The sequence below is a fragment of the Arachis hypogaea genome, chromosome 12 (assembly GCF_003086295.3).
Source record: "Arachis hypogaea cultivar Tifrunner chromosome 12, arahy.Tifrunner.gnm2.J5K5, whole genome shotgun sequence".
In the NCBI taxonomy this organism is placed as follows: Eukaryota; Viridiplantae; Streptophyta; class Magnoliopsida; order Fabales; family Fabaceae; genus Arachis; species Arachis hypogaea.
Window position 1 is genome coordinate 94,590,605 of NC_092047.1, and position 72,089 is coordinate 94,662,693.

General features: G+C 37.6%; 1 protein-coding gene and 3 non-coding genes across 4 annotated transcripts; 2 read left to right on the forward strand and 2 right to left on the reverse strand.

The window, feature by feature from the left end:
• The first annotated feature begins 10,543 nt into the window (after window positions 1-10,543).
• Window positions 10,544-10,651, forward strand: LOC112731520 (small nucleolar RNA R71). The gene has a single exon (XR_003167294.1). It is a non-coding gene; the product is annotated as a small nucleolar RNA R71 (small nucleolar RNA).
• Window positions 10,652-26,876: 16,225 nt separating this feature from the next.
• On the reverse strand, window positions 26,877-26,984 carry LOC112731670 (small nucleolar RNA R71). The gene has a single exon (XR_003167438.1). It is a non-coding gene; the product is annotated as a small nucleolar RNA R71 (small nucleolar RNA).
• A 21,289-nt stretch (window positions 26,985-48,273) lies between these two features.
• LOC112730845 (small nucleolar RNA R71) lies at window positions 48,274-48,381 on the reverse strand. Its single transcript, XR_003166651.1, has one exon. It is a non-coding gene; the product is annotated as a small nucleolar RNA R71 (small nucleolar RNA).
• A 16,678-nt stretch (window positions 48,382-65,059) lies between these two features.
• On the forward strand, window positions 65,060-67,272 carry LOC112727747 (dof zinc finger protein DOF2.4). The gene is made up of 2 exons (XM_025777638.3): window positions 65,060-65,421; window positions 65,761-67,272. The coding sequence occupies exons 1-2, from the start codon at window positions 65,356-65,358 to the stop codon at window positions 66,871-66,873; spliced, it is 1,179 nt and encodes a 392-aa protein (XP_025633423.1). The 5' UTR covers window positions 65,060-65,355; the 3' UTR covers window positions 66,874-67,272.
• Window positions 67,273-72,089: the final 4,817 nt, after the last annotated feature.

Here is a 72,089-nt window from a genome sequence, read left to right on the forward strand (position 1 = left end):
TTAGCTGTGTCATCCTTTTTGGAGGGAAATATTGATTCAGGAATTTTTCTGTCAGCTGTTTCCATGTTCTTATGCTGGCCTTAGGTTGGTTATTTAACCACCTCTTAGCTTGATCTTTTACAGCAAATGAAAACAGTAATAGTCTGTAGACATCCTGATCTATTTCCTTATCATGTACTGTGTCAGCAATTTGTAAGAATTGTGCCAGAAACTCTGTAGGTTCTTCCTGTGGAAGACCGGAATACTGGCAACTTTGCTGCACCATGATAATGAGCTGAGGATTCAACTCAAAGCTACTGACTCCAATGGAGGGTATGCAGATGCTACTCCCATATGAAGCAGTAAAGGGGTTAGAATATGACCCCAGAGTCCTCCTGGACTGTTCATTTCCACTTATGTCCATGATGGATCTATGGATATAACTTGGACTGATTTACCTTTTTATTTATTTTATTTTATAAAAAGTAAATACTTAAATAAAATAAAATAACTAAAAAGAATTTAAATTTTGAAGTTAAAAAAAAATCTTTTTTCGTTTATAAAAAAAGGAAATTAATTAGTTAATAAAAAAAAAGAAATTTTTGAAAAAGAGGGAAGATATTTTCGAAAATTAGAGAGAGGGATAGTTAGTTAGGTAGTTTTGAAAAAGTTAAGAAACAAACAAAAAGTTAGTTAGTTAGTTGAAACAAATTTTGAAAAGATAAGAAGTTAGGAAGTTAGAAGAGATATTTTGAAAATATATTTTTGAATTTAGTGAGGAGAGAGAAAAACAATAAGATAGTACAAGATTTAAAATTTTTAGATCTAATGCTCCTTGTTTTCGAAAAATTTGGAGGGAAAACACCAAGGAACACCAAACTTAAAAATTTTAAGATCAAGACACAAGGAAAACTCAAGAACACTTTGAAGACTCACAAGAACACAAGAACATGAAGAAAGAACACCAAACTTAAAATTTTTAGAAAACCAAACCAAAATTTTCGAAAACCAAAGGGAAATCAACAAGAAAACACCAAACTTTAAGTTTGGCACAAAATTTAATAGAGAAAATATTATTTATGAAAAGGAAGGTTTTGAAAAGAATATAAAAGATTCTAACCCAATTACCAAGAACACAGATTAACGCTCTAGCCAAATGAGTTATGGGAACTTCAAAAATTTTAAGAAAGATTATTTTTGAAAACACCAAACTTAAAGTTTGGCACAGGATTTAATAGAAAAATTATTTTTGAAAAAGGTTTTTTTTTTAAAAAAAATATGATAGCCAATTATCATGAACATAAACACCACGTTCTAAATAACTGAGCTATAAGTTTAAAGTATTTTAACAAGGGATAAATAATGAAAGACTCTAAACCAAAAAAAGAAAGATTTTTCCTAATCTAAGCAACAGAATAATCCGTCAGTTGTTCAAACACGAACAATCCCCGGCAACGGCGCCAAAAACTTGGTGCACGAATTGTGAAGCACACTTTCCACAACGCGTACCACTAACCAGCAAGTGCACTGGGTCGTCCAAGTAATACCTTACGTGAGTAAGGGTCGAATCCCACGGAGATTGTTGGTTTGAAGCAATCTATGGTTATCTTGTAAATCTTAGTCAGGAAGTCAATTATGTTTATCAATTGAATTGTGAGTAACCAGTAGAGCATAAATTAAAAGTTACTTGTTGTGCAGTAATGGAGAATATGTTGGAGTTTTGGAGATGCTTTGTCTTCTGAATCTCTGCTTTCCTCTGTCTTCTTGTTCACGCACGCACGTCCCCCTATGGCAAGCTGTGTGTTGGTGGATCACCGTTGTCAATGGCTACCTTCCATCCTTCCAGTGAAAACTACGCTCACGAGCTCTGTCACAGCACGGCTAATCACCGGTTGGTTCTCGATCCGGTTGGAATAGGATTTACTATCCTTTTGCGTCTGTCACTAACGCCCAGCCTTCAAGAGTTTGAAGCTCGTCACAGTCATTCAATCCTTGAATCCTACTCGGAATATCACAGACAAGGTTTAGACTTTCCGGATTCTCATGAATGCTGCCATCAGTTCTAGCTTATACCACGGAGATTCTGATTAAGGAATCTAAGAGATACTCATTCAATCGTATATAGAACGGAGGTGGTTGTCAGGCACACGTTCATGATTTGAGGAAGGTGATGAGTGTCACAGCTCATCACCTCCATCACAGTTAGGCGCGAATGAACATCTTAGATAGGAACAAGCGTGTTTGAATGGAAAACAGAAATACTTGCATTAATTCATCGAGACACAGCAGAGCTCCTCACCCCCAACAATGGGGTTTAGAGACTCATGCCGTCAGAGAATACAAAGTTTAGATCTGAAATGTCATGAGATACAAAATAAGTCTCTAAAAGTTGTTTAAATACTAAACTAGTAGCCTAGGGTTACAAAATATGAGTGGACTATGATGGATGATGCAGAGGTCCACTTCTGGGGCCCACTTGGTGTGTGCTGGGGCTGAGATTTGAGTGAGTCACGTGCAGAGGCCATTTGTGGAGTTGAACGCCAGTTTTTATGCCAGTTTGGGCGTTCAACTCCAGTTTTTTATCCTTTTCTGGCGCTGGACGCCAGAATTGGGCAGAGAACTGGCGTTGAACGCCAGTTTACGTCGTCTATCCTTGTGCAAAGTATGGACTATTATATATTGCTGGAAAGCCCTGGATGTCTACTTTCCAATGCAATTAGAAGCATGCCATTTCGAGTTCTGTAGCTTCAGAAAATCCAATTTGAGTGCAGGGAGGTCAGAATCCAACAGCATTAGCAGTCCTTTTTCAGCCTGAATCAGATTTTTGCTCAGCTCCTTCAATTTCAGCCAGAAAAATACCTGAAATTACAGAAAAACACACAACTCATAGTAAAGTCCAGAAATATGAATTTTTCCTAAAAAATACTAGAAATAGACTAAAAACTAACTAAAACATACTCTAAACTATATGAAATTATCCCCAAAAAGCGTATAAAATATCCGCTCATCAGCTAAGAAAGCCGTGACCAGCTTATCCCAAGAGTTCAGGCTATCTTTAGGTTGAGAGTCCAACCATACTCTAGCTCTGTCTCTTACAGCAAATGGGAAAAGCATAAGCCTGTAGACCTCGGGATCAACCCCATTGGTCTTAACAGTATCACAGATCTGCAAGAATTCAGTTAAGAACTGAAAAGGATCTTCGGATGGAAGTCCATGAAACTTGCAGTTATGTTGCATCAGAGAAACTAATTGAGGTTCAAGCTCAAAATTGTTTGCTCCAATGGCAAGGATTGAGATGCTTCTTCCATGTAAATTGGAATTTGGTGCAGTAAAGTCACCAAGCATCTTCCTTGCATTGTTATTATTTTCGGCCATATCTCCTTCCTTTTCGAAAATTTCTGTCAAATTTTCTCCAAAGAGTTGAGCTTTAGCTTCCCTTAGCTTCCTCTTCAGAGTCCTTTCAGGTTCAGGATCGGCTTCAACAAGAATGTTCTTATCCTTGTTCCTACTCATATGAAAAAGAAGAGAACACAAAAGAAAATATGGAATCCTCTATGTCACAGTATAGAGATTCCTTATGTAAGTATAAGAAGAGAAGAATGTAAGAAGGAGAAGAGAAAAAATTCGAACACAGGGAGGGGGATGGGGTTCGAATTTTTGGGTGGAGAAGAAGTGTTAGTAGATGAATAAATAAATAGAAGGAGGTGAGGAAGAGAAGAATTCGAAAATTTAAATAAAATAAAATAAAAACATTTTAAATTAAAGCTAAAATTTGAAAATTAAAATTGAAATCAAATTAAATTGAAATTAAAACAATTAGTTAATTAAAAAGGAAATTTGAAAAAGAGGGAAGTTAGTTAGGTAGTTTTGAAAAAGATAAGAATCAAATAAAAAGTAAAGTGGTTAATTGAAAAAGATTTGAAAATCAAATTTGAAAAGATACAAAGTTAGAAAAGATTTTGAAATTAAATTTTGAAAAAGATGTGATTGAAATTTTAATTTGAAAAAAATTTGAAAAAGAATTTTTAAAAAGATTTGATTTTGAAAATTAAAGTTGATTACTTGACTAACAAGAAACAAAAAGATTTGATTTTAAAATTTAAAGATTGAACCTTTCTTATTAGGCAAGTAACAAACTTAATATTTTTGAATCAATCACATTAATTGTTAGCATTGAATTCGAAAATATGGAATAAAAATAAGAAAAGGATTTTGAAAATTAATTTGAAATTTTCAAAAATATGAAAGAAAAATTGAAAAAGATTTGATTTTTGAAAAAGATTTGAAAAAGATAGAATTTTTAAATTGAAAATTTGATTTGACTCATAAGAAAGGGTCGATCCCACGGAGATTGTCGACTTGAAGCAAGCTATGGTCACCTTGTAAATCTCAGTCAGGCGGATTCAGATAGTTATGGAGATTTGATAATTAAAACATAATTGAAATATAAACTAAGATAGAGATACTTATGTAATTCATTGGTGAGAATTTCAGATAAGCGTATCGAGATGCCTTTCGTTCTTCTGAACCTCTGCTTTCCTGCTGTCTTCATCCAATCATTTCTACTCCTTTCCATGGCAAGCTTTATGTAGGGCATCACCGTTGTCAATGGCTACATCCCATCCTCTCTGTAAAAATGGTCCAATGCGCTGTCACTGCATGGCTAATCATCTGTCGGTTCTCGATCATACTGGAATAGGATTTACTATCCTTTTGCGTCTGTCACTACGCCCAGCACTCGCGAGTTTGAAGCTCGTCACAGCCATCCCTTCCCAGATCCTACTCGGAATACCACAGACAAGGTTTAGACTTTCCAGATCTCAAGAATGGCCGTCCATGGATTCTAACTTATACCACGAAGATTCTAATATCTCAGACTCGGTCCCCTGTATTAGATATCCAAGAGATACTCATTCTAGCTTGTTTGCATGTAGAACGGAAGTGTTTATCAGGCACGCGTTCATAGGTGAGAATGATGATGAGCGTAACATAATCATCACATTCATCATGTTCTTGGGTGCGAATGGATATCTTAGAGAAGGAATAAGCTTGAATTGAATAGAAAAACAATAGTACTTTGTATTAATTCATGAGGAACAGCAGAGCTCCACACCTTAATCTTTGAAGTGTAGAAACTCTACCGTGGAAAATACATAAGTGATAAGGTCCAGGCATGGCCGAATGGCCAGCCCCCTAAACGTAATCAAAGGATCAAAAGATAATCCAAAGATGTAAATACAATAGTAAAAAGTCCTATTTATGCTAAACTAGTTACTAGGGTTTACAGAAATGAGTAAATGGTGCAGAAATCCACTTCTGGGGCCCACTTGGTGTGTGCTTGGGCTGAGCATTGAGCTTTACACGTGTAGAGGCTTCTTTTGGAGTTGAACGCCAGTTTGTAACCTGTTTTTGGCGTTTAACTCCAGTTTGCAACCTGTTTCTGGCGTTTAACTCCAGAATGCAGCATGGAACTGGCGTTGAATGCCAGTTTGCATCATCTAAACTCGGGAAAAGTATGGACTATTACATATTGCTGGAAAGCCCTGGATGTCTACTTTCCAGCAGCATCTGCTGTCCTTCTTCAACCTATGAATCTGATTTTTGCTCAAGTCCCTCAATTTCAGCCAGAAAATACCTGAAATCATAGAAAAACACACAAACTCATAGTAAAGTCCAGAAATGTGATTTTTATTTAAAAACTAATAAAAATATACTAAAACCTAACTAAATTATACTAAAAACTATGTAAAAACAATGCCAAAAAGCGTATAAATTATCCGCTCATCACTCATCACAACACCAAACTTAAATTGTTGCTTGTCCCCAAGCAACTGAAAATCAAATAGGATAAAAAGAATAGAATATACAATGAATTCCAAAAACATCTATAAAGATCAGTCTTAATTAGATGAGTGGGGCTTTTAGCTTTTTGCTTCTGAACAGTTTTGGCATCTCACTTTATCCTTTGAAGTTCAGAATGATTGGCATCTATAGGAACTCAGAATTCAGATAGTGTTATTGATTCTCCTAGTTAAGTATGTTGATTCTTGAACACAGTTACTTTATGAGTCTTGGCCGTGACCCAAAGCATTTTGTTTTCCAGTATTACCACCGGATACATAAATGCCACAGACACATAACTGGGTGAACCTTTTCAGATTGTGACTTAGCCTTGCTAGAGTCCCCAATTAGAGGTGTCCAGAGCTCTTAAGCACACTCTTTTTGCTTTGGACCACGACTTTAACCACTCAGTCTCAAGTTTTCACTTGACACCTTCACGCCACAAGCACATGGTTAGGGACAGCTTGGTTTAGCTGCTTAGGCCAGGATTTTATTCCTGTGGGCCCTCCTATCCACTGATGCTCAAAGCCTTGGATCCTTTTTATTTTACCCTTGCCTTTTTGTTTAAAGGGCTATTGGCTTTTTCTGCTTGCTTTTTCTTTTTTTTTTCGCATATATATTTTTTTTCTACAAGCTTTTCACTGCTTTTTCTTGCTTCAAGAATCAATTTTATGATTTTTCAAATCATCAAATAACATTTCTCCTTTTTCAATCATTCTTTCAAGAGCCAACAATTTTAACATTCATAAACAGCAAATTCAAAAAATATGCACTGTTCAAGCATTCATTCAGAAAGACAAAAGTATTGCCACCACATCAAAATAACTAAACTGTTTTAAAATTCAAAATTCATGCACTTCTTTTTCTTTTTCAATTAAAAACATTTTGCATTTAAGAAAGGTGATGGATCCATTTTTATAGCTTTAAGGCATAGACACTTAGACACTAGTGATCATGTAATAAAGACACAAACATAAAAAAAAATAAAGCATAAAAATTCGAAAAACAGAAAATAAAGAACAAGAAAATTAAAGAACGGGTCCACCTTAGTGATGGCGGCTTGTTCTTCCTCTTGAAGATTTTATGGAGTGCTTGAGCTCCTCAATGTCTCTTCCTTGCCTTTGTTGCTCCTCACTCATGGTTCTTTGGTCTTCTCTAATTTCATGAAGGATGATGGAATGCTCTTGGTGCTCCATCCTTAGTTGTCCCATATTGGAACTTAATTCTCCTAGGGAGGTGTTAATTTGCTCCCAATAATTTTGTGGAGAAAAATGCATCCCTTGAGGCATCTCAGGGATTTCATGATGAGGAATTTCCTCATGCTCTTGTCCATGAGTGGGATCTCTTGTTTGCTCCATCCTTTTCTTAGTGATGGGCTTGTCCTCATCAATGAGGATGTCTTCTTCTATGTCAATTCTAGCTGAATTGCAAAGGTGACAAATAAGATGAGGGAAGGCCAACCTTGCCAAAGTAGAGGACTTGTCTGCCACCTTGTAGAGTTCTTGGGATATAACCTCATGAACTTCTACTTCCTCTCTAATCATGATGTTATGAATCATGATAGCTCGGTCTATAGTAACTTCAGACCGGTTGCTAGTGGGAATGATTGAGCGTTGGATAAACTCCAACCATCACCTAGCCACGGGCTTGAGGTCATGCCTTCTTAGTTGAACCGGCTTCCCTCTTGAATCTCTCTTCCATTGAGCGCCCTCTTCACAAATGTCTATGAGGACTTGGTCCAACCTTTGATCAAAGTTGACCCTTCTAGTGTAAGGGTGTGCATCTCCTTGCATCATGGGCAAGTTGAATGCCAACCTTACATTTTCCGGACTGAAATCTAAGTATTTTCCTCGGACCATTGTAAGCCAATTCTTAGGGTCCGAGTTCACACTTTGATCATTGTTCTTGGTGATCCATGTATTGGCATAGAACTCTTGAACCATTAAGATTTTGACTTGTTGAATGGGGTGGGTGAGAACTTCCCAACCTCTTCTTCGAATCTCATGTCGGATCTCCGGATATTCACCCTTTTTGAGCTTGAAAGGGACCTCAGGGATCACTTTCTTCTTAGCCACGACTTCATAGAAGTGGTCTTGATGCACCTTTGAGATGAATCTCTCCATCTTCCATGACTCGGAGGTGGAAGTTTTTGCCTTCCCTTTCCTCTTTCTAGAGGTTTCTTCGGCCTTTGGTGCCATAAATGGTTATGGAAAAATAAAAAGCAATACTTTTACCACACCAAACTTAGAAGGTTTGCTCGTCCTCGAGCAAAAGAAGAAAGAAAAGAGTAGAAGAAGAAGAAATGGAGGAGATGGAGGTGGGTTGGTGTTTCGGCCAAGGGGGAGAAGTAGCGTTTATGTTGTGTGAAAATGAAGGAGTGAAGATGGGTTTATATAGGGGTGGAGAGAGAGTTAGGGTTCGGCCATATAGGGTGGGTTTGGGAGGAAAAGTAGTTTGAATTTGAAAGGTGAGGTAGGTAGGGTTTTATGATGGATGGATGTAGATTGGTAAACGGTTTATGGAGAAGAGGGTAAGATTTGATAGGTGAGGGGTTTTTGGGGAAGAGGTATTGAGTTAATTGGTGAAGAGTATTTGGGGAAGAGTATTAAGAAAAGGTGTTAAGAAGAGAGAGAGTGAGTTGAGGTTGGTGGGGATCCTGTGGGGTCCACAGATCCTGAGGTGTCAAGGATTTTTCATCCCTGCACCAAGTGGCGTACAAAACGCCCTTCTCTGCCAATCCTGGCGTTAAACGCCAGGTTGCTGCCCATTTCTGGCATTTAACGCCAGCTTCTTGCCCTTTTCTGGCGTTAAACGCCCAGAATGGTGCCAGACTGGGCGTTTAACGCCCATTCTGCTACCCTTACTGGCGTTTAAATGCCAGTAAGTTTCTCCTCCAGGGTGTTCTATTTTTAATACTATTTTTCATTCTATTTTTGCTTTTTCAGTTGTTTTTATGACTTCACATGATCATCAACCGACAGAAAACATAAAATAACAATAGAAAATAGAAATTTAACATAGATAAGTAAAAATTAGGTTGCCTCCCAACAAGCGCTTCTTTAATGTCAATAGTTTGACAGTGGGCTCTTATGGAGCCTCACAGATACTCAGAGCATGGCCTCCCAACACCAAACTTAGAGTTTGAATGTGGGGGCTCTGTTTGACTCTGCATTGAGAGAAGCTTTTCATGCTTCTTCTCCATGATTACAGAGGGAGATCCTTGAGCTTTAAACACAAGGGAGTCCTCATTCACTTGAAGGACCAATTCTCCTCTGTCAACATCAATCACGGCTTTTACTGTGGGTAGGAAGGGTCTGCCAAGGATGATGGATTCATCCATACACTTCCCAGTCTTTAGGATTATGAAATCAGCAGGGATGTAATGGTCTTCAACCTTTACCAAGACATCCTCTACAAGTCCATAAGCTTGTTTCCTTGAATTGTCTGCCATCTCTAATGAGATTCTTGCAGCTTGAACCTCAAAAATTCCTAGCTTCTCCATTACAGAGAGAGGCATGAGGTTTATGCTTGACCCGAGGTCACACAGAGCCTTCTCAAAGGTCATGGTGCCTATGGTACAAGGTATTGAGAACTTTCCAGGATCTTGTCTCTTCAGAGGTAATCTCTGCCTAGTCAAGTCATCCAGTTCTTTGGTGAGCAAGGGGGGTTCATCCTCCCAAGTCTCATTACCAAATAAATTGGCATTTAGCTTCATGATTGCTCCAAGGTACTTAGCAACTTGTTCTTCAGTAACATCTTCATCCTCTTCAGAGGAGGAATACTCATCAGATCTCATGAATGGCAAAAGTAAATTCAATAGAATCTCTATGGTTTCAGTGTGAGCCTCAGATTCCCATGGTTCCTCATTGGGAAACTCCTTGGAGGCCAGTGGACGTCCATTGAGGTCTTTCTCAGTGGAGATCACTGCCTTTTCCTCCTCTCCAGGTTCGGCCGTGTGGGGTATGTTGATGGCCTTGCACTCTCCTTTTGGATTCTCTTCTGTATTGCTTGGAAGAGTACTAGGAGGGAGTTCAGTAACTTTCTTGCTCAGCTGACCCACTTGTGCCTCCAAATTTTAAATGGAGGACCTTGTTTCAGTCATGAAACTTTGAGTGGTTTTAATTAGATTAGAGACTACAGTTGCTAAGTCAGAGTGGCTCTGCTTAGAATTCTCTGTCTGTTGCTGATAAGATGATGGAAAAGGCTTGCTATTGCTAAACCTATTTCTTCCACCATTATTGTTGTTGAAGCCTTATTGAGGCCTCTGTTGGTCCTTCCATGAGAGATTTGGGTGATTTCTCCATGAAGGATTATAGGTGTTTCCATAGGGTTCTCCCATGTAATTCACCTCTTCCATTGTTGGGTTCTCAGGATCATAAGCATCTTCTTCAGATGAAGCTTCTTTGGTACTGCCTGTTGCTGCTTGCATTCTAGACAGACTCTGAGAAATCATTTTGACTTGCTGAGTCAATATTTTGTTTTGAGCCAATATGGCGTTCAGAGTGTCAATCTCAAGAACTCATTTCTTCTGATTCGTCCCATTATTCACAGGATTCCTTTCAGAAGTGTACATGAATTGGTTATTTGCAACTATTTCAATGAGTTCCTGAGCTTCTGCAGGCGTCTTCTTCAGATGAAGAGATCCTCCAGCAGAGCTGTCCAATGACATCTTGGACAGTTCAGATAGACCATCATAGAAAATACCTATGATGCTCCATTCTGAAAGCATGTCAGAAGGACACCTTCTGATCAATTGCTTGTATCTTTCCCAGGCTTCATAGAGGGATTCACCTTCTTTCTGTCTGAAGGTTTGGACTTCCACTCTAAGCTTGCTCAATTTTTGAGGTGGAAAGAATTTTGCCAAGAAGGCATTGACTAGCTTTTCCCAAGAGTTCAGGCTTTCTTTAGGTTGTGAATCCAACCATGTTCTAGCTCTGTCTCTTACAGCAAAGGGAAAAAGCATAGGCTTGTAGACCTCGGGATCAACCCCATTGGTCTTGACAGTGTCACAGATTTGCAAGAATTCAGCTAAGAACTGATGAGGATCTTCCAATGGAAGTCCATGAAACTTACAATTCTGTTGCATCAGAGAAACTAATTGAGGCTTAAGCTCAAAGTTGTTTGCTCCAATGGCAGGGATTGAGATGCTTCTCCCATAGAAGTCGGGAGTAGGTGCAGTAAAGTCACCAAGCACCTTCCTTGCATTGTTGGCATTGTTGTTGTTTTCGGCTGCCATGACTTCTTCTTATTTGAAAAGTTCTGTTAGGTCCTCTATAGAGAGTTGTACTTTAGCTTCTCTTAGCTTTCTCTTCAAGATCCTTTCAGGTTCAGGATCAGCTTCAACAAGAATGCCCTTGTCCTTACTCCTGCTCATATGAAAAGAGAGAAGAAGAAAATATAGAATCCTCTATGTCACAGTATAGAGATTCCTTGAGGTGTCAGAGGAAAAGAAGAATAGAAGGAGGAGGTAGAGAAGAGAGAATTCGAACTTATCAAGGGAGATAGAGTTCGAATTGTTGATAATGGAGAGGTGTTAGTCCTTTAAATAGAAGGATTTGGGAAGAGGGGAAGAATTTTTGAAATTAAAGTAAAAGATTTTGAAATAATTAAAAGAAATTTGGGTTTGGTAAATGATTTTCGAAAACTAAGATTGGGAAAGAAATTAAGTAATTTTTGAAAAAGATTTTGAAATCAGAAATAAAAAAGATATGATTGAAACTTAATTTTGAAAAAGATGTGATTGAAAAGATATGATTGAGAAGATATGATTGAAAATCAAATTAAAAAGAGAAAGTTTTAAACTTAAAGTTGATTGCTTGACTAACAAGAAATTAGAAGATATGATTCTAGAATTTAAAATTTGATCCTTTCTTAATAGGCAAGTAATAACTTGAAAATTTTGAATTAAATCCCTAATTGTGGCAAGGATTTTCGAAAATAGTAATAAATAAAAAAATTGAAAAGAAATTGATTTTGAAAAGATATGATTGAAAAGATATGATTTGAAAAAAAATTTGATTTTGAAAAATTATGAAAATTTGAAAAAGATTTGAATTAAAAACAAAATCTTCCCTCTAGTTTCCTCCTGGCATTAAACGCCCAGCCAGGTACCCTGGCTGGCGTTTAAACGCCAGTTTTCCTTCTTCACTGGGTGTTTTGAACGCCCAGCTTTTGCTGTGTAATTCCTCTGCTGAATGTTCTGAATCTTCAATTCTCTGTGTTATTGACTTGAAAAGACACAATTTAAAAAAAAATTGAAATTTTAATGATGAGAAACAATAAAAAAATGCAACTAAGATCAAATAAACAATGCATGCAAGACACCAAACTTAGAATTTTGTATAGTAAGGACTATAACAATTTGAAAGTGCATATGAAAAACAACAAAAGACATAAAACAAGAGAAATTAAAGATCAGAGCAATGAAATCATCAAGAACAACTTGAAGATCAATGAAGAACATAATGTATATATTCGAAAAATGCAAGAAGAATAAAGACATGCAGTTAACACCAAACTTAAAAATTGACACTTGACTCAAACAAGAAACACAAAATATTTTTTGTTTTTATGATTTTATAAATTTTTTTGTGATTTTTTTCGAAAATTATTCAGAAAAAGAAAAATAAGGATTTCAAAATTTTTAATAAGAATTCCAGGAATCATGCAATGTTAGTCTAAAGCTTCAGTCTAAAAGATTAGACATGGCTAGCCAAGCTTCAGCAGACATACAACAACCAAATTGATAGGAATCAACTAGCTCTTGTGATGATAAAATTATCATCTAAAACTCTAGAATTCATTCTTAAAAATCATGAAGAACAAAATAAAATAAAATTACGTAATCTAAGCAACAAGATGAACCGTCAGTTGTCCAAACTCGAACAATCCCCGGCAACGGCGCCAAAAACTTGGTGCACGAAATTATGATCATCAACAATGGCACCAAAGACTTGGGGCTCTCAAACGTGAATCACACTTTGTCACAATTCCGCACAACTAACCATCAAGTGCACTGGGTCGTCCAAGTAATACCTTACGTGAGTAAGGATCGATCCCACGGAGATTGTCAGCTTGAAGCAAGATATGGTCATCTTGTAAATCTCAGTCAGGCAGATTCAAATGGTTATGGAGAATTGATAATTATAAAATAGAATAAAGATAGAGATACTTATGTAATTCATTGGTAGGAATTTCAGATAAGCGTATGAAGATGCTTTGTTCCTTCTGAACCTCTGCTTTCCTATTGCCTTCTTCCAACCATTCATACTCCTTTCCATGGCAAGCTTTATGTTGGGCATCACCGTTATCAATGGCTACTTTCCGTCTTCTCAGTGAAAATGTTCCAAATGCGTTGTCACCGCACGGCCAATCATCTGTCGGTTCTTGATCATGTTAGAATAGGATCTATTGATCCTTTTGCGTCTGTCACACGCCCAACAATCGCGAGTTTGAAGCTCGTCACAGTCATTCCTTCCCAGATCCTACTCGGAATACCACAGACAAGGTTTAGACTTTCCGGATCTCAAGAATGGCCGCCAATAATTCTAGCCTATACCACGAAGGTTCCAATCTTAGATTAGAAACCCAAGAGATATATATTCAAGCCATTGCTAGTAGAACAGAGGTAGTTGTCAGGCACATGTTCATAGGTGAGAATGATGATGAGTGTCACGGATCATCACATTCATCAAGTTGAAGAACGAATGAATATCTTAGAGAAGAAGCAGGCGTGAATTGAATAGAAGAACAATAGTAATTGTATTAATTCATGAAGAACAGCAGAGCTCCACACCTTAATCTATGGTGTGTAAAAATTCCACCGTTGAGAATACATAAGAACAAAAGGTCTAGACATGGCCATGAGGCCAGCCCCCAAACGTGAAAAGGTCTATGAAAGTATGAGCAAAAGATGAAAATACAATAGCAAAAGGCCCTATTTATAGAGAACTAGTAGCTTAGGGTTTACAGAAATGAGTAATTGATGCAGAAATCCACTTCCGGGCCCACTTGGTGTGTGCTTGGACTGAGCATTGAAGCTTTCATGTGTAGAGACTTTTCTTGGAGTTAAACGCCAGCTTTTGTGCCAGTTTGGGCATTTAACTCTAGTTTTGATGCCAGTTCTGGCGTTTTGATGCCAGAATTTTTATGCTGACTTGGAACGCCAATTTGGGCCATCAAATCTAGGGCAAAGTATGGACTATTATATATTGCTGGAAATCCCAGAATGTCTACTTTCCAACGCAATTGAGAGCGCGCCAATTGGGCTTCTGTAGCTCCAGATAATCTACTTTGAGTGCAGGGAGGTCAGAATCCAACAGCATCTGCAGTCCTTTTTCTGCCTCTGAATCAGATTTTTGCTCAGGTCCATCAATTTTAGCCAGAAAATACCTGAAATCACAGAAAAATACACAAACTCATAGTAAAGTCTAGAAATGTGATTTTTAAATAAAAACTAAAAAAAATATAATAAAAACTAACTAAAATATACTAAAAACAATGCCAAAAAGCGTATAAATTATCTGCTCATCAAGTCACAAAAACAATTGAAAAAGAAAAAACAGAATGAAAAATAGCATTAAAAACAGCACACCCTGGAGAAGGATCTTACTGGCGTTTAAACGCCAGTAAGGGTAGCAGAATGGGCGTTAAACGCCCAGTCTAGCACCATTCTGGGCATTTAATGCCGAAAAAGGGCACCATACTGGCGTTTAACGCCAGAAAAGGGCAACAAGCTAGCGTTTAACGCCAGAAAGGGAAGAAAAGCTGGCGTTAAACACCAGAAATGGGCAGCAACCTGGCGTTTAACGCCAGGATTGACACTCCAAGGGGCGTTTACATGCCAAATTGGTGCAGGGATGAGAAAGCCTTGACACCTCAGGATCTGTGGACCCCACAGGATCCCCACCTACCTCAACTCTCTCTCTCTCTTCTTCACACCAATCACCTCCTCATATTTCATATTCAATTCCTTTCCCTCCCAAACCCAACCCCTAAAACACGAACCCTAACCCTCTCTCCACTCCTATATAAACCCCTCATCCCTCCTTCCTTTTCACACATCACAAACACTACTTCTCCCCCTTGGCGGAACCACTAAACCCCCTCCATCTCCTCTATTTCTTCTTCTTCTACTCTCTTCTTTCTTCTTTTGCTCGAGAATGAGCAAACCTTTTAAGTTTGGTGTGGTAAAAGCGTCACTTTTTGTTTTTCCATAACCATTTATGGCACCTAAGGCCAGAGAAACCTCTAGAAAGAGAAAAGGGAAGGCAAAAGCTTCCACCTCTGAGTCATGGGAGATGGAGAGATTCATCTCAAAGGTGCATCAAGACCACTTCTATGAAGTTGTGGCAAAGAAAAAGGTGATCCCCGAGGTTCCCTTTAAGCTCAAAAAGAGTGAATGTCTGGAGATCCGACATGAGATTCGAAGAAGAGGTTGGGAAATTCTCACCAACCCCATTCAACAAGTTGGGATCTTAATGGTTCAAGGGTTCTATGCTAATGCATGGATCACCAAAAACCATGATCAAAGTGTGAACCCGGACCCAAAGAACTGGCTTACAATGGTCCGGGGAAAATACTTAGATTTCAGTCCGAAAAATGTAAGATTGGCATTCAACTTGCCAATGATGCAAGGAGATGCACGCCCCTACACTAGAAGGGTCAACTTTGATCAAAGGTTGGACCAAGTCCTTATGGACATTTGTGTGGAGGGCGCTCAATGGAAGAGAGATTCAAGAGGGAAGCCGGTTCAACTAAGAAGGCTTGACCTCAAGCTAGTGGCTAAGGGATGGTTGGAGTTCATCCAACGCTCAATCATTCCCACTAGCAACCGGTCTGAAGTTACTATAGACCGGGCTATCATGATCCATAGCATCATGAATGGAGAGGAAGTAGAAGTTCATAAGGTTATATCCCTAGAACTCTATAAGGTGGCGGACAAGTCCTCTACTTTGGCAAGGTTAGCCTTCCCTCATCTAATTTGTCACCTCTGCAATTCAGCTGGAATTGACATAGAGGAAGACATCCTCATTGATGAGGACAAGCCCATCATTAAGAAAAGGATGGAGCAAGCAAGAGAGCCCACTCATGGACTTCAACAAGAGCATGAGGAAATTCCTCATCATGAAATCCCTGAGATGCCTCAAGGGATGCACTTCCCTTCACAAAATTATTGGGAGCAAATTAACACCTCCCTAGGAGAATTAAGTTCCAACATGGGACAACTAAGGGTGGACCACCAAGAGCATTCATCCTCCTTCATGAAATTAGAGAAGACCAAAGATCCATGAGGGAGGAGCAACAAAGGCAAGGAAGAGACATAGAGGAGCTCAAGCGTTCCATTGGATCTTCAAGAGGAAGAACTAGCCGCCATCACTAAGGTGGATCCGTTCTTTAATCTCCCTGCTCTTATTTTTCTGTTTTTCGAAAATTATGCTTTATGCTCTATCTATGTTTGTGTCTTTATTACATGATCATTAGTGTCTATGCCTTAAAGCTATGAATTTCCTATGAATCCATCACCTTTCTTGAATGAAAAATGTTCTTAATTGCAAAAGAACAAGAAGTACATGAATTTCGAATTTTAAAATAGTTTAATTATTTTGATGTGGTGGTAATACTTTTTGTTTTTTGAATGAATGCTTGAACAGTGCATATTTTTGAATTTGTTGTTTATGAATGTTAAAATTGTTGGCTCTTGAAAGAATGATGAAAAAGGAGAAATGTTAGTTGATAATCTGAAAAATCATAAAATTGATTCTTGAAGCAAGAAAAAGCAGTGAATAGAAAAGCCTGCAGAAAAAAAAAAAGAGGCGAAAAAAAATAATAAAAGAAAAAGAAAGAAAAACAAAAAGCAAGCAGAAAAAGCCAATAGCCCGTTAAACCAAAAGGCAAGAAATAAAAAGGATCCAAGGCTTTGAGCATCAGTGGATAGGAGGGCCCAAAGGAACAAAAATCCTGGCCTAAGTGGCTAAACCAAGCTGTCCCTAACCATGTGCTTGTGGCGTGAAGGTGTCAAGTGAAAAGCTTGAGACTGAGCGGTTAAGGTCGCGATCCAAAGCAAAAAGAGTGTGCTTAAGAGCTCTGGACACCTCTAATTGAGGACTCTAGCAAAGCTGAGTCACAATATGAAAAGGTTCACCCAGTTATGTGTCTGTGGCATTTATGTATCCGGTAGTAATACTGGAAAACAAAATGCTTAGGGCCATGACCTTTTCATAAAGTAGTTGTGTTCAAGAATCAACATACTGAACTAGGACAATCAATAACACTATCTGAATTCTGAGTTCCTATAGATGCCAATCATTCTGAACTTCAAAGGATAAAGTGAGATGCCAAAACTGTTCAGAAGCAAAAAGCTAATAGCCCCGCTCATCTAATTAAGACTGATCTTTATAGATGTTTTCGGAATTCATTGTATATTCTCTTCTTTTTATCATACTTTGTTTTTAGTTGCTTGGGGACAAGCAACAATTTAAGTTTGGTGTTGTGATGAGCGGATAATTTATACGCTTTTTGGCATTGTTTTTAGGTAGTTTTTAGTATGATTTAGCTACTTTTTAATATATTTTTATTAGTTTTTATGCAAAATTCACATTTTTGGACTTTACTATGAGTTTTTGTATTTTTCTGTGATTTCAGGTATTTTCTGGCTGAAATTGAGGGACCTGAGCAAAAATCTGATTCAGAGGCTGAAAAAGGACTGCAGATGCTGTTGGATTCTAACCTTCCTGCACTCGAAATATATTTTCTGGAGCTACAGAAGCTCAATTGGTGCGCTCTCAATTGAGTTGGAAAGTAGACATCCTGAGCTTTCCAGAAATATATAATAGTCCATACTTTGCCCGAGTTTTGATAACGCAAACTGGCGTTTAAACGCCAACTTTCTACCATATTCTGGCGTTAAACGCCAGAACTGGCATAAAAGCTGGAGTTAAATGCCTAAACTGGCACCAGAGCTGGCGTTTAAGTCCAAAAAAAGTCTCTACATGTGAAAGCTTCAATACTCAGCCCAAACACACACCAAGTAGGCCCGGAAGTGGATTTTTGCATTAATTACTTATTTCTGTAAACCCTAGGCTACTAGTTCATTATAAATAGGACCTTTCACTATTGTATTTTTCATCTTTTGATCATCTTTGATCTTCGGATCATCTCTGGAATACATTATGTAGTTTTTATGTTCTGAGACCTCCTTGGGAGGCTGGCCACTCGGCCATGTCTACCCTAGTTTCACTTATGTATTTTTAACAGTGGAGTTTCTACACCTCATAGATTAAGGTGTGGAGCTCTGCTGTTCCTCATGAAGTAATGCAAAGTGCTACTGTTTTCTATTCAATTCAAGCTTATTCTTATTCTAAGATATTCACTCGCACTTCAACATGATGAATGTGATGATCCGTGACACTCGTCATCATTCTCACCTATGAACGCGTGCCTGACAACCACCTCCGTTCTATCTACAATAGCTTGAGTGCATATCTCTTGGGTTTCTAATCTAAGATTAGAACCTTCTTGGTATAGGCTAGAATTATTGGCAGCCATTCTTGAGATCCGGAAAGTCTAAACTTTGTCTGTGGTATTCCGAGTAGGATCTGGGATGGGATGACTGTGACGAGCTTCAAACTCGCGAGTGTTGAGCATAGTGACAGATGCAAAAGGATCAATAGATCCTATTCCAACATGAGTGAGAACCGACAAATGATTATCCGTGCGGTGACAGCGCATTAAGACCATTTTCACTAAGAGGACGGACGATAGCCATTGACAACGGTGATCTCCCAACATACAGCTTGCCATGGAAGGGAGTATGAATGATTGGATGAAGGCAATAGGAAATCAGAGGTTCAGAAGGAACAAAGCATCTTCATACGCTTATCTGAAATCCCACCAATGAATTACATAAGTTCTTCTATCTTATTTTCTGTTTTAATTATATTTCAATTATCAAAATCCCATAACCATTTGAATCTGCCTGACTGAAATTTACAAGGATGACCATAGCTTGCTTCAAGCCGACAATCTCCGTGGGATCGACCCTTACTCACGTAAGGTATTACTTGGACGACCCAGTGCACTTGCTGGTCAGCTGCACGAAGTTATGTGAAAAGTGTGCGATCACGATTCCGTGTACCAATATAGATCAGGGTCAACTGCTCCAGTTACCACTATTATTCCTAGGCGTTCCACACAGAAATTCATCGAACTATTGGCATAGAAATTCGTCGATGAAGACACTATTCCCGTACTGTTGACACAAAAATTTGTCGATCAAAACACAGAATCACCTTTTAATGTTCCTTCTCCAGAAGCTGGAGATTTAAATTTCGATGACATCGACTTTGACCTGGAAAATATCTTGTCTGAAGTTCGATAGGTTTATTCCTCTGAAGGAACTATGGCGTTGTCTTCTGGTCCGGAATAGAGAATTGTTATCTTTCAAGCTGAGAATACGACTCAGGCAATGTTGACCAAAGAATAAGAGGTTATAGAAGAAGTTACTTCCCCTGTGCCCATGGGTCCATATCCTCAATTTGTTGACAGAATCAACATTGTTCTTGATTGCTTGAACCGTTCCATTAATGATATCAATGACAATATTCTCCTAAAGGCTCGACTTACTGATGCACTTGCTTTTCTCAATCAACGTTTTTTTTTTTACATGCATTCATCTCTTAGCTCATTTATTGAGGATGTCTCCTCCCACCTTTCTAAAATTCACGATGCTGACCAAGAACTGAACAAGTCACTTAAGACTTTAGCCGACTGTGATACTAAGCTGAAAAAATATGATATGACTAAGTCTTAGGTCACTGAGGTTTTGTCGAAGTGTTGAGCAAAGGAATAACAAATGGTGTCGAAGATTGCATCCTTAGATAGAGAATTGTCTGATCTAAAATTAGGAAAAATCAAAGTTGTATCCACCAATGCTATTCTCTCTATTTGATTGCAAAGGATTGAAAAGGCTCATGCTTCCAAACTTTCAAGTCAAGATGCTTTAGTCGAAGCAGTCACTCGAGCCACTAATGCCCAAGAAGCAGCACAAGAGTCTTCATGCATGGACCAATGACAAGAGGATCTAAAACTCATGCTTAGGAGCTTACTCTAGCTCTCTTTTGCACTTATTTTGTTTAGTAATCTCGACTTACTTTGTTTTAATGACAATGGTATTTTTTGACATACTTACCATTTACATGTATGATTCAACTGCTATTTGTATCTCTTATTTCCTATGCATTGCCATTGAAAACTTTTTCTATTTCAAAGGATCTTTCTCATAAAGGAGACCATTTGCCTTTAACTTGCTCAATCAGAAGTACTAATTTCAATACTAAATCACCAATTGCAAATTTTTTACCTTTCACTTTTGATCGTATGACTTAGATATCAGCTCTTTTTGCTTTATCATTTTGTCTAACGCCATGAGTCTAACTTGGTCTAACTCATCTAATTCATCAACCATACTCGACAAATATTGTTCGACTAGAAAATCATTCTATCTTGCCACCCTTATGTTTTGCAAATTTATTTCAAGTGGCAATACAGCTTTATGGTCATACACTAACTCATAAGGTGTTGATTTAATTGATTCTCTTGGAGAAAACCTGTAAGCCCATAACACCTGACTTAGTGTAGTGTGCCAGTTTCGAGGTTGCCTCTCTATATGCTTCTTTATCAAACTTATCAGAATATTTTTAATGGCTTCGACTTGGTCATTAGCTTGTGCATATTAGGGAGTCGAATGTACTTTTTTAATGCCTCGTGACTCAGAAAACCCCTTTACTTATTGACCAGTAAACATGGTCCCTTGATATGTAGTCAACATTTTGGGAATGCCAAATCTATGAATGATCGACTCCTCAATAAAGTCGATTATCTTGGCTTGGGTAACTTCTTTCATGGGAACAGCTTCTACCCACATTGTAAAGTAGTCGACTATCACCAAGACAAACTTATGCCCCTTAGTCGAAGGAGGATGAATCATTCCTATTAGGTCGAGAGCCCAACCTCTAAATGGCCAAGGCCTGATTACAACATGTAAATGGAGGCACGAACTCTCTAAATTTGTGCATGCCTTTGGCATTGATCATAGTGTCGAGCAAAATTAATACATGATAAACCACAATTTTATGGTTTATCTGGTATTGAAATGAGTAGATTTTATCAACTTATCTTACATTTATTCACTGAAATAGCATAGTTTTAAGAATTTCTCCTAACCGTGCTTAATGATTAAAACATGCTTTTAGGCTCTTAAATTGCTAAATTTGATTCACTTATATTCTATTCGATGTCTTGATGTGTTTGTTGAATGATTTCAGGCTTAGAAGGAAAGAATGGCTTGAAGAAGTGAAGAAAAAACATGCAAAAAGGGAGAATTCATGAAGAAATGAAATTGGAGCTCCTCATGGCCATGCATACGCATCCATCATGCATATGCATCTTTTAGAAAATCGCCAATTTGCGCGTACGCATAACTGTCAACACGTGATTTACTTAAGTAGACACGTCGCCATTATTTCAAGGCTTTCTTGGGCCCAATCCAACTCATTTCTAAAGTATTTGATGCAATTCTCAAGGAGGATCAAGGGGGAGCAATTAGAGTAGTTTAGGAACATGTTTTAGGGTATTTTTCTAGAGAAAAAAGCACTTTCTTCTCTCTAGATTTAAGTTTTGATTCTTGTTTTAGGATAGATTTGTTTATATTTCCTTGTTTTATTATCTTAATTTTTCTAATTTTGTTTAGTAGTTTCTTTATTTTGTTAACTTTAGTTTATGAACTCTCTTGCTAATTTTGATTTTTTTTAATGCAAATTGATGTTTTATGTTTTCTTGATATTTGTTTGAGTTATTATTATTAGTTTCTTGCATTTGGTAGTTTTAGATTTTATTGTAATTTAATATGCTTTTCTTTTATGCCTTCCAAGTGTTTGATAAAATGCATGGTATAGCTTTAGAGTAGATCTTTGCATTCTTGGCTTCAAATTGGAAAATTAGGTAACCTTGAGTCATTAATATCCAATTTGGATTGATAATCTAGAGTTTTTAGTTAATCTTGTTTTCATTGATGTTACTTATGAATTAGGGTTAACTATGCCTATTTGACTTTCTCCCGATGTAGGAGATGACGAAATAGAATTACTCTTGATAATTGTTATGTTATGATTAATGACAAGGATAGAAAATATTGACTCTCAATCCTAGCCAAGATGCCTTCCTAGCATTTGTTAGCTTTACTTTCTTATGATTTAATTTCTTGCCTTTTTGCCTCTAAAACCCCTGTTTTCTCATAACTGATAGTACGCACATCTCACTATAACTCCTTTGAGAGACGACACGGGATCTAATACTCCCTTCTTTTATTAGTTTGCATTCGTGACAAACAAAATTAAACTCTAATAAAAGTCTTTTGCCAGTTTGGGACTATGCTTGTAACAAAATTTCGAGTTTTATAACTTGTGAATTTTCGAACCAGTCACTTGATAGCTTCCAAACACCAGTTTGGAAATTCACAAGTTATAAAACTCAAAATTTCGTTGCAAGCATAGTCCCAAACTGGCAAATGACCCTTATCAAAGTTTGATTTTGTTTGTCATGAATGCAAACTAATAAAAACCAAGAGTATTAAATCTCAGGTCGTCTCTCAAAAGAGTTGCAGTGAGGTGTGCATACTATTAGTTATGAGAAAATAGGGGTTTTGAAGGCAAAAAGGCAAGAAATTTAATGATAAGAAAGTAAAGCTAACAAATGCTAAGAACGCATCTTGGCTAGGATTGATGGTCAAGGTTTTTTATCCTTGTCATTAATCATAACATACAATTATCAAGAGTAATTCTATTTCGTCCTCTCCTACATCGGGAGAAACTCAAATAGGCATAGTTAATTCTAAGCCATAAGTAACATCAATGGAAACAAGATTAACTAACAACTCTAGATTATCAATCCAAATTGGACATTAATGACTCAAGGTCACCTAATTTCTCAATTCCAAGCCAAGAATGCAAAGATCTACTCTAAAGCTAAACCAAGCATTTTATCAAACACTTGGAAGGCATAAAAGAAAAGTGATAAGCGGATAATTTATACGCTTTTTGGCATTGTTTTTAGTATGTTTTTAGTAGAATCTAGTTACTTTTAGGGATGTTTTCATTAGTTTTTATGTTAAATTCACATTTCTGGACTTCACTATGAGTTTGTGTATTTTTCTGTAATTTCAGGTATTTTCTGGCTGAAATTGAGGGACTTGAGCAAAAATCAGATTCAGAGGTTGAAGAAGGACTGCTGATGCTGTTGGATTCTGACCTCCCTGCACTCAAAGTGGATTTTCTGGAGCTACAGAACTCAAACTGGCACGCTTCAAATTGCGTTGGAAATTAGACATCCAGGGCTTTCCAACAATATATAATAGTCCATAATTTGGCCGAGTTTAGACAACATAAAAGGGGGTTTAACGCCAGTTCTACGCTGCTGTCTGGAGCTGAACGCCAGAAATACGTTATAAACTGGCGTTCAACTCCAAGAATGACCTCTGCACGTGTAACATTCAAGCTCAGCCCAAGCACACACCAAGTGGGCCCCGGAAGTAGATTTATGCATCAATTACTTACTTCTGTAAACCCTAGTAACTAGTTTAGTATAAATAGGACTTTTTACTATTGTATTAAACATCTTGGGACGTCTGGTTCTTAGATCATGGGGGCTGGCCATTCGGCCCTGCCTGGATCTTTCACTTATGTATTTTTAACGGTAGAGTTTCTACACTCCATAGATTAAGGTGTGGAGCTCTGCTGTTTCTCAAAGATTAATGCAAAGTACTGCTGTTTTTCTATTCAATTCAACTTAGTCTGCTTCTAAGATATTCATTCGCACTTCAACCTGAATATGATGAACATGACAATCATCATCATTCCCTATGAACGCGTGCCTGACAACCACTTCCGTTCTACCTTAGATTGAATGAGTATCTCCTGGATCTCTTAACCAGAATCTTCGTGGTATAAGCTAGATTGATGGCGGCATTCATGAGAGTCCGGAAAGTCTAAACCTTGTCTGTGGTATTCCGAGTAGGACTCTGGGATTGAATGACTGTGACGAACTTCAAACTCGCGATTGCTGGGCGTAGTGACAGACGCAAAAGGAGGGTGAATCCTATTCCAGTATGATCGAGAACCTCAGATGATTAGCCGTGCTGTGACAGAGCATTTGGACCATTTTCACAAGAGGATGGGATGTAGCCATTGACAACGGCGATGCCCTTACATAAAGCCAGCCATGGAAAGGAGTAAGATGATTGGATGAAGACAGTAGGAAAGCAGAGGTTCAGAGGAACGAATGCATCTCCATACATTTATCTGAAATTCTCACCAGTGATATACATAAGTATTTCTATCTTTATTTTTTGTTTAATTAGTATTAATTTCGAAAACTCCATAATCAATTATTATCTACCTGACTGAGATTTACAAGGTGACCATAGCTTGCTTCATACCAACAATCTCCGTGGGATCGACCCTTACTCACGTAAGGTTTATTACTTGGACGACCCAGTGCACTTGCTGGTTAGTTGTGCGAAGTTGTGATAAAAAGTTGAGATTACAATTGAGCGTACCATGTTGATGGTGCCATTGATGATCACAATTTCGTGCACCAAGTTTTTGGCGCCATTGCCGGGGATTGTTCGAGTTTGGACAACTGACGGTTCATCTTGTTGCTCAGATTAGGTAACTTTCTTTTCGTTTTCTTTTCAAAAATTTTTCAAAAAAAAAACTTTCAAAAATTTCTCCTTTGTTTTCGAAAAAAAATTTTAAAATAAAAATATGTTTTCAAAAATATATTTTTCTTCAGAATTTTTAAGAATGAATTCTAGTGTTTCATGAAACATGTTGAAGCCTGGCTGGCTGTAAAGCCATGTCTAATTCTTTTGGATAGGGTATGTCAGGCATGTCATGTCTGAGTTACATACTAAATCTTGGCTGGCTATTAAGCCATGCCTGACCCTTTGATTGGAGCTTTAGACTAAAGAGCATAAGATTCCTGTAATTCATATTAAAAATTTTGGAATCCTTATTTTTCTTTTTCAAAATGATTTTCAAAAAAATTAACAGAAAATACAAAAAAATCATAAAATCATAAAAATCAAAAATATTTTGTGTTTCTTGTTTGAGTCTTGAGTCAATTTTTAAGTTTGGTGTCAATTGCATATTCATCTTGCATTTTTCGAAAAATCATGCATTCATAGTGTTCTTCATGATCTTCAAGTTGTTCTTGGTAAGTCTTCTTGCTTGATCTTGATGTTTTCTTGTTTTGTGTTGTATGGTGTTTTTCATATGCATTCTTGCATCCATAGAGTCTAAGCATCAAAGATTTCTAAGTTTGGTGTCTTGCATATTTTCTTTGCATATAAAAATTTTCAAAAATATGTTCTTGATGTTCATCTTGACATTCAAAGTGTTCTTGGTGTTCATCTTGACATTCATAGCATTCTTGCATGCATTCATTATTTTGATCTAAAAATTTCATGCATTGCATCATTTTTCATGTTTTTCTCTCTCATCATAAAAATTCAAAAATCAAAAAATATCTTCTCCGTTTTCTTCTCTTAAAATTTCGAAAATTAGATTTGACTTTTTCAAAAAATTTTAAAATCTAGTTGTCTTTATGAGTCAAATCAAATTTTCAATTTAAAAATCTCATCTTTTTCAAAATCTTTTTCAAAAATCAAATCTTTTTCATTTTTCTTAGTTATTTTCAAAAATTCTAAAAATATTTTTCAAAAATCTTTTTCTTAATTTTATATCATAATTTTCGAAAATAACATCATCAATTAATGTTCTGATTCAAAAATTTCAAGTTTGTTACTTGCTTGTTAAGAAAGATTCAAACTTTAAGTTCTAGAATCATACCTTGTGATTTCTTGTGAATCAAGTTATTAATTGTGATTTTAAAAATCAAATCTTTTTCAAAACTAATTTCAATCATATCTTTTCAAAAAAAATATCTTCTTATCTTATCTTTTTCAAAAATTTGATTTCAAAATATCTTCTCTAACTTCTTATCTTCTTATCTTTTCAAAATTGATTTTCAAATTTGTTTCAACTAACTAACTAACTCTTTGTTTGTCTCCTATCTTCTTCAAAACCACCTAACTAACTCTCTCTCTCTAATTTTCGAAAATATCTTCTCTCTTTTTCAAAAATTCTTTTTAATTAACTAATTATTTTAAATTTTGATTTTAATTTTCGAAAAATTACTAACCTTTTTCAAAAAACCATTTTCGAAAATCACTAACTCTTTTTCAAAAATTATTTTCGAAATTCTCCCTCTCTCATCCCATTCTAATTATTTATTCATCTACTAACATCTCCTCATCTCACATCTCTGCTCTCCTCACCCTTGTGTTTCTTTCCTTACATTACATTCTTTGTCCCCTTTCTTTCTTCCACTTACATAAGGACCTCTATACTGTGGTATAAAGGATCCCTGTTATTATTATTATTTTTCTGTGCCCTCTTCTTTGTCATATGAGCAGGAGCAAGGACAAGAATATTCTTGTTGAAGCAGATCCAGAACCTGAAAGGACTCTGAAGAGGAAACTAAGAGAAGCTAAATTACAACAATCCAGAGATAACCTTTCAGAAATTTTCGAACAGAAAGAGGAGATGGCAGCCGAAAATAATAATAATGCAAGGAGGATGCTTGGTGACTTTACTGCACCAAATTCCAATTTACATGGAAGAAGCATCTCCATTCCTGCTATTGGAGCAAACAATTTTGAGCTGAAACCTCAGCTAGTTTCTCTGATGCAGCAGAACTGCAAGTTTCATGGACTTTAATCTGAAGATCCTTTTCAATTCTTAACTGAATTCTTGCAGATCTGTGATATTGTTAAGACTAATGGAGTAGATCCTGAAGTCTACAGGCTCATGCTTTTCCCTTTTGCTGTAAGAGACAGAGCTAGAATATGGTTGGACTCTCAACCCAAAGACAGCCTGAACTCTTGGGATAAGCTGGTCACAGCTTTCTTAGCCAAGTTCTTTCCTCCTCAAAAGCTGAGCAAGCTTAGAGTGGATGTTCAGACCTTCAGACAGAAGGAAGGTGAATCCCTCTATGAAGCTTGGGAAAGATACAAGCAGCTGACCAAAAAGTGTCCTTCTGACATGCTTTCAGAATGGACCATCCTGGATATATCCTATGATGGTTTATCTGAGCTATCAAAGATATCATTGGATACTTCTGCAGGTAGATCCATTCACCTAAAAAAAAACGCCTGCAGAAGCTCAAGAACTCATTGACATGGTTGCTAATAACCAGTTCATGTACACTTCTGAGAGGAATCCTGTGAGTAATGGGACGCCTATGAAGAAGGGAGTTCTTGAAATTGATACTCTGAATGCAATATTGGCTCAGAACAAAATATTGACTCAGCAAGTCAATATGATTTCTCAGAGTCTGAATGGAATACAAGCTGCATCCAACAGTACTCAAGAGGCATCTTCTGAAGAAAAAGCTTATGATCCTGAGAACCCTGCAATAGCAGAGGTGAATTACTTAGGTGAACCCTATGGAAACACCTATAATCCATCATGGAGAAATCATCCAAATCTCTCATGGAAGGATCAAAGGCCTCAACAAGGCTTTAATAATGGTGGAAGATACAGGTTTAGCAATAGCAAGCCTTTTCCATCATCCACTCAGCAACAGACAGAGAACTCTGAACAAAATACTTCTAATTTAGCAAACTTAGTCTCTGATCTATCTAAGGCCACTGTGAGTTTCATGAATGAAACAAGGTCTTCCATTAGAAATTTGGAAGCACAAGTGGGCCAGCTGAGTAAAAGGATCACTGAAATCCCTCCTAGTACTCTCCCAAGCAATACAGAAGAGAATCCAAAAGAAGAGTGCAAGGCCATTGAATTGATCACCATGGCCGAACCTGTAAGGGAAGGAGAGGACGTGAATCCCAAGGAGGAAGACCTCCTGGGACGTCCAGTGATCAATAAGGAGCTTCCCTCTGAGGAACCAAAGGAATCTGAGGCTCATCTAGAGACCATAGAGATTCCATTAAACCTCCTTATGCCATTCATGAGCTCTGATGAGTATTCCTCTTCTGAAGAGAATGAGGATGTTACTGAAGAGCAAGTTACCAAGTACCTTGGTGCAATCATGAAGCTGAATGCCAAATTATTTGGTATTGAGACTTGGGAAGATGAACCTCCCTTGTTCACTAATGAACTGAGTGATCTGGATCAACTGACATTGCCTCAGAAAGAAACAGGATCCTGGAAAGTTCTTAATACCTTGTACCATAGGCACCATGATCTTTAAGACTCTGTGTGACCTTGGTTCAGGGATAAACCTCATGCCCCTCTCTGTAATAGAGAAACTGGGAATCTTTGGGGTGCAAGCTGCTAAAATCTCATTAGAGATGGCAAACAATTCAAGAAAACAGGCTTATGGACAAGTAGAGGACGTGTTAGTAAAGGTTGAAGGCCTTTACATCCCTACTGATTTCATAGTCCTAGATACTGGGAAGGATGAGGATGAATCCATCATCCTAGGAAGACCTTTCCTAGCCACAGCAAGAGCTGTGATTAATGTGGACAGAGGAGAATTAATCCTTCAAATAAATGAGGACAACCTTGTGTTTACAACTCAAGGATCTCTCTCTGCATCCATGGAGAGGAAGCATAAAAAGCTTCTCTCAAAGCAGAGTCAAATAAAGCCCCCACAGTCAAACTCTAAGTTTGGTGTTGGGAGGCCACAACCAAACTCTAAGTTTGGTGTCAAACCCCCATATCCAAACTCTAAGTTTGGTGTTGGGAGGTCTCAACAAAGCTCTGCACATCTGTGAGGCTCCATGAGAGCCCACTGTCAAGCTATTGACATTAAAGAAGCGCTTGTTGGGAGGCAACCCAATGTTTATTTATCTAATTTTCATTGTTTTCATTGTTTTATTAGGTTCATGATCATGTGGAGTCACAAAATAAATATAAAAATTGAAAATGGAATCAAAAACAGCAGAAGAAAAATCACACCCTGGAGGAAAACCTTACTGGCGTTTAAAAGCCAGTAAGAAGCATGTTTTGGGCGTTCAACGCCAGAACAGAGCATGGTTCTGGCGCTGAACGCCAGAAATGGGCAGCATCTGGGCATTTGAACGCCAGAAATGCACCCAGGAGAAGAGCTGGCGCTGAACGCCCAGAACAAGCATGGTTCTGGCGTTCAACGCCAGAAATGGGCCACAAATGGGCGTTCAACGCCCAGAATAAGCACCAATCTGGCGCTGAACGCCCAGAATTGTGTGCAAGGGCATTTTGCATGCCTAATTTGGTGCAAGGTTGTAAATCCTTGAACACCTCAGGATCTGTGGACCCCGCAGGATCCCCACCTACCTCCACTCACTCTCTTCTCTCTTCTCAATCATCCTCTCTTCCCAATAAACACTCTTCCCCAAAACTCTTCACCAATCACCTCAATCTCTCTTCCCTATCACCACTTCACCACTCACATCCATCCACTCTTCCCCATAAACCTACCTCATAAACTCCACCTACCTTCAAAATTCAAAATCAAATTCCCACCCAACCCCACCCTAAATGGCCGAAACTTAGCCCCCCTCCCTTCCCTATATAAAGCCCTCCATTCTTCTTCAAATTCACACAACACAACCCTCTCTTCCCCTTCTTGGCCGAAACACCTCTCTCTCTCCCTCTTCTCCATTTCTTCTTCTTCTTCTTCATCTATTCTTTCTCCTCTTGCTCGAGGGCGAGCAATATTCAAAGTTTGGTGTGGTAAAAGCATAAGCTTTTTGTTTTTCCATTACCATTGATGGCACCCAAGACCGGATAATCCTCTAGAAAAGGGAAAGGGAAGACAAAAGCTTCCACCTCCGAGTCATGGGAGATGAAAAGATTCATCTCCAAAGCCCATCAAGACCACTTCTATGATGTTGTGGCCAAGAAGAAGGTGATCCCTGAGGTCCCTTTCAATCTCAAAAGAAATGAGTATCCGGAGATCCGACATGAAATCCAAAGAAGAGGTTGGGAAGTTCTAACAAACCCCATCCAACAAGTCGGCATCCTAATGGTTCAAGAGTTCTATGCCAATGCATGGATCACTAGGAACCATGATCAAAGTAAGAACCCAAATCCAAAGAATTATATTACAATGGTTCGGGAGAAATACTTAGATTTTAGTCCGAAAAATGTGAGGTTGGCGTTCAACTTGCCTATGATGCAAGAAGATACACGCCCCTACACTAGAAGAGTCAACTTTAATCAAAGGTTGGACCAAGTCCTTATGGACATATGTGTGGAAGGAGCTCAATGGAAGATTGACTCCAAAGGCAAGCCGGTTCAACTAAGAAGACTGGACCTTAAGCCTGTAGCTAGAGGATGGTTGGAGTTCATCCAACGCTCCATCATCCCCACTAGCAACCGATCTGAAGTTACTGTGGATCGGGCCATCATGATCCATAGCATCATGATTGGAGAGGAAGTAGAAGTTCATGAAGTCATCTCCCTTGAACTCTACAAAATAGCCGAAAAGCCCTCCCCTGGGGCAAGGCTAGCTTTTCCTCATCTTATTTGCCATCTATGTTACTCAGCTGGAGCTTTCATAGAAGGAGACATTCACATTGAGGAAGAGAAGCCTATCACTAAGAAAAAGATGGAGCAAGCAAGAGAGCCCATTCATGGAGCTCAAGAGGCGCAGGAAGCTCATCACCATGAGATCCCGGAGATGCCTCAAATGCATTTTCCTCCACAAAACTATTGGGAGCAAATCAACACCTCCCTAGGAGAATTAAGTTCCAACATGGGACAACTAAGGGTGGAACATCAAGAGCACTCCATCATCCTTCATGAAATCAAAGAAGATCAAAAAGCAATGAGGGAGGAGCAACAAAGACAAGGAAGAGACATAGAAAAGCTCAAGGACATCATTGGTTCCTCAAGAAGGAAACGCCACCATCACTAAGGTGGACTCATTCCTTGTTCTTACTTTCTCTGTTTTTCATTTTTTATGTTAAGTGCTTATCTATGTTTGTGTCTTCATTACATGATCATTAGTATTTAGTAACTATGTCTTAAAGTTATGAATGTCCTATGAATCCATCACCTCTCTTAAATGAAAAATGTTTTAATTCAAAAGAACAAGAAGTACATGAGTTTCAAATTTATCCTTGAACTTAGTTTAATTATATTGAAGTGGTGACAATGCTTCTTGTTTTCTGAATGAATGCTTGAACAATGCATATATGTTTTGAAGTTGTTGTTCATGAATGTTAAATATGTTGGCTCTTGAAAGAATGATGACAAGGAGACATGTTATTTGATAATCTGAAAAATCATAAAAATGATTCTTGAAGCAAGAAAAAGCAGCAAAGAACAAAGCTTGCAGAAAAAAAAAAGATAAAAAGCAAGCAGAAAAAGCCAAAAGCTCTTAAAACCAATAGGCAACAGCAAAAAGCCAATAACCCTTAAAACCAAAAGGCAAGGGTAATAAAAAGGATCCCAAGGCTTTGAGCATCAGTGAATAGGAGGGCCTAAAGGAATAAAATCCTGGCCTAAGCGGCTAAATCAAGCTGTCCCTAACCATGTGCTTGTGGCGTGAAGGTGTCAAGTGAAAACTTGAGACTGAGCGGTTAAAGTCAAGGTCCAAAGCAAAAGAAGAGTGTGCTTAAGAACCCTGGACACCTCTAATTGGGGACTTTAGCAAAGCTGAGTCACAATCTGAAAAGGTTCACCCAATTATGTGTCTGTGGCATTTATGTATCCGGTGGTAATACTGGAAAACAAAGTGCTTAGGGCCACGGCCAAGACTCATAAAGAAGCTGTGTTCAAGAATCATCATACTGAACTAGGAGAATCAATAACACTATCTGAACTCTAAGTTCCTATAGATGCCAATCATTCTGAACCTCAATGGATAAAGTGAGATGCCAAAACTATTCAAGAGGCAAAAAGCTACAAGTCCCGCTCATCTGATTGGAGCTATGTTTCATTGATAGTTTGGAATTTGTAGTATATTCTCTTCTTTTTATCCTATTTGATTTTCAGTTGCTTGGGGACAAGCAACAATTTAAGTTTGGTGTTGTGATGAGCGGATAATTTATACGCTTTTTGGCATTGTTTTTAGTATGTTTTTAGTAGAATCTAGTTACTTTTAGGGATGTTTTCATTAGTTTTTATGTTAAATTCACATTTCTGGACTTCACTATGAGTTTGTGTATTTTTCTATAATTTCAGGTATTTTCTGGCTGAAATTGAGGGACTTGAGCAAAAATCAGATTCAGAGGTTGAAGAAGGACTGCTGATGCAATTGGATTCTAACCTCCCTGCACTCAAAGTAGATTTTCTGGAGCTACAGAACTCAAAATGGCAAGATTCCAATTGCGCTGGAAAGTAGACATCCAGGGCTTTCCAGCAATATATAATAGTCCATACTTTGGCCGAGTTTAGATAACGTAAAAGGACGTTTAACACCAGTTCTACGCTGCTGTCTGGAGCTGAACGCCAGAAACACGTCACAAACCAGAGTTGAACGCCAGAAATACGTTATAAACTGGCGTTCAACTCCAAGAATGACCTCTGCACGTGTAACATTCAAGCTCAGTCCAAGCACACACCAAGTGGGCCCCGGAAGTGGATTTATGCATCAATTACTTACTTCTGTAAACCCTAGTAACTAGTTTAGTATAAATAGGACTTTTTACTATTGTATTAGACATCTTGGGACGTCTGGTTCTTAGATCATGGGGGCTGGCCATTCGGCTATGCCTGGACCTTTCACTTATGTATTTTTAACGGTAGAGTTTCTACACTCCATAGATTAAGGTGTGGAGCTCTGCTGTTTCTCAAAGATTAATGCAAAGTACTACTATTTTTCTATTCAATTCAACTTAGTCCGCTTCTAAGATATTCATTCGCACTTCAACCTGAATATGATGAACGTGACAATCATCATCATTCCCTATGAACGCGTGCCTGACAACCACTTCCGTTCTACCTTAGATTGAATGAGTATCTCTTGGATCTCTTAACCAGAATCTTCGTGGTATAAGCTAGATTGATGGCGGCATTCATGAGAGTCCGGAAAGTCTAAACCTTGTCTGTGGTATTCCGAGTAGGACTCTGGGATTGAATGACTGTGACGAACTTCAAACTCGCGATTGCTGGACGTAGTGACAGACACAAAAGGAGGGTGAATCCTATTCCAGTATGATCGAGAACCTCAGATGATTAGCTGTGCTGTGACAGAGCATTTGGACCATTTTCACAAGAGGATGGGATGTAGCCATTGACAATGGTGATGCCCTTACATAAAGCCAGCCATGGAAAGGAGTAAGACTGATTGGATGAAGATAGCAAGAAAGCAGAGGTTCAGAGGAACGAATGCATCTCCATACATTTATCTGAAATTCTCACCAGTGATATACATAAGTATTTCTATCTTTATTTTCTGTTTAATTAGTATTAATTTCGAAAACTCCATAATCAATTATTATCCGCCTGACTGAGATTTACAAGGTGACCATAGCTTGCTTCATACCAACAATCTCCGTGGGATCGACCCTTACTCACGTAAGGTTTATTACTTGGACGACCCAGTACACTTGCTGGTTAGTTGTGCGAAGTTGTGATAAAAAGTTGAGATTACAATTGAGCGTACCATGTTGATGGCGCCATTGATGATCACAATTTCGTGCACCAAAAAGCATATTAAATTGTAATAACAATAAAATGTAAAGCTACCAAATACAAGAAACTAATAACAATAACTCAAACAAGCATAAAAAAATATAAAACATCAAATTACATTAAAGAAAATCAAAATTGACAAGAGAGTTCATAAACTAAAGTTAACAAAATAAAGAAACTAATAAGCAAAATTTAGAAAATTAAGACAATAGAATAAGGAAATGTAAACAAATCTATCCTAAAGCAAGAATTAAAACCTAAATCTACGGAGAAATTAAACCTAACATCCTAAATTCTAGAGAGACGAAGAAGCTTCTCTCTCTAGAATACTATCCTAAAACATGTTCCTAAGCTACTCTAATTGCTCCCCCTTGATCCTCCTTGAAAATTGCATCAAATACTTCAAAAATGAGTTTGATTATGCCTAAGAAAGCCCTGAAATTGCGACCCATGTGTTTACTTAAGTAAATCACGTGCTGACAATTATGTATACACATGAGGGATGCGTACACATAAATTGGCGATTTTCCAAAAGATGCGTACGAATGAGGCATGCGTACGTGCAACTTGAAAATCATGCGTACACATGACGGATGCGTACGCATGGCCATGAGAAACTCTAATCTTTATTTCTTCATGAGTTCTCCCATTTTGCATGCTTTTTCTTCACTTCTTCAAGCCATCCTTGTCTTCTAAGCCTGAAATCAGTCAACAAACACATCAAGGTATCGAATGGAACATAAGTGAATTAAATTTAGCAATTTAAGAGCTTAAAAATGATGTTTTTAATCATTAAGCATAATTAGGAGAAATTCATAAAACTATGCTATTTTAGTGAATAAATGCAAGATAAGTTGATAAAATCCACTCATTTTAATACCAGATAAACAATAAAATTATGGTTTATCAATACAATCCGTCGTCATTAAAGGTCAATACAATCCTTGTCAACGTAAGGTCCAATGCATTTTTCGACCCGCTTGATGAGCCCCATAAATACCATCATGCACCTCTATCATAGCTAAATATGCATCTTGCATACTTAAACATTGGAGCAAAGAACCATCGACACTTTTTTTGAACAGGTCCCCTCCAACCAATACAAAGCTCAATGCTAAATATTTAATTTTTTGATCTATTCTTTGATTGGGGTTTTTAAAGAAGTCAATGATCTTATATCTCCAATTGTTTGGATCGAGAGCATTTGCACAGCAAATCCCTCTTACTTCTAAAGGAGTTAAGTTAGTTTTGATTTCACTAAACTCCTTTATCAAATTGAGAGATATTTTAAAGCCATAAGCCATTTGAGCTAGCTCATTAGCTTCTTAATTCGACTATCTGAATATGTGCTTTATTGAAACTGAGTCAAACTCAGCTAAAAGGCGAATGGCTACCACAAAATATTTGGATAATTTTTTACTAATAACTCGATAGTTTCTAGCCAACTATTGAATTACTAATTGTGAATCTCCCAGGATTTCGACTGTTCGAGCTTCCTTTTCAATTAAGAGTTCTAGGCTAATGATTAAAGCCTCACACTCTGCTTCATTATTTGACAGTCCTGGCTTTAGTCAAAATATGAACTTGGTCGAAATGTCATCAGGGATAATTATCAAGATACCCACTCCTACTCTGTTTTGATGTTTCAACCTATCAAAAAATAACCTCCAAGGTTTAAGCTCTAGATATCCCAGTATATGTCGTTCATCAATATGAATGCAAGGGTGGTCTGCTAGAAAGTCAGCAATCACTTACCCTTTGACAGCCTTGGCAGGGAGATAAAATAGAGAATATTTGATCAAGGCTAACATCCACTTGCCAATTCGACCTTTCAAGATTGGATAAGAAAGCATGTATTTAATAACATCAAATTTTGAAACAACATGAACATCCTTTCTAATTAAATAACTTTTCAGCTTAGTACAAGAGAAATATAAGGCTAAGCAAAGTTTCTCGACTGCGCTATATCGAGTTTCTACATCAACCAACATTTTATTTAGATAGTAAACCACTTTTTCACTACCATCTTCATCCTCTTGGGTCAGCATGCCCCTAGAGTTGTTTCTAACACAGCTATGAATAACCGTAGTGGTCGACCTTGCTTAACAGGTACCAAGATCGGTGGTGAAGTCAAATACTGTTTGATTTGGTCGAATGCTTATTGGTGTTCATCTTTCCATTTGAATTCTTCTCCCTGTTTCAATTTCAACAAAGGAGCAAATGTCCTTGTTTTTCCAGACAAGTTTGAAATGAAATGTCGAAGAAAATTCACTTTACCTAAGAAAGATTGAAGTTCTTTCTTGTTTTTGGAAGGTGATGAGTCGAGGATAGCTTTACACTTGTTAATGTCGATAGCTATTCTTTTTAGCTGTACAATGAATCCCAAAAAAAATCAGCAGATACACCAAAAGCACATTTCAATAGGTTCGTTTTAAGTCGATGATATCTCATTCGTTTAAAAGCAGTTTCCAGATTATCCAAATGAGATTGTTTTGAGTCTGACCTTACTATTACATCATCAATGTGAATTTTCATAAACTTACTAATAAAATTGTTCATGCCCTGGGTCGAGCTGTACAATCCGGGCTGATTAAAGACAAGTCGACCGACCACTTCAGGTCTGGAATTCCCGACCTCTTCTCAAAGAGCTCGGCCAAATCGCTACAGGGAGCCCAAGCAGGCCCAAATAAAGGTACATAGCCCAAATCTAAAGGCAACTAAAGCCTAAAAAGATAAGGGCGGTTCTCCTTGAAGATAAGATGACTTCACTCAGAAGATAAGATAAGATAACTAACTTATCTTATCCGGAAAGGTCAACCTACACTACTATAAATACATTGGAGCACCTAGGTATAACTCATACTCTGATTCTACTAAAAAACCTGCTTAAAGCCCATGCTAACTTAGGCATTAGAGTCTCTTGCAGGTACCACCATCCTCCGGTGACGAAGGATCAGCAGCACCATCAAGTCCAACAAGTCAGACACGTCAGCTCCGGCCACCACTGCAGATCTCGACCGAGATCGATCTACAGTTTCAGGTAACCCTCAGAACATTGGCACCGTTGCCAGGGACCTGGAAGTCATCCCATCATCATGGCAGACGACATCGACAACGATCACAACTCTGATTTGGAAAACAGGAAGCCGCACAAGAACGCGGACACCACACCCAAGGACACACCTCAGCAAAATAGAGAAAAGCATTCTCCAAATACAGAAATTTTAGATGCCCTCCGAGAACAACAAAACCAACTTAAACAGCTCAAACAGGAAGCCAAACACCAACATGAAGCCGAGAGAGACCTCCGGAAAGAAACTAGACGACGTCGAGAGCTAGAAGATAAGCTCCTAAAGCTCGAGGCTGACCTCAAAACTAAAACAGTTCAATCCAGCCACGGCGACAACCCCCACAAGGATCAGGATCCCTTCACCAAAGAGATCATGAAAACCAAAGTGCCGAAGGATTTTAAAGCTCCCGACATGACTTCATACGACGGCACCTTGGATCCAAGCCATCATCTCAGCAATTTCAGAAGTAGAATGTATATCACCGATGCCTCGGACGCTATTCGTTGCAAAGCCTGCCCAACAACCCTAACAAAGACAGCTATTAAGTGGTTCGACAGTCTGCCTCCCAGATCCATCACAAGTTTTGATGACTTAGCCAAGAAGTTTCTTGCCAGATTTTCCATTCAGAGGGACAAAGCCAAACACGCCCCGAGCCTACTAGGGATCAAGCAAGGAGATCAGGAGAGTCTTCGCAGCTATATAGAAAGATTCAACAAAGCATGTCTGGATATACAAAGCCTACCAACAGAAGCAGTCATCATGGGTCTCATCAATGGCCTGCGGGAAGGGCCCTTTAGTCACTCTATATCAAAGAAATACCCAACATCTTTAAATGAAGTGCAAGAACGGGTAGAGAAATATATCAACATGGAAGAAAATTCTCGATTAGGAGAGACCTCGAAATTCGGATTCTCCTACTCCTCCCGAGATAAGGATAAAGATTCTAGGAAAAAAAAAGATCAACACGGAGAGAAGCCTAAAAAATACCACAATTACACCCATCTTCGGGTGTCTCTTGTGGACATTTTTCGAGAAGTATGCCACACTGAGAAGATTCCACCACCTCGTCCAATCAAAAGCAAAAAAGGAGGAGGAAATTGGACAGAATACTGTGAATACCACCGAATCTATGGACATCCTACAAACGAGTGTTTCGACTTAAAGAATGTCAAAAAAATTGGTAAGAGATGGGCGACTAGATCGGTACTTAGCCAACAAAACGGATGAACCCAGAAAAAGAAGAAGGGATGAAGAGGTCGGACGAGCTGAACGACCACCCCGCACCCCAGAGAGGCACGTTCACATGATAAATAGAGGATTCGCAGGAGGAGAGATCTCCAAATCATCTCGCAAAAGGCACCTTAAAGAAGTATATCACGTTGGAGGAGGAGAAGGATCACCCGACCTCCCTACTATTACTTTTACCCAGGAAGACGCAGCAAGCATCATCCCGGGACATGATGATCCCATGGTCATTACTATCATATTGGCCAATGCCAATCTCCACCGCACATTGGTGGACCAAGGAAGCTCAGCGGATATCTTGTTTAAATCCACCTTCGACAAACTCAGCCTATAAGAGAAAGAGCTCAAAGTATATCCGAACAGCCTATTTGGACTAGGAGACACTCCAATCCAACCACTTGGATATATCTCACTACACACAACCTTTGGAAAGGGAACCCGATCAAGGACACTCAACATAGACTACATCGTAGTAGACGTGAGCTCAGCCTACAATGCCCTGATAGGTCGGGCAACACTAAATCAGCTTGCCGCAGTAGTTTCAACTCCACATCTATGCATGAAGTTCCCAACTCCAGAAGGGATTGCCATGATAAAAAGAGACCAGAAAATTGCACGACGCTGCTACAACAAAAGTCTGAACCTTAGAGGCAAAGGAGAAGAAATCAACACTATGGAACTCGGGGGAGTTTAAGGTCGGGAGGAACTTCGTCCACAACCAGAGGGTGAGATCGAGGAACTCCAAATCGGAGATATCCCGGATAAAACAACAAATATTAGGGCAACCTTGACAAGAGACATAAAGGAGCCTCTGATACAGTTCCTAAGGGATAATGCCGACCTCTTTGCATGGAAGGCCACAGACATGCCGGGCATAGATCCCAAACTAATGTGCCACAAACTGGTGGTATACTCAGGATCTCGGCCAGTACAATAGAAGTGTCGGAAGCTCAGACCAGAGAGATCCCAAGCCATGGAAGAACAGGTACAAGCTCTACTCGAGACAGGATTCATAAGAGAAGTCAAGTATCCACTATGGCTGGTCAATGTTGTATTGATGAAAAAGTCAAATGGGAAAGGGCAAATGTGCACTGATTACACCGACCTCAATAAAGCATGTCCAAAAGATCCTTATCCACTCCCAAGCATAAACACTCTAGTGGATGCCTCCTCCAGATACAAGTACCTTTCCTTCATGGATGCTTATTCAGGATATAATCAAATCCCGATGTACCCACCTGATCAAGAAAAGACTTCATTCTTAACCCTAAAAGTAAATTACTATTATGTCGTCATGCCATTCGGACTCAAAAACGTTGGAGCTACCTACCAAAGATTAATGAATAAGGTCTTCGCTGACCATATCGGGAAACTCATGGAGGTCTATGTGGACGACATGTTGGTAAAAACACAAAGTGAGGAATCATTACTGTCCGACCTCACCAAAGTGTTCGACACCATCAGAAAGCATGGCATGCGACTTAATCCCGCAAAGTGTACCTTTGCAGTAGAAGCCGGCAAATTCCTGGGTTTCATGCTAACACAACGAGGAATCGAGGCGAAACCGGATAAATGCCGAGCTATACTCAACATGAAAAGTCCGACCTGTGTCAAAGAAGTACAACAACTCAACGGAAGACTGGCAGCCTTGTCCAGATTTCTAGCCAGATCGGTCATAAGATCTCTCCCCTTTTACGCCACATTAAGAAAGGGAAAGAGGTTTGAATGGACCACAGAGTGCAAGCAAGCCTTCCAGAATTTCAAAAAATTTCTGGGACAACCAACCACTCTTACTCGACCACGGGAAGGAGAAGCACTCATACTATACCTCGTAGTAGGAAGTCGGTTAATAGCCTCAGCACTAGTCAGAGAAGACAAAAGTGGGCAACAACCCATCTACTTCATCAGCAAAGCCCTACAAGGGGCCGAACTGAACTATCAAAAGATAGAAAAGTTCGCCTATGCTCTTATACTAACTTCTCGACGACTTCGGCCATATTTTTGAGCTCACACAATCAAGGTTCGGACTAACCAACCCCTGAAAGGCATTCTACAGAAGACAGACTTAGCTGAAAGGATTCTACAATGGGCAGTCGAGCTATCTGAGTTCGATCTTCAATATGAAGCTCGAACGGCCATCAAGTCTCAGTATTTGGCTGATTTCATTGTTGATTATACTGACACCCCGGGAACTCCTATAAAATGTAATCTCTATGTAGACGGCTCTTCAAACAAAACTGGGAGTGGTGCAGGTGTGGTAATAGAAAGCAACCAGGGAACCCAAATCGAACTCTCTCTAAAATTTGAGTTCCCTACTTCAAACAACCAGACCGAATACGAGGCGTTACTAGCTGGTTTGAGACTGGCTAAGGAAGTTGGAGTTCAAAAGCTTATCATCTTCAGCGATTCACAAGTAATCACCTCATAAATAGCAGGGAGTTACCAAGCTAAGGACCCCACCATGAAAAAGTACCTGGACAAAACCAGGAAACATCTCGAATAACTCGGGGAATATGAGGTCCGCCATATACCTCGGAAACAGAACGCTCGAGCTGATGCACTCTCAAAATTAGCCAGCACCAAACCAGGGGACAATAATAGAAGCCTCATTCGGGAAATACTGCAAAACCCATCAATCTCGGAGGAAGAAAAGATCCTAGTCATATCAGGTCAGGATCAAGGATGGATGACCCCCATAATCAATTACCTCAAATCAGAGACACTCCCTGCAGATAAGAATGAGGCGAAGAGGCTGAGACGAGAAGCACAATACTATACCATCATAAACAACATCTTATACAAGAGAGGGATCTCGACACCCCTATTAAAATGTGTGCCCACCTCCAACACAATGGAGGTCTTGGAAGAAATACACAGTGGCATATGTGGCAACCATCTTGGAGCACGAGCTCTCTCCAAAAAAGTACTCCGAGCTGGATTCTTTTGGCCGACTTTGCAAAAGGAAGCAACAGAGTTCGTAAAGACATGTCCACCATGTCAGAAACATGCTAACTTCCACATCGCCCCACCAGAGGAGCTCATCAACATAACATCACCTTGGTCGTTCCCAAAATGGGGACTCGACCTCCTGGGACCCTTTCCCCATGGATCAGGACAAGTCAAGTTCTTCATTGTAGGGGTCGATTACTTCACAAAATAGATTGAGGCAGAGCCCCTAGCTAATGCCACTGCTCAAAGAAGTCAGAAATTCTTATATAGAAATATTGTCACAAGGTTTGGGGTTCCTCACACCGTCACCACAGACAATGGCACTCAATTCACAGATGCAGGTTTCAGGAAGTTGGTAGCTAACTTGAAAATAAAGCACCAATTCACATCCGTAGAACACCCCAGGCTAATGCACAAGCAAAAGCTGCCAACAAAGTCATACTAGCCGGGTTAAAATGGAGACTACAGGATGCAAAGAAGAACTTCCACAAGTCCTCTGGGTATATCGGACAACTCCACACTCCACCACAAAGGAATCACTTTTTAGATTGGCTTACGGAATAGAGGCAATGATCCCGGTAGAAATCGAAGAAGGATCCCCCAGAATGATCTACTATAATGAAGAGGCCAACTCTCAACTCCAAAAGGAAGAGCTCGACCTACTTCCAGAAATCCAAGAAAGAGCTCAGATCAGAGAGGAGGCATTAAAACGTCGAATGGCCTCAAGATACAATCGAAAGGTAGTATAGCGAAGCTTTGCCAACAGCGACCTCATCCTAATCCGAAATGATATCGGAACAAGTCAACCAGGAGAGGGGAAGCTAGTAGCTAACTGGAAAGGACCCTACCGAGTCACAGAGGTACTGGGAAAAGGCTACTACAAAGTGTCCGAACTCGAAGGGCGAGAGCTACCAAGGTCGTGGCATGCCTGCAACCTAAGAAGGTATTACAGTTAGGAGGTAATAAAGATCTTAGGTCAAGGTGCACTCTTTTTTCTGAAAATGTTTTTTAACGAGGCACCAAGCCAATATCTGTAAAATTGCCTGACTTAGAGGGATAAACACCCACATGTATATATTTTATTTGCATATATGTCTACTTTCTATTGGAATAAAACTTTTCAGATTCTCTACAAAGTTTCTCTACCAAGACGCATTAATCTGAACGCAAAAATCCATCGCCCAATTACAAAGCTACAGGTCGGCAAGGTGAAAACCCAATTCACCGCCCGACCACAATGAAAATCGAATTCATCGTCCGAATTTCTATAAAGGTCGGTAAGGTGAAAACCAAATTCACCGGCCGACTTCAACAAGGTCGGCCAAGTGAGAACTAAACTCACCGCCCAACCTCGACAAAATTGGCAAGATGAAAAAGCGATAAAAACATATTAATACAAAAAGTTATAAAAATTAATCCATAGAAAGAGGCCTGCCGAGGTCTGAGAAAAAATGGATTGCTAAAAATAACTTAGAACAGACCGACATGAAGAAGTCGGACCAATCGACCAAAGCGACAAAAGTTATAAAAAGTAATCCATAGAAAGAAGCCTGACGAGGTCTGAGAAAAAATGGATTACTAAAAATAACTTAGAATGGACCGACATGAAGAAGTCGGACCAGACTGATCAAAGCGACAAAGTTATAAAAAGTAATCCATAGAAAGAGGCCTGGCCAGCCCTGATTAAAAATGGATTACTAAAAATAACTCGAGAAAGAGTGACAAGGGAAGTCGACCAACAAAAGGCGTGCGCTAAAAGGGACACAGCTCAACCTAAAAAGCCACGACCTCACAAAAAGCTATCAAAATTGCTCAGAAGAACATTAGCAAGTCGTCGAACAAAGCTAGCCTCAAAGGTCACTCCGAATAAAGCAGGAAATGAACAAACACAAAGGCAATCAAAAGAGGGCGGATAGCAAAGTCCAACATTCTAAAGATTCCTAGAAACATCAAAATGCTGCAAACAAACACATCAAAAGAAACACAGCAATCATTAAAAATACTCAGAAGGCAACCTGGAAGAGGACCTCAAGAGTTCAAAAGTACTTTGTTTATCTACTAAGTTGCATGGAAGCAACTAACAGCCACAGGAACCAAGTTATAACCAAAATTACAAGAACAGAGTTCAAAAGCCCACAAGTCGGGCTGTGGAGACAAAAACATATAAATCATAAGGGGTGCAAAGTTTCCCCAGTAGCAGCGTCAGTAGCAGAAGAAGGAGGAATGATATTCACAGGAACAGCGTCCATGGTCCCATCCTCACGATTGAGTATCTCACAATCCGGATCAGGTTGGGAACGGTCGACCTCGGCAGTAGGATTTGAAGAAGTCGTGGTGGCAGAGGCTTTGACTGGCGGCACACGGGGAGGATTTTCCTCTTCATCCTCATCCGGGGCAACGACAATTTTACCATCCTCTACAATGTTTTCATAGGTATCAGTCACACTACCTACAAGATGACTCTGGAGCTCAGTATAGTTAGCTCGAGCAGACTCCAGCCTCTCCCTGGTCTCCAGCAACTTGCCATAAGTTCGAGTATAACTCTCCTTCGACTTCTTGGCCATCTTCTCAGCCAAATTCGCAACCGCCTCAGCTCTGGTAGCCCGAGACTTTTCCTTCTCCAAATCCAACTCCAATTTAATTATCCTAGCATCAAGCTCTTCCTTCACCCCCTTGATTCTATCAAATTCCGACTTTGCATCCTCCAAGAACTCCTTAGTTGCATGAACTGGGGAACCCTGAACAGTTCGAAACAAAGCCGCAGCCATATGGGCCATTCGAATGCTGCTACCTAGTAATAAAATTCAAGTGATGTAGGATGGACACATCATCCATTGGAAGTCGACCAAAGGGGGAAATTTGATTATCGACAAACCCCATAGCATCAAAATCAGGGGCATCCAGGTCGTAGGGCTCAACAGTCTTCTGCTTCTTGGGAGGAGGACCAGCAGCAGAAGGAGAAGCAGCACCAGAGGTCGACTGGGGAAGGTCAGAAGAAGCCAGGCGAACCTGGGGAGTCGGTATGATCTTCCTCGGTCCAGAAGTGTCCGAGGTCGACCTCCTCAGCATAACCTTGGAAGATCCCTCCCCAGGACCTTTGGCCGAGATATCCTGAGCAGCAGTCGCCTTCCTGGCTCGCTTAAAGGCCTTCATGGAATCTGTAGTTTTCACCATCTCTGAAAAATAAAGCAACAAAACCGAAGTTGCAAGTTAGAAAGAGATGGATTGGCAAAACAAACAAAATAACAAAGACAAAGCTAAAAGGAAATCGGCAACAACCCAATTCAGTGCGAAGAAGGGAGGGATCCCCCAAGAACATCTTCATATCGAGATGGGAAGGTGATGAGCGGATAATTTATACGCTTTTTGGCATTGTTTTTAGTATGTTTTTAGTAGAATCTAGTTACTTTTAGGGATGTTTTTATTGGGTTTTATGTTAAATTCACATTTCTGGACTTTACTATGAGTTTGTGTATTTTTCTATGATTTCAGGTATTTTCTGGCTGAAATTGAGGGACTTGAGCAAAAATCAGATTCAGAGGTTGAAGAAGGACTGCTGATGCTGTTGGATTCTGACCTCCCTGCACTCAAAATAGATTTTCTGGAGCTACAGAACTCAAAATGGCGCGCTTCTAATTGCTTTGGAAAGTAGACATCCAGGGCTTTCCAGAAATATATAATAGTCCATACTTTGGCCAAGTTTAGACGACATAAAATGGCGTTGAACGCCAATTCTACGCTGCTGTCTGGAGTTAAACGCCAGAAACACGTCACAAACCAGAGTTGAACGCCAGAAACACGTTACAACCTGGCGTTCAACTCCAGAAAGAGCCTCTACACATGTAACATTCAAGTTCAGCCCAAGCACACACCAAGTGGGCCCCGGAAGTGGATTTATGCATCAATTACTTACTTCTGTAAACCCTAGTAGCTAGTTTATTATAAATAGAACTTTTTACTATTGTATTTGAGATCCTGGATTGTATTTTTGATCCTGTGATCACGTTTTGGGGGCTGGCCATTCGGCCATGCCTGAACCTTTCACTTATGTATTTTCAACAGTAGAGTTTCTACACTCCATAGATTAAGGTGTGGAGCTCTGCTGTTCCTCATGAATTAATGCAAAGTACTACTATTTTTCTATTCAATTCAACTTATTCTGCTTCTAAGATATTCATTCGCACTTCAACATGAATGTGATGAACGTGACAATCATCATCATTCCCCCACGAACGCGTGCCTGACAACCACTTCCGTTCCACCTTAGAATGGATGAGTATCTCTTAGATCTCTTAATCAGAATCTTCGTGGTGTAAGCTAGAATGATGGCGGCATTCATGAGAATCCGGAAAGTCTAAACCTTGTCTGTGGTATTTCGAGTAGGATTCTGGGATTGAATGACTGTGACGAACTTCAAACTCACGAGTGCTGGGCGTAGTGACAGACGCAAAAGGAGGGTGAATCCTATTCCAGTATGATCGAGAACCTCAGATGATTAGCCGTGCTGTGACAGAGCATTTGGACCATTTTCACAAGAGGATGGGATGCAGCCATTGATCACGGTGATGCCTCCAGACAATTAGCCATGCAGTGACAGCGCATCGGACCATTTTCCAGAGAGGATGAAAAGTAGCCATTGACAATGGTGATGTCCTTACATAAAGCCAGCCATAGAAAGGAGTAAGACTGATTGGATGAAGACAGCGGAAAAGCAGAGATTCAGAGGGACGAAAGCATCTCTATACCTTTATCTGAAATTCTCACCAGTGATATACATAAGTATTTCTATCTTTATTTTCTGTTTAATTAGTATTATTTTCCAAAACTCCATAATCAATTATTATCCGCCTGACTGAGATTTACAAGATGACCATAGCTTGCTTCATACCAACAATCTCCGTGGGATCGACCCTTACTCACGTAAGGTTTTATTACTTGGACGACCCAGTGCACTTGCTGGTTAGTTGTATCGAAGTTGTGAATGAAAAACGATTTATTAAGACGTGAGTACAGAGTTTTTGGCGCCGTTACCTGAGATCACAATTTTGTGCACCAAGTTTTTGGCGCCATTGCCGGGATTGTTCGAGTTTGGACAACTGACGGTTCATCTTGTTGCTCAGATTAGGTAATTTTCTTTTTGTTTTATTTTCAAAAATTTTTCGAAAAAAAAAGTTTCAAAAAAAATATTAATAATTGTTTTCAAAAATATAATTTTCTTCAGAATTTTTAAGAATGAATTCTAGTGTTTCATGATGATTTGTTGAATCTTGGCTGGCTGTAAGCCATGTCTAATCTTTTGGACCGGGATTTCAACTTATCATCACAAGAACTTGTTGATTCTCACACACTTAGTTGCTCTATACATGGAAAGTATCAATATCTGCTGAAGCTTGGCTGGCCATTGGCCATGTCTAGTGTTTTGGACCGGAGCTTTCATTGAAAGCTTGGCTGGCTAGTGAGCCATGTCTAATTCCTGGACTGAAGCTTTAGACTAACATGGCAAGATTCCTGGAATTCATATTAAAAATTTTGGAATCCTTATTTTTTCTTTTACAAATAATTTTCGAAAAATCCAAAAAAATCATAAAATCATAAAAATCAAAAATATTTTGTGTTTCTTGTTTGAGTCTTGAGTCAATTTTTAAGTTTGGTGTCAATTGCATACTCATCTTGCATTTTTCAAAAATTGCATTAATGCATTCATAGTGTTCTTCATGATCTTCAAGTTGTTCTTGATAAGTCATCTTGTTTGATCTTGATGTTTTCTTGTTTTGCATCTTTTCTTGTTTTACATGTGCATTTTTGCATCCATAGAGTCTAAACATGAAAGATTTCTAAGTTTGGTGTCTTCCATGTTTTCTTTGCATCAAAAAATTTTTCAAAAATAAGTTCTTGATGTTCATCTTGACATTCAAAGTGTTCTTGGTGTTCATCTTGATATTCATAGTGTTCTTGCATTCATCACATGCTTAGATCCAAAATTTTCATGCATTGCATCATTTTCATGTTTTTCTCTTTCATCATAAAAAATTCAAAAATCAAAAAAAATATCTTTCCCTTTTTCTCTCTTAAAAATTCAAAAATTTGAGTTGACTTTTTCAAAACTTTTTAAAATTCAGTTGTTTCTTATGAGTCAAATCAAATTTTCAATTTAAAAATATTATCTTTTCAAAATATTTTTCAAAAATCAAATTTTTTTCATTTTTCTTAGTTATTTTCAAAAATTCCAAAAATATTTTTCAAAAATCTTTTTTCTTAATTTTACATCATATTTTCGAAAATCACATCATTAATTAATGTTTTGATTCAAAAAATTTCAAGTTTGTTACTTACTTGTTAAGAAAGATTCAAACTTTAAGTTCTAGAATCATATCTTGTGATTTCTTGTGAATCAAGTCATTAATTGTGATTTTAAAAATCAAATCTTTTTCAAAACTAATTTCAATCATATCTTTTCAAAAAATATCTTTTTATTTTATCTTTTTCAAAATCATATCTTTTTCAAAAATTTGATTTTAAAATATCTTTTCTAACTTCCTATCTTCTTATCTTTTCAAAATTGATTTTCAAAATTTGTTTTAACTAACTAACTAACTCTCTCTCTCTAATTTTCGAAAATATCTCCCTCTTTTTCAAAAATTCTTTTTTAATTAACTAATTATTTTAATTTTTTATTTTAATTTTCGAAAATTAAAAACAATTTTCGAAAATCACTAACTCTTTTTCAAAAATAATTTTCGAAAATTCTCTCTCTCTCTCTCTCATCTCATTCTATTCATTTATTCATCTACTAACACTTCTCTTCATCTCACATCTCTGATCTCCTCACCCTTGTGTTTCTTTCTTTACATTATATTCTTTTCTTCTTCTTTTCTTCTACTCACACAGGGACCTCTATACTGTGGTAAAAAGGATCCCTATTATTATTTTTTTTTCTGTTCCCCCTTTTTCATATGAGCAGGAGCAAAGACAAGAATACTCTTGTTGAAGTAGATCCAGAACCTGAAAGGACTCTGAAGAGGAAACTAAGAGAAGCTAAATTACAACAATCCAGCAAGCACCTTTCTGAAATTTTCGAACAGGAAGAGGAGATGGCAGCCGAAAATAATAATAATGCAAGGAGGATGCTTGGTGACTTTACTGCACCTAATTCCAATTTACATGGAAGAAGCATCTCCATCCCTACCATTGGAGCAAACAATTTTGAGCTTAAACCTCAACTAGTTTCTCTAATGCAACAAAACTGCAAGTTTCATGGACTTCCATCTGAAGATCCTTTTCAGTTCTTAACTGAATTCTTGCAGATCTGTGATACTGTTAAGACTAATAGAGTAGATCCTGAAGTCTACAGGCTCATGCTTTTCCCTTTTGCTGTAAGAGACAGAGCTAGAGTGTGGTTGGACTCTCAACCCAAAGATAGCCTGAACTCTTGGGATAAGCTGGTCACAGCTTTCTTAGCCAAGTTCTTTCCTCCTCAAAAGCTGAGTAAGCTTAGAGTGGATGTTCAAACTTTCAAATAGAAAGAAGGTGAATCCCTCTATGAAGCTTGGGAGAGATACAAGCAACTGACCAAAAAGTGTCCTTCTGACATGCTTTCAGAATGGACCATCCTGGATATATTCTATGATGGTTTATCTGAGCTATCAAAGATGTCATTGGATACTTCTGCAGGTGGATCTATTCACCTAAAGAAAACGCCTGCAGAAGCTAAAGAACTCATTGACATGGTTGCTAACAACCAGTTCATGTACACTTCTGAGAGGAATCCTGTGAATAATGGGACGCCTCAGAAGAAAGGAGTTCTTGAGATTGATACTCTGAATGCTATATTGGCTCAGAATAAAATATTGACTCAACAAGTCAATATGATTTCTCAGAATCTGAATGGAATGCAAGCTGCACCTAACAGTACTCAAGAGACTTCTTATGAAGAAGAAGCTTATGATCCTGAGAACCCTGCAATAGCAGAGGTAAATTACATGGATGAACCATATGGAAACACCTATAATCCATCATGGAGAAATCACCCAAATCTCTCATAGAAGGATCAACAAAAGCCTCAACAAGGCTTTAATAATGGTGGAAGAAACAGGTTTGGCAATAGTAAACCTTTTACATCATCCACTCAGCTATAGATAGAGAACTCTGAACAAAATACCTCTAATTTAGCAAACTTAGTCTCTGATCTATCTAAGGCCACTGTGAGTTTCATGAATGAAACAAGGTCCTCCATTAGAAATTTGGAAGCACAAATGGGCCAGCTGAGTAAAAGGATCACTGAAATCCCTCCTAGTACTCTCCCAAGCAATACAGAAGAAAATCCAAAAGGAGAGTGCAAGGCCATTGAAATGACCATCATGGCCGAAACCACAAAAGAGGAGGAGGACGTGAATCCCAAGAAGGAAGACCTCCTGGGACGTCCAGTGATGAATAAGGAGTTTCCCTCTGAGGAACCAAAAGAATCTGAGACTCATCTAGAGACCATAGAGATTCCATTGAACCTCCTTATGCCATTCATGAGCTCTGATGAGTATTCTTCTTCTGAAGAGAATGAGGATATTACTGAAGAGCAAGTTACCAAGTACCTTGGTGCAATCATGAAGCTGAATGCCAAATTATTTGGTATTGAGACTTGGGAAGATGAACCTCCCTTGTTCACCAATGAACTAAGTGATCTGGATCAACTGAGATTGCCCCAGAAGAAACAGGATCCTGGAAAGTTCTTATTACCTTGTACCATAGGCACCATGACCTTTGAGAAGGCTCTGTGTGACCTTGGTTCAGGGATAAACCTCATGCCCCTCTCTGTAATAGAGAAATTGGGAATCTTTGGAGTGCAAGCTACTAAAATCTCATTAGAGATGGCAGAAAATTCAAGAAAACAGGCTTATGGACAAGTAGAGGACGTGTTAGTAAAGGTTGAAGACCTTTACATCCCTGCTGATTTCATAGTCCTAGATACTGGGAAGGATGAGGATGAATCCATCATCCTTGGAAGACCCTTCCTAGCCACAGCAAGAGCTGTGATTAATGTTGACAGAGGTGAATTAGTCCTTCAATTGAATGAGGACTCCCTTGTGTTTACAACTCAAGGTTATCCTTCTGTAAACATGGAAAAGAGGCACAGTAAGCTTCTCCCACTGCAGAGTCAACCAGAGCCCCCACAGTCAAACTCTAAGTTTGGTGTTGGGAGGCCACAACCAAACTCCCATATCCAAACTCTAAGTTTGGTGTTGGGATGTCTCAACAATGCTCTGAACATCTGTGAGGCTCCATGAGAGCCCATTGTCAAGCTATTGACATTAAAGAAGCGCTTGTTGGGAGGCAACCCAATTTTTATTTATCTAATTTTTATTTTCATTGTTTTTCATGTTTTATTAGGTTCATGATCATGTGGAGTCACAAAATAAATATAAAAATTGAAAACGGAATCAAAAACAGCAGAAGAAAAACCACACCCTGGAGGAAGACCTTACTGGCGTTTAAACACCAGTAAGAAGCATCTGGCTGGCTTCAACGCCAGAACAGAGCATGGTTCTGGCACTGAACGCCCAAAATAGGCAGCATCTGGGCATTTGAACGCCAGAATTGCACCCTGGAGAAGAGCTGGCGCTGAACGCCCAGAACAAGCATGGTTCTGGCGTTCAACGCCAGAAATGGGCAACAAATGGGCGTTCAACGCCCAGAACAAGCACCAATCTGGCGCTGAACGCCCAGAGTTGTGTGCAAGGGTATATTGCATGCCTAATTTGGTGCAAGGTTGTAAATCCTTGAACACCTCAGGATCTGTGGACCCCACAGGATCCCCACCTACCTCCACTCACTTCTTCTCACCCCTCTTTCACACAATCCCATAAACATTGTTCCCCAAAACTCTTCACCAATCACCTCAATCTCTCTTCCCTATCACCACTTCACCACTCACATCCATCCACTCTTCCCCATAAACCTACCTCATAAACCCCACCTACCTTCAAAATTCAAAATCAATTTCCCACCCAAAACCCACCCTTATGGCCGAACCTTACCCCCCTCCCTTCCCTATATAAAGCCCTCCATTCTTCCTCATTTTTACACAACACAACCCTCTCTTCTCTTCTTGGCCGAATACACCTCTCCCCCCTCTCCTCCATATTTTCTTCTTCTTCTTCATCTATTCTTTCTTCTCTTGCTCGAGGGCGAGCAATATTCTAAGTTTAGTGTGGTAAAAGCATAAGCTTTTTGTTTTTTCATTACCATTGATGGCACCCAAGACCGGAGAATCCTCTAGAAAAGGGAAAGGGAAGACAAAAGCTTCCACCTCCGAGTCATGGGAGATGGAAAGATTCATCTCCAAACCTCATCAAGACCACTTCTATGATGTTGTGGCCAAGAAGAAGGTGATCCCCGAGGTCCCTTTCAAGCTCAAGAGAAATGAGTATCCGGAGATCCGACATGAAATCCAAAGAAGAGGTTGAGAAGTTCTAACAAACCCCATCCAACAAGTCAGCATCCTAATGGTTCAAGAGTTCTATGCCAATGCATGGATCACTAAGAACCATGATCAAAGTAAGAACCCGAATCCAAAGAATTATATTACAATGGTTCGGGGGAAATACTTAGATTTTAGTTCGGAAAATGTGAGGTTGGCGTTCAACTTGCCTATGATGCAAGGAGATGCACGCCCCTATACTAGAAGGGTCAACTTTAATCAAAGGTTGGACCAAGTCCTCATGGACATATGTGTGGAAAGAGCTCAATAGAAGATTGACTCCAAGGGCAAGCCGGTTCAACTAAGAAGACTGGACCTCAAGCCTGTAGCTAGATGATGGTTGGAGTTCATTCAACGCTACATCATCCCCACTAGCAACCGATCTGAAGTTACTGTGGATCGGGCCATCATGATCCATAGCATCATGATTGGAGAGGAAGTAGAAGTTCATGAAGTCATCTCCCTTTAACTCTACAAAATAGCCGAAAAGCCCTCTCCTTGGGCAAGGCTAGCTTTTCCTCATCTTATTTGCCATCTATGCAATTCGGCTGGGATTGACATAGAAGGAGACATTCCCATTGAGGAAGAGAAGCTCATCACTAAGAAAAGGATGGAGCAAGCAAGAGAGCCCATTCATGGATCTCAAGAGACGCATGAAGCTCATCACCATGAGATCCCGGAGATGCCTCAAATGCATTTTCGTCCACAAAACTATTGGGAGCAAATCAACACCTCCCTAGGAGAGTTAAGTTCCAACATGGGACAATTAAGGGTGGAACATCAAGAGCACTCCATCATCCTTCATGAAATTAGAGAAGATCAAAAAGCAATAAGGGAGGAGCAACAAAGACAAGGAAGAGACATAGAAGAGCTCAAGGACATCATTGGTTCCTCAAGAAAGAAACGCCACCATCACTAAGGTGGACTCATTCCTTGTTTTTACATTCTCTGTTTTTTGTTTTCTTTATGTTAAGTGCTTATCCATGTTTGTGTCTTATTACATGATCATTAGTATTTAGTAACTTTGTCTTAAAGTTATGAATGTCCTATGAATCCATCACCTCTCTTAAATGAAAAATGTTTTAATTCAAAAGAACAAGAAGTACATGAGTTTCGAATTTATCCTTGAACTTAGTTTAATTATATTGATGTGGTGACAATACTTTTTGTTTTCTGAATGAATGCTTGAACAGTGCATATGTCTTTTGAAGCTGTTGTTTAAGAATGTTAAATATGTTGGCTCTTGAAAGAATGATGACAAGGAGACATGTTATTTGATAATCTGAAAAATCATAAAAATAATTCTTGAAGCAAGAAAAAGCAGCAAAGAACAAAGCTTGCAGAAAAAAATGGCGAAAAAAAATAGAAAAAAAGAAAAAAAGAAAAAGCAAGTAGAAAAAGCCAAAGCTCTTAAAACCAAAAGGCAAGAGCAAAAAGCCAATAACCCTTAAAACCAAAAGGCAAGGGTAAATAAAAAGGATCCCAAGGCTTTGAGCATCAGTGGATAGGAGGGCCTAAAGGAATAAAATCCTGGCCTAAGCGGCTAAATCAAGCTGTCCCTAACCATGTGCTTGTGGCGTGAAGGTGTCAAGTGAAAACTTGAGAATGAGCGGTTAAAGTCAAGGTCCAAAGCAAAAAAGAGTGTGCTTAAAAACCTTGGACACCTCTAATTGGGGACTTTAGCAAAGCTGAGTCACAATCTGAAAAGGTTCACCCAGTTATGTGTCTGTGGCATTTATGTATCCGGTGGTAATACTGGAAAACAAAGTGTTTAGGGCCACGGCCAAGACTCATAAAATAGCTGTGTTCAAGAATCATCATACTGAACTAGGAGAATCAATAACACTATCTGAACTCTGAGTTCCTATAGATGCCAATCATTCTGAACCTCAATGGATAAAGTGAGATGCCAAAACTATTCAAGAGGCAAAAAGCTACAAGTCCCGCTCATCTGATTGGAGCTATGTTTCATTGATAGTTTGAAATTTATAGTATATTCTCTTCTTTTTATCCTATTTGATTTTTAGTTGCTTGCGGACAAGCAACAATTTAAGTTTGGTGTTGTGATGAGCGGATAATTTATACGCTTTTTGGCATTGTTTTTAGTATGTTTTTAGTAGAATCTAGTTACTTTTAGGGATGTTTTTATTGGTTTTTATGTTAAATTCATATTTCTGGACTTTACTATGAGTTTTTCTGTTTTTCTGTGATTTCAGGTATTTTCTGGCTGAAATTGAGGGACTTGAGCAAAAATCAGATTCAGAGGTTGAAGAAGGACTGCTGATGCTGTTGGATTCTGACCTTCCTACACTCAAAATGGATTTTCTGGAGTTACAGAACTCAAAATGGTGCGCTTCCAATTGCGTTGGAAAGTAGACATCCAGGGCTTTCCAGAAATATATAATAGTCCATACTTTGGCCGAGTTTAGATGACGTAAAAGGGCGTTAAACGCCAATTCTACGCTGCTGTCTGGAGTTAAACGCCAGAAACACGTCACAAACCAGAGTTGAACGCCAGAAACACGTTACAACCTGGCGTTCAACTCCATAAAGAGCCTCTGCACATGTAACATTCAAGCTCAGCCCAAGCACACACCAAGTGGGCCCCAGAAGTGGATTTATGCATCAATTACTTACTTCTGTAAACCCTAGTAGCTAGTTTATTATAAATAGAACTTTTTACTATTGTATTTAAGATCCTGGATTGTATTTTTGATCCTGTGATCACGTTTTGGGGGCTGGCCATTCGGCCATGCCTGAACCTTTCACTTATGTATTTTCAACGGTAGAGTTTCTACACTCCATAGATTAAGGTGTGGAGCTCTGCTGTTCCTCATGAATTAATGCAAAGTACTACTATTTTTCTATTCAATTCAACTTATTCCGCTTCTAAGATATTCATTCGTACTTCAACATGAATGTGATGAACGTGACAATCATCATCATTCCCCCACGAACGCGTGCCTGACAACCACTTCCATTCCACCTTAGAATGGATGAGTATCTCTTGGATCTCTTAATCAGAATCTTCGTGGTATAAGCTAGAATGATGGCGGCATTCATGAGAATCCGGAAAGTCTAAACCTTGTCTATGGTATTCCGAGTAGGATTCTGGGATTGAATGACTGTGACAAACTTCAAACTCGCGAGTGCTGGGCGTAGTGACAGACGCAAAAGGAGGGTGAATCCTATTCCAGTATGATCGAGAACCTCAGATGATTAGCCGTGTTGTGACAGAGCATTTGGACCATTTTCACAAGAGGATGGGATGCAGCCATTGACCACGGTGATGCCTCCAGACGATTAGCCATGCAGTGACAGCGCATCGGACCATTTTCCAGAGAGGATGAAAAGTAGCCATTGACAATGGTGATGTCCTTACATAAAGCCAGCCATAGAAAGGAGTAAGACTGATTGGATGAAGACAGCGGGAAAGCAAAGATTCAGAGGGACGAAAGCATCTCTATACCTTTATCTGAAATTCTCACCAATGATATACATAAGTATTTCTATCTTTATTTTCTGTTTAATTAGTATTATTTTTGAAAACTCCATAATCAATTACTATCCACCTGACTGAGATTTACAAGATGACCATAGCTTGCTTCATACCAACAATCTCCGTGGGATCGACCCTTACTCACGTAAGGTTTTATTACTTGGACGACCCAGTGCACTTGCTGGTTAGTTGTATCGAAGTTGTGATTGAAAAGCGATTTATTAAGACGTGCGTACAGAGTTTTTGGCGCCGTTACCTGAGATCACAATTTTGTGCACCAGGAGGCTCCCCCCAATTTTCCTCTAGTACATGCACAAAAGCCTACTCGATTTCATCTAACATTTCCCAAGTATACCTAGATACTACCACATTCTTTTGCCAGCATAAAGGGAAGGCAGGCTCATTATTCTGTTCCAAGAAAAAAGACCGAGCTCCTTCAACATCTCGGACCTTGAAAAAATAGTTTTTGAAATTCCTAAACGATTCGTCGTACATAAAAAAACTTTCTTTCACTGGGAGCTCAGAAAGAAATCCAGGAATCCTTCTTCTTAGCTGCCCCAGGCTTCGTCAAAACAAAAAGATAAAGAAAGAGAGTTTGAGAAGGTTGGACATCCAGTTCTTGGCACAACAGTTAGAAGATTTTTATGAAGCCCCACGAGTTCGGGTGAAGTTGAGAAGGAGCTACGTTGCAGGACCATAACAGGTCGGTCTCAAAGGCAGTAAAAGGAATGGTGATGTTCATTTGACTAAAAAAGTAATCATACGCATAAAAGTAGGGACGTTCCCCCTAAGTCAGAGAAGGAAAACAAACTCTCTCATCAGGGTCAGGTGCTACCAACTCATAATTTTTCTCCTGATCTCTACTACTACAAACCTTGTGATGTCTCCTAAGTTGCACACAATACTCAGAATTAACCACAGAAACACACATCAAGACGAGGGAATCCAGCCAGTCAGACATGCCCTCGGGGACTTTGGTGGACATCTCGACAATATTTTTGCGAGAAGACATGGGTCAACTATTCCTATAGTAAGTAAAAGAAAAATGGGGTTGCTACCAAACAACTCGGGCATATAAGGAAACAACTCGAACAATAACAGCAAAACATCAAGTGTCAGATACAGCAATAAAAGGGAAACCCAGGACTCACACGAAAGACCAGGGGCACCCTTTGGAGGCAAATAACAAAGTAAGAGCCCAGGAAAGGAGGGAAATCTACAGTCTATGTCCCGACACCTCTCAAACAAGAAAACAACCCTCCTTTGACAGCGACACTCCACAAAGAAAGTCACAATTCACAAAAAAGTCATCAAAGTCACGATCTTTTCACAGTTTATCAGCAAAGGGATTTCGTCACATCTAAAGGAAATCATCCATGCCATACAAAACAGCAAACCATCAAACATCAAACAAACCACGCAGAAATCATCAAGAAAGATCCAACCTTTTTGAAAGAAACAGTTCACTACTTCAAACTACAAACTAACAGTCGGACAAAAATGGCAATTCATACAAATCGAAGAAACCCTCAGAGCATACATTACAGCGATAATCAGACGCAACAAAAGCAGAGAAAAATGCAAACTTTCCAAAATGAATTCAAGCAAGATCAAAACTTTTCAAAATTAGAACAATGCAAACACGAAAAGAACAGCGTGGAAGGTAAAAAAGAGAGAAGAAGAAAACCAACCTGTAGAAAAGAAGGAGACGATCAGAGATTGAAGCAAACAAATCAAAACGACACCAGCAAATCACCTTTCGAGTAAAAGAAAAGGGAAGCACGAAGATGCAAAAACGGAAAGGGTAAGGAGAAGAGAAGAAGTTACAGCGAGCAAGAGAAGAGAAAACTGAAAGAAGCTTTGAAAATTCAAAAATGAGATACAAAGAGGGAAACAAAGGAAATAGCAAAGGAGTTAATGGGTTTTACTCTCGCACGTTCCCAAGGAAATGCAAAACGCACGTTGCAATTAAAAGGGGTGAGAAAAAACGCTCCGCATTCAAGCCACTAAATGGAAACTCTACAACGAGATCAAGATGCTCGAGCTCGGCTTCCCCAACAAAGGGATCGAAGTCCAAAAAAGGACACGACTCCAAAAGAAAGACCGTGCTCAAGCAGGGGCACTGTTCATGCCCTGGGTCGAGCTGTACGATCCGGACTGATTAAAGACAAGTTGACCGACCTCTTCAGGTCTGGAATTCCCGACCTCTTCTCAACGAACTCGGCCAAATCGCTACAGGGAGCCCAAGCAGGCCCAAATAAAGGAACATAGCCCAAATCTAAAGGCAACTAAAGCCTAGAAATATAAGGGCGGTTCCCCTTGAAGATAAGATGACTTCACTTAGAAGATAAGATAAGATAACTAACTTATCTTATCTGGAAAGGTCAACCTACACTACTATAAATACACTAGAGCACCCATGTATAACTCATACTCTGATTCTACTAAAAAAGCTGCTTAAAGCCCATGCTAACTTAGGCATCGGAGTCTTTTGCAGGTGCCACCACCCTCCGGTGACGAATGATCAGCAACACCATCAAGTCCAACAAGTCGGACATGTCAGCTCTGGCCACCACTGCAGATCTCGACCGAGATCGACCTACAATTTCAGGTAACTCTCGGAACAAAAATCATGAAAAATCAAATTCATAGCTCTTTGGTAAGTTGTCCCAGTATTCTTTAGTCCAAATGTCATGACTAACCATTCATAGGTACCAATGGCTCTAGGGCATCGAAAAGTTGTTTCCGACATATCTTCCTGGGATATGAATATTTGATTATATCTTGAATATCCATTCATGAAACTCAGAATTTCACTTCCTGCAGCAAAGTCGATCAGTATATCTGCCATTGGCATCTGATACTCATCTTTTGGTGTCGTTTTATTCAAATCCCTGAAGTTAATACACACCCTCATCTTTCCATTTTTCTTAATGACGGGCACAATATTAAAAATCTATTCAACATGCCTGGTAGTTCGAATAAAACTAGCTCTCAACAAACGTTCAACCTCCTCTTTGATTTTAACCATAATCTCAAGTGCAAAATATCTAGGAGCTTGCTTTATAGGTCGAGCATTATCAACAAGGAGAAGCTTATGTTCGACCAAAAATCTGTCCAACTCAGGCATTTCTTCATATTGCCAAGCAAAATAATCATGGTATCTTTTCAGCACTTCGATTAACTTCTCCTTAAAAACAGGATCCAAGCATTTGCTGACATATGTAACTCGACATTTTTCACCAATCTCGACTTCCTCGTGAGGGTCTTCTACTTTGACCTTTTTATTGTGCAAGTCTTCTGAAAATAAATCAGACTTCTCAAACCATAAGGGGTTGAGATCATATATACAATCTAGTGCATGTTCCCCTGTGCACTCCTTCTTCTCAGCCATATAGGCTAAGAGTTGAGCCCAATGGCTTGATATATCTATCAACCGGATCCTGTAGCTAAGCTTTTCTTGGCCTTAGGGACCAACTTCATACCATGGGTCCCGACATAGTAACCTTTGATAAGTTTTGGGTCAAAGGTACTCATATTAATATCTAAAGGTTGAACACTAAAGCTGACATTCATCTTTTTGACATAGGAAAGGCTGCTGTCAGCTTCAATTTTGTTGATCCTTTCATCCTCGTCCCAAAGCACCAACTTTTGATGCACGGTCGATGGAATTGCCCCTACTCCATGGATTCAATCTGTTCCCAATAGCATACTGAAGGTTTCCTTAGTAGGCACCACTATAAATACCGTAGGTCGTTCAACACTTCCTACTTTGTCTTAATCAAATCTTTGACTATTTTCTAGAATAGTGGGAGCATGATCTTAGGCAACAAGTTAATTGTTGTTCCTCCATCGACTAAGATGCGATTGATCACCAATCCTTCTACCTCGACTTTGATATGTAAAGGTTGAAGATAACCCTTAGTTATCTTATCAGGCCTTTCAAATAACCCCTCTTTGATCAACCCATTTTCGACAAACCTGCACTCGTCCCCTAGGATGATATCATCGCAATCTCGTTCGAGAAAACTCCAAGGGCTTTCAGAGTCACCCTGAAAGTTGAAAGGGAGTATCGACACTGTGGCTACATAACCAAAACTAGTCTCACCAAACTTTACATCCAAGTCATCTTCAAATCCAAAGTTGAACGTCTCTGTTAACGCTTCTTCAACTTCTTTTAACTTGGACATTGGCTAGGTCAAGGATTTTTTTTTTTACACATCCTTTGGTTCCTGGATCTGGGTCGAGGATATTTTATCCTCCTTTTGTTCTTCCTTATTGGGTGACTTACTGTCTTTACCCAACTTAAGATATGGACCTTTTGTGTCAACATATGTCCTTTGTGCCTGAGTCACAACTCTTGGAATGAAGAGAGCTCTATCTTAAAACTTGCGTCGAGATCTAGCTCGATCGCCTCCTCTTCTGCTTGCCCCTCGTCGAGAAGTACCTCTTTTCTTATTTCCAATCCAATTTTCAAAACCTCTTATAGGAACATTAAATTTATAATTCCTTGAGTAGTTTGGAGCATTGTTTTGTACCCACTTATTATTTGACACGTTAGAAGGAGAAACTCTAGTTCAATTTGACATCCCTAAGGGTTTTTGATCGACTATGATGATAGTGCGCATCTGTTGTTTGACAGAAGCACTTGAGGAATCTCGACTTTTACCTCACTGCTTTAGTTGGGCTTGCCTCAACTCTTCTTAGTAAACCCGCTCTCTACTCTTCTTGTAGGAGTCAAAAGTTTTAGCAGCTGAGGTGTCGAACAAAGCAATACATTGAGGACAAATAGCAACATTTTCATCTCTCTTATCTTTGCTTTAGCAAAAAATCCAATAGGTCCTCTCCTTCCTTTAGATAGATGGGCCTTTCTATTTTGAACATGCTGAGTTCGAACTGACCATTTTCTCCAACAAGCTCGATAGAGGCCATGTTAATTGAGAAAGTCAATTTCTCTGTTTCTGCAAAGTTTGATGTGACCTGAAAAGGATCAGAATTCACTTTCATCTCAGGTTTCTCTGCGAAATTTAGTCGACCATCATCAAGTGCCTTCTGTATCAGGTCCCTGAAATAGACACAATTATTAGTATAATGTTTAAAGCCTAAAGGCTTGATGAAATTTACAAAAATTTTTATTTCTAATTTCAGAAATAGATGACATTCTTTTTCCTTCAGGGAGTACAAGTTGTTTATCTTTTAATAACATGTCAAAAATTTATTAAGCTTTTGTCAAGTCAAAAGAATAACTTCTTTCTCCTGACAGAGCAGTTTTGTCTTTCACTGTATTAAGAGATCAACACACATATAAGGGGTCCATCTTTTAATTCTATAGCAAAGGAAGACTCATTGTTTGAATTTTCTTCACTAATACAGTTGACATAATTTATCTTCATATTAAACAAAGGTTTTCTTTTGCTCGACTCAAGTACTTTTCTTTTATTCAACTTTTCAATTTGTTAAACTTTATCAATTAACTGAGCCAACTTGATGAATTGTTGGTTCACTAATTTATTTAGAATATTGAAGTCGAGACTATTGATGACCATTTTGACTACTTCACGTTTAGGAATAGGAGTAAAACATTTGTTTCTCATATTCTTGATCGAATCAGATAGTCATCGACTGGCTCAGATTTTTTCCTTCTCACTGTGAATAAATCAGACAAAGTTACTTTCATCTCATCTCTAAAGAATTGATCATGAAAATTTCTTTTTAACTGAACCCAGCCATGGATTGTGTTAGATTGCAAGTTTGAAAATCATGCCAATGCATTCTTTGTCAAAGAAGAGGAAAAATATCTCTTTTTTTCAAATATTCATTACCAGCTAATTCACCAATTTCAACTGTATAACGAGCTATGTGCTCGACTGTCGATTCTCCATTCTCACCTATAAACTTAGTGAGGGATTTAGGAGTTTTGACTCCCTAGAAAGTTTATCCTGCAAAACATAATCTAGAAAGAAGATATAAAATAAGGTTGATTTATCACGCCTATATTTAACTCAGCTCTATTCAAAATCTGTTCGACAGTTTGGGTTCCTGACCATAAGCTTTAGCAGTATTTTTTGTTCTTAGCTCATTCAAAATTCTATTTGAATCATCTCCTCTATTTAACGTTAGAGGAGGATTATTAACCTGCATTCCACCTATTGGTGGTATAAACGGTCAATTGACTGCTCCTGCAATATCATCGGCACATCGAGCTATCTGCTTTATCCTTGCATTATTATTTTTCTTATAGGATTTAAAACTATAGTCATTTGTTATGTAAGCATATTGACCAAATCGTGATAGCTATCCTCAATTTATTGTTTAAACACAACCAAAGATTCGATCATGTTAGGAGACGTTCTGACAGGAACTTGTCTTGACATCTCTGAAAATATGGAGGCACGTTCTCAAACCAACTAGCAGCCTTATTGGAGTTGCCCCTGTGCCTTGTGTTGAAATGACATTTAGCATTACTACATTAGGTTACGCGGACATGGGCACCGACCCTAAATATGGGAAATTGTTCATCAGATATTGATAAACATTATAATATACCATATTAGGGTTATAGTGAGTCGGCATACCCACTGGATGATATCCTGTAAGAGGTGTAGGATTATACAAGGGGTTGTTCCTTGTCGTGGTTGTACCTCCTATATATCCCATGTTAGGATTATCCAATAGTGGAGAGTAATTTGGAGGTAACCCATATGCAAGCCATGTTGCAGGCACAGTCGACGAAATTCCTGCTATGATAACAGGGTTCGTCGTTCGACTTGATGGGTTAGCCTCTGCCTCTGGGCCTCTTGTATTTTCACCAATGTCATTATTCGATGTATCTGTCGAAGTAGAGATCCTATTAGTCATTATTAACTTGTCACTGCATAATCGCATGCAAGATTTGACACATTACTTAACACAGTATTCCACCGGATGTACCAATTTATTTTACTTGATTTTTGGTAAATCTCGACAGGGTGTCGAATCAAGCTTGTATCAACTATCAAGATCTTAGTTCGTGGAGCAGATACGACTCTTCTAAAAAAGAGTGAATTCGACCCGAAATTTACTTAGTGTTAGTGTCGAAACCATATGAGATGCTTGAATTGTGGCAAATGATAAAGAATTGCGATAAAAGAAAATAAATGAAATTAAGTAAATGAAAGAAAGAGTAAAATCAAAACTAAAAGAAAGCAAAGTAACAATAAAATACTGAAAGCAAAGAAATAAATTGAAACGAAAAGAAAACAAAAGAAAAGCAAATAAAAGTGGACTTCCAATACTCATATACACTTGTATTCTATGTTCTTCCGTTGCATCACGGAGATTGAGAATTTTGGCCTAGTTTTGTGTGATGATTTAGTGTTTTTGAAGAAGTCTTAAAACTCTTCTGAGTTTCTCCTATTTATAGACCATGGAGATAGACTTGTCATGGAGAATCTTGGCCCACGATCTTACTTCCTCCTCTTTTTTCAGCCATGACCTTGTCTTGCCCATGAAGAATCTTGACTCCTAGTTTTGACACGCATGTCTTCCTTGATCTTCAAGTCCCACGTTTTCTTCAGCTTACTCCTCAAATTTTGCATCCATATTTTCCACTCAATTTGAAGGTCAAATAACAAGCCTTAATGCTCATAGAGAGACAATAACTACCTTTCGACTTTGATGTTTTTTGCACCATCTTTCTTTAACTTCAGTTTACTCGTCTATGCCTCTATAGTCGAAACATTGCTTCTGTAATCAAAATCATTAACAATCAAAATGCTTTTTTGTCAAGAAAAATCTATTTTTTGTACCAATAATTATTAATTTACATACACCACTACATATTTATAGGCTGACATTTCATTTTATTGAAATTCTAAGATATAGTTGGATTTATTAGAAATGAATTTTATAATATTTTACTAACAAGTTTGAATTTAATATTTTGATACGTAAATGAATTTAATATTTTATTAGAAATGAATTAAAGAGTAAAAAAATTTCATTTAATTTTAGCCCTTAAACAAACTTCATTAGCAAAAACCTAATAATTAAACATTTTGGTTACGCTAATTTATAATCAACCAAATACGATAATAATAATAATAATAATAATTGGCCATGGAATATGTAAAGCAAGTCTCATAAGTGATTAGGAATGGCGAAAAAACTCATACGCATAAATATTCGCAAAAATTATTTGTGATGGAAAAATTAATAAGAATCTGCAAAATTTTTATAGAGATGGAACTTGCCCCTATAAATAAATAGGAGTGGAGCAGAAATTAAAGTATTTTTTCTGCGAAAACTCAGAATCTCCACAAAAACAAAGTACTTAAATATTTTTATATAAGGATATATTTAATGAACTTTGTTTTATTTTATTTTATCTTTTTGTTTTATAAAAGAACAAATTAATTATGCATATGATATTTAAATTTGTAATAGCTAATTATTTACATTTGTGTTATTTTATTTTAATTTACATATTAAAGATTTTATGTGTATATTAGTTACGTTGGATTTCTGTTTAATTGTATTTTAATTTGATATATTTAGTTAAATTATATTAAATTTTATTATAATTATGTTAATTTTTAACAAAATATTCATAGATATCTACGGATATCCATCTCCTCAATCAAAGAAATAAATGCGAATCCGTAATAAGATGGGAGGGAGACGAAAAATATTTTACTAGACGGAGACAGAGAATGAAGGAAGAATCTCCGGCTCTATGAAGCCCATCACCTTCCCTATAGATGGCTCAAATTAATAAGCATAGTATATTTATATAAATTTTGTTATCGTATGTCGTAAAGACATAGATTAAACATATTATAAAAAAAAATATTTTAATATTATTTATTATAAAAATAATATTTTTTACATTTTTAATACATAAAAATAATAAATAACATTAAATTTTTTTTTTATAATATGCTTAATCTATATATATCCTTATAGCACACTATGACAAAATTTTATTTCTATTTATATTATTTATGTGTGAGTTTGACTGCTAGGGTGCGTAGATGATCACGAATGATGTGGCGGCGCGTGAGAATATATAGTATTAGTATGTGTTAAATTAAATAAATAAATAAAATAAAATAAAATAAAATATTCCCATGCAAAAAACAAACAAGAGTGGGGAAGGGAACAGACCGGACCAACAAAAGTTTCATTCGGTTGGGACACACTTCAACTATTGTTCCATCACTGCACTCACTACTACTACTACTACTAAAGGTCTAAAGCTACAAATATTTTTTTTTAATCTTATTAAAAAATTCAATATCATTTAATAAACATATATATACATACATACACAGTTACACACCCATCCCGTTATTTTTCCTTACCTGAATATATCATTCATTTAATTACACTAATTTTAATTTTATATATATATATAATACAATAAATTTCAACTATGAAATTAACTTTACCAGTGTTTTTTTAATAAAAATATTAGAATATAAACAAAATTTATTATTTTTAATTTGGTTATTATTTTTAATTATAAATTTAATTATTTTAAACTAATAATTTAACAACATATTTTTAGTTCACACTTTTAAATATTAATAATTAAAAAATTAATAAATTTATTTATTTTCCAACATTTTTTTATTTAAATCACTAATTTATAATAAATTTTAAATCATAAATCATAAAATTTTATATACTAAATCCTAAATCTTCTAAAAAGTAATGTTAAAAAAATTTATAATAAAAAGTTGATATTAATTAATAAATTTAATTTTAATATATTAATAATATAAAATATTTTACGTATTCATCTAATCACATCTATTATTTAAATAATCATTCACACAATAAAATATTTATTATTTTTATTAATATAATATTATATAATTAATTAAATACATATATAAATACATCAAAATTAAATTCTAAACTAATTAAAAATGAAGCCCTATACTTTTTCAATACAATAATATAATCACATCATCATCGTCATAATTAAAGTAAGCTCCTATTATATACTGTATGTGTTGGCATTATTCTAACACCAAATTAATAATTGATAAGATATGTAATATAGCATTAATTCATTCTCGGGTCAGCAAAAACACACACTGATCTCTTTGTCTAAGCACTGTATGGTATACTATGCTTAACACAGTCTTTCACAGAGAAGTATAAAAAAGAAGCTTATAGGTTAAGAAACATAACATCAACTTCTCAAACCCTAGAAAGTAGTAATAAACAAAAAGTGATCTACATAGGGGAAGAAAGAAAAAAAGAATGTGCATGAGAGAAATACATATATAGAGAGAGAATGAAGGAATGAATGAACAAATAGAAACTTAAAAAATAAAAATAAAAAAAATTGATATATAAATACTTATAAAAGGACCCTCCTTTATTTTTGCTTCTCATTTCCCATATCCTAATAACCCTTCCTCTTCCCACTATCCATCTTTCTTGCTTTCTCTCTTTCTCTCCCTATCTCTCTGCATCTTCCCCACAAAAACAAATATTCTCTCTCTCTCTCTCTCACTCTCTCCAACCACCAACACAAGAACCTTTTACAAAAGAAGAAGCACCAAGAAGAAGAACAACAAGAGGGAGAGAGAATAATAATTATTAACCATGGTTTTCACTTCAATTCCAGCAGCTTATCTTGAAGCAGCAGCCAACTGGCAGCAGCATCAACAGGTAAAAACAAATAACAAGAATAATAAATTAACAATAAGGGTTTCTTCACTTTGCTGCTGCTGCTGCTTCTTCTTCATGACTATAGTTTCATTTATTTTTCCTTTGTGTCCAAAAAGCACCCTAAATTTTCTTTCTTTCTTTTTTTTTTCCCTAAAAAAAAGATAAATAATATTCTTGTCACTTTTGCTTATACCCTCTTCTTGAATATACCAGATATTTGATTTCTATCCTTTATATGCTTTCTTCATCTTCTTTTCATTTTTGTTTTGATTTACTATTAAAAAGAAAACTTGGCTTATTTATTTTGTTCTTCCTTTTCTGATATGATGCTGTGTACAGCAACAACAAAATCATCAACCTAGTGGCAACTCTGGTGGTTCTACATCTCCTCAGCTTCTTCCACCGCCACCTCCTCCGCCACCACAACCTCAACCTCATGGAGCAGGAGGAGGAGCCGGCTCCATCAGGCCAGGCTCGATGGCGGATAGGGCAAGGATGGCGAACCTCCCCATGCCCGAGGCTTCACTAAGGTGTCCAAGATGCGAATCAACCAACACAAAGTTTTGCTACTTCAACAATTATAGCCTCTCTCAGCCCCGCCATTTCTGCAAGACCTGTAGAAGGTACTGGACAAGAGGCGGGGCCTTGAGAAACGTCCCCGTCGGCGGAGGATGCAGAAGAAACAAAAGAAGCAAAGGAGGCGGCGGAGGAACTTCCAGATCCCCCGCCGCAAGCTCGGACCGCCAGACGGGGAGTGCCAGCTCAACAAACTCCGTTTCCTCAAACTCAACCGGTGACATAGTGGGCCTCGGCCCATCTATGCCACCATTAAGATTTATGGCTCCATTGCATCATCATCAACTCACAGATTTTGCAACCGGTTCTGGTACAGACATACCCCTAAACTATAACCTAATGAACTATACCTCGATTTCCGGATCAATGGGAGCCGTAGGTTTAGGTGACTTGAGTTTCCAAATAGGAAACCCTTTAGCTGCCGCCTCCGGTGGCAGCGGAGGAGGAGCAAGTGGTGGCTCTTCTCTCTTATCTGGATTAGAACAATGGAGGATTCCACAACAGTTTCCATTCATGGCTGGTTTGGAAGGTTCTTCACATGGTGGTGGTAACAATAATGGTGGTGGATTATTATACCCTTTTGAAGGAAGTGCTGAGATAAGTGGTTATGTGAGGCCAAAGGTTTCAACTTCTATGGTGTTAACACAATTGGCTTCGGTGAAAATGGAAGATTCTAGAGAACTTAATAATGTTTCTTCTGGACAGTTCTTGATGGGAAGCATTGGCAACAATAACAACAACACCACCACCAGCAACAACAATGTTCCAACACATGAACAATATTGGAATGGTGCTACTGGAACTTCTGCTTCAGCTTCTTGGACTGAACTTTCTGGTTTTAGTTCTTCTTCCACTACAAGCAATAACCAACTATAGAAGTAGAGAAACAAAAAATTTGAAGTTTCATGTCCTTTAATTTGATGAATCTTTTTCTTATTATTATTTTATATTTTTATTGGTTTGGGTTATTAGTAGTGTGGCTTCTTTAATTTTAATTAATATCTTTTTTTTTTCTCTAAGACAAAAGTTTATGTCCAACCCCTTAATTGCCCTAATGTGAAGAGCTTTGAAGGTGGGTTATGGGTACTTTATTTGGTTAATTTCGTTTAATTAAGATCAAATGAAAAACCCTAGGAATGTTACTTTTTTTCCCTTTTAATCTTCGTATGTTCTTCAATCATCTTGTTTATTTTTCTTTGTATGAGAATGTTGGGTATAGTAACATTATGAGTTCAAAAGAATGAAGATGTTTGATGATCAAGTTATTATTACCAATTTACCACATATTACAAATTGAAACACTTTTCTTTTTTTATTGGTAAGGATTGTTTGATGAAAAAAATGAGCTGCATTCAAAAGCCAATCTCTAGAAAATAATAATTAATAATAAATATTTTATTTCAATACACCTTTTTCTATCAAGTTTTGGCGGGTGATCGATCGTAAGTTACAATGAAAATTTTCATGAGTCAATTGCAAAGAAGATTTTAGTTTACACGGTCAAATTTTCACTTTGATTATTGTAGTCTTAAAGATTTTTCTGGAATTTTCCTGTTGTGCAAAGAGTAAAGTGAGAGTAGTAGTTCAAAAGAGCTTAATAAACTAAGGTTGTTGTCTTTCTTATTATACACATTCTACTGCATATAAATCATATATAAATATAACTACCGGAAAAAAGTGAGATTTTGTTCCGTGAAAAAATAGATTTTGTATTTTTCCCTTTTTATAAAAAGTCAATTTAAACATCTATTTGTAGGACCTTTGCCTTGATTTAATTAATTATGCATTACAACAAGGTAGTTTTTTTTTTTTTTTAATCATTAACTTCGGAAAAATTAACTACCTTTCTCATTGTGTAAGATAAGATAATGCAAGCAAGTCTTAGATAGAGGAGTTTGTGTATTTTCCTTTAGCAACTAGGCAATCTTACTTTATATATATTAGAAGGAACCACTGTCTTATGTGTACATAAAAAATTAATAATTAAATTAATTATTAAATAAAATATAAAATATATATTAAAAATAAATTAAATAATTTATGTATTTATATATAAATATATAATAACTGATATAATAGTTAAATTTTTATGTACACATAATATAATTTTAGAAGTAATAACATTTATGACATTAATTATCTTAATGAGAACAAATGAAGTTTGATTAAGATAGATTCTTAAAACAACCTTGTAAGCAAATTGAGAATTAATGTTGGGATCTTATTTATTTCAGCAATCAACAAAGCAGTTTCAACTAGATGTTGCTTAATAATTTTATGATTACTTCAGAGTCAATGCAGGCATGCAGCCTTGAAAATTCACAATTGTTTGGTTTGAACAATCAAAGACAAAATTATGCTGAGACCCCAGCAGTGGACAAAGTAGTCTAACGGCCAGCTAAAAAGGTTATCATTGTCATATTGTACTAATAAATTTATTGTGACGAAAAATTTTGGATTTTTCTATTCCATTTTATGACGAACAAAGTAAAAATATTCCAGGGTATTTCCCTAACTTTATATAGGTTGTTTTTTATTTTTTATTTTTTATTTTTTTAATAGAAAGGAAAAGAAAAAAAGAAAAATTGATTGTGATGTTTCATCTTGCGCAGCCAAAAAAACTCGCTATGAGATGGCTTCACCGAGCAAATTGTATGTTCACGGCTTTCAAGAAATCCCATTCAAGTTGTTAAATTATTATTCCTGAATGATTAATTTTATAATGCCAATGAAGATGCAAATCTCAGCTTCCAATTTTATATTTGGAATATTTGAATACTCTAACATGCATATCCTCCTTGAGTTTAGTGACTTCCAACTCCCATAGAGAATATATTAGTTAATATCATTAATAAAGTGGATCAGTTGTTTGCATTCGTAGGAATAGCCTCTTTTCAAATTTGTTTGAATTTTGTATAGAAATTTTATGCTTTTTTTTAGGATTTATCAAAGATTAAATTTTAAAATTTTTAAATATAGAGTTTTAATATTATTATGTCATAAAACTACTTTTGTTTTAAATAAATTATTTCTCTTAAAACTTTTAGTTTTTTTTTTTAAATAATTAAAGAAATTTAATTATAAAATTAATTATTATATATCTATGTATAAATATCTAATTATTTAACAGATGATTTTTTGAATATACATGATATGATTTTTTTTTTGTTAGTTCCTTTATTAGTTGTCTTCAAACCTGTTAAATAAACCCTTTATAGTATTCATTTCTGCAATGATGTCTCACATTTAGTTGAGGCGTAAGAGAGAGAGAGAGAGAGAAGAGAATGATTTAGTAATAATATGTTGATGTACTTATTGTTTTGTAAGACTAGAAGTGAGTATGAATGAAGACTTTGCCTAATTTTGGGGGTTTGAGAATGGCGGAGAAAAGCATCAAAAGACGACAAAAATTGCCACCCAATCCATGGACAGAGAAATCTAAAGATCATAGGAATAGTAGTAATCTTCGAGATTAGCAGCATCATCATGTCCATCATGGTCATGGTTCTTTTAGGAGTGCGAAAAAATTCTCGAACTAGGATTGCTGAACCCAATAAAGAGCCATAGATATACTAATGACACCGTTATTGCATTCCTTAGTTTTTCCTTCTACTTTGACCCAAAATAAAGTTTTATATCATTATGATGCAATATCTATGGTATAAGTATGTAGTTATTAGGTACATCAAAATTGTCTCAGAGCGCATTAATGGTGATGATAACTTCAGTTTAAGTAAAAATAAAGAAAAGTTTCACATGGTAATGGCTGTATATTTGTTTATTTATTTTTATAAATAAAAAGAATAGGCCAAAAAAATCTAGAGCCCCAGAAGCTGGAGAGATAAATGATAGTCCTTCCCGAAAGTATGAACGACGTACTTTGTACTAAAATACTTTCATTTAAGAATGACTCCCTTCACATATTCATTCAAGAGTATGAAAGTTCTACAACTTAGCTGACAATATCGAAACTTTAATAGTTAATATTGTATTCAAATAAAGAGTGTGTGTGAGATCTTGTTATGCAAAATTATGAAATTAAATAATCCTGTTATGCTGATAATCAAGTATACCATAATTCTATAATTAATGAGTTATATAATAAGTCTAATTTGTAATTTGTGAATATTATGAAGTCATTTTGTATTTCTATGTCCTTGTATAAAAATGGTTAACTTTATAGTCTTAATGTAACATTACTATAGAAATAACATATATTAGAAAACATAAGAATATAAAAATAAACTTTAGTTACAAGTGTCTTTAAAATATTAATTAAGAAAGTGAAAACAAAAAGTTTTATTATTTGAATGCATTATATAGAATTTTGCTCACTTATACGTTAAGGTAAAAAAAGAATAATTTTCAAAATTTTTCTCCTTTTAAATAAGTGACCTTAACACATTAAAACATTTATTAAGAAAATACTTTTGACCAAGTCTTTTACTTCTGATATTGTTAACAAATGTTTTACTACCAAATATCTCAAGAAATACTTGTAAATAAATAAAACCTAAAAAAATTGAGAATTTAGCTAATAGATACCCTTACTATTATTGGTATGTGCTTAAAACATGTTAAGCATGGTTTAAAAAGGTGGAATAATTTGTGATTGGTTTGATGGTTGTAACTAAGTAGGAGTATTTCAAGATCTAAGTTGTACCAAGGTTGTGGCAAAAAACATAGTCAAAGGCACAGAGATCTGGGCAAGCTAGTACTATCTGCCAACAGTTCTCACTCACTGCCACAAACACAAACTGCAATGCAAATGCAACAACAACAATGGAATTAGAATGTCTGTCATAACTCTGACCCCGTCGCACCGATTCACGCGCGTGGGGCGCGTGTCACTGCTTTGTCAGTGTGTTTTTGGACCACATAGGCAACAGAAGCCGCGCCTCGGTGGCAGTGATTGGATCCTTCGTTGGGCACGCGCCTCGATGTGGCGTGGGAATTTGTAGCTTTGAACATTCTAATTTCAGTTGTGTGTGCTTAGTTTAGTGCATGCCTTTAACTTCTCGCATGGTGTGTATATGATGCCACTGTTCCTTCTTTTCACTGGTTTGCGTCAAACAGGACAATCAAAGGATCTCAATAATGTACTGCTTCTCTCTTTTGAACACATACTACTGCTGCTGCCTATTTCGCATTAATATTTGGATAAAACACCAATTTTGTTCTTAATTTTTTTTATTAATTTTATATTTAATATTTTAAAAAAAGTTAATATTAATTTTATATTTAAACGAATAACTTTATATCATTTTTCAATTTTATTCTCTTCGAATCACTACTACCACCATACATGACCCTTATGCATGCATCTCTGTTTTGATGCCTCCTTCTATCAAAATTGGATCCATTTATTAAAAGACATGGAGCAACCAGGGAATAGAGAGCTTGTGCCTTCCTTGTGGCATTGTCGGAGCTAACAACCAATCAACTGAAGCTAAGGAAGGATATAAGGAGGAAGAGGTGCCGACAGTTGTGAGGAGAGGGCGTGGTGATGGTAGTGGCTAAAACAGAGAAGATTAGAGGAAGATTATACCAAAAAAGATATGGGCAGTGCTAGGTAGCCAAAAAGTAATTACAATATAAAAATATTAGAAAAAAATTTTCATTCTCTTGATAAGCAAGTGAGATACACCTCCTTATCACCCACTCTCTTCACATTTATTCTGCGTGGTTAGAGTCATTAATATTCTTTCTAAAATTAGTTTCAGTTTCTCTCAAATCAAATCCCTAACCTCCCTCAATCACATTATTACTCATTAAAATGCAATTTCTCTACAGAAATTATGGAGGTTAAATTAAAAAATTTTAACTACTTTTACTATACAACTCATATTTTACATATAGACTATTAGAAAATAAAAAATAAAATATAAAATATAAACAAAAATTAAAAAATAAATTTTTAGAAATAATTATTAACTTATTATATTAAAATCAATAAATAAGCATACATATGAATATTAAATAAAAAATATTAATAATTAAAATTATGACTTATTACTTATTAGTGCACATGAGATAATTTGAAAAATACAATAAGACGCATAGTTTAAAATTTGGTAATATTAATTATAAAA

Bases quoted from the DNA above. Each gene is read 5' to 3' on its own strand.
- LOC112727747 (XM_025777638.3), top strand. From the start codon at position 65,356: ATGGTTTTCACTTCAATTCCAGCAGCTTATCTTGAAGCAGCAGCCAAC. The intron at 65,422-65,760 runs GTAAAAACAAAT...TGCTGTGTACAG, and splicing joins ACTGGCAGCAGCATCAACAG to CAACAACAAAATCATCAACC.